The sequence below is a fragment of the Cornus florida genome, unplaced genomic scaffold, assembly GCF_030987335.1.
Source record: "Cornus florida cultivar Cherokee Brave unplaced genomic scaffold, ASM3098733v1 CherokeeBrave_3.0.0_Hap2_Chr02, whole genome shotgun sequence".
Taxonomy (NCBI): Eukaryota; Viridiplantae; Streptophyta; class Magnoliopsida; order Cornales; family Cornaceae; genus Cornus; species Cornus florida.
The window spans coordinates 17,378,756-17,450,844 of NW_026775572.1; the positions used below are offsets into that span (position 1 = coordinate 17,378,756).

The 72,089-nt window shown below is 32.9% G+C and overlaps 3 protein-coding genes, 1 long non-coding RNA gene, 1 other non-coding gene and 1 pseudogene across 7 annotated transcripts in view; 4 read left to right on the plus strand and 2 right to left on the minus strand.

The window, feature by feature from the left end:
• Positions 1–1,510, plus strand: part of LOC132295730 (purple acid phosphatase-like) — a gene marked incomplete at its 5' end in the record, with an annotated part of 2,143 nt that extends 633 nt beyond the window's left edge. Inside the window, 4 exons of the mRNA XM_059794021.1 lie at positions 45–183; positions 702–922; positions 1,014–1,135; positions 1,231–1,510. Of these exons, the coding sequence (XP_059650004.1) occupies positions 45–183; positions 702–922; positions 1,014–1,135; positions 1,231–1,432 (684 nt within the window). The remainder of the gene's footprint in view (positions 1–44; positions 184–701; positions 923–1,013; positions 1,136–1,230) is intronic.
• Positions 1,511–4,951: 3,441 nt separating this feature from the next.
• Positions 4,952–9,130, plus strand: LOC132293961 (purple acid phosphatase-like). The gene is made up of 8 exons (XM_059791654.1): positions 4,952–5,493; positions 5,669–5,869; positions 6,063–6,174; positions 6,601–6,830; positions 7,434–7,572; positions 8,227–8,447; positions 8,544–8,665; positions 8,762–9,130. Exons 1-8 carry the CDS (start codon positions 5,314–5,316, stop codon positions 8,958–8,960), a joined length of 1,404 nt encoding a protein of 467 aa, XP_059647637.1. The 5' UTR covers positions 4,952–5,313; the 3' UTR covers positions 8,961–9,130.
• A 665-nt stretch (positions 9,131–9,795) lies between these two features.
• TRNAE-CUC (transfer RNA glutamic acid (anticodon CUC)) lies at positions 9,796–9,868 on the plus strand. The gene has a single exon. It is a non-coding gene; the product is annotated as a tRNA-Glu (tRNA).
• Positions 9,869–10,616: 748 nt separating this feature from the next.
• Positions 10,617–18,089, minus strand: LOC132293962 (uncharacterized). Its single transcript, XR_009477945.1, has 3 exons — positions 17,829–18,089; positions 13,970–14,035; positions 10,617–13,706 (listed from the first exon to the last, which is right to left on the minus strand). It is a non-coding gene; the product is annotated as an uncharacterized LOC132293962 (long non-coding RNA).
• A 13,211-nt stretch (positions 18,090–31,300) lies between these two features.
• On the plus strand, positions 31,301–36,933 carry LOC132293964 (purple acid phosphatase-like; annotated as a pseudogene).
• Positions 36,934–37,736: 803 nt separating this feature from the next.
• Positions 37,737–47,075, minus strand: LOC132293965 (chromatin remodeling protein SHL-like). Of its 3 annotated transcripts, XM_059791656.1 has the most exons (7): positions 46,857–47,075; positions 46,418–46,763; positions 45,775–45,843; positions 44,789–44,855; positions 42,597–42,641; positions 42,034–42,169; positions 37,737–38,170 (listed from the first exon to the last, which is right to left on the minus strand). In XM_059791656.1, the coding sequence occupies exons 1-6, from the start codon at positions 46,927–46,929 to the stop codon at positions 42,137–42,139; spliced, it is 633 nt and encodes a 210-aa protein (XP_059647639.1). In that variant the 5' UTR covers positions 46,930–47,075; the 3' UTR covers positions 37,737–38,170; positions 42,034–42,136. The 3 variants fall into 3 exon arrangements, with proteins under 3 accessions (XP_059647639.1, XP_059647640.1, XP_059647638.1); XM_059791657.1 differs by lacking the exon at positions 42,597–42,641 and having other exon boundaries at positions 46,857–47,074; XM_059791655.1 differs by lacking the exons at positions 42,597–42,641; positions 44,789–44,855 and having other exon boundaries at positions 46,857–47,071.
• Between the last annotated feature and the right edge of the window lie 25,014 nt (positions 47,076–72,089).

Consider the following 72,089-nt stretch of genomic DNA (forward strand, 5'->3'; position numbering starts at 1 on the left):
AAAAAAAATGAAGTTGTGACAGAATAGTGGTGATTTTATTGCAGGGTGAAACTGAACCCTCCAAGCCCTATACTCACAGGTATCATGTACCTTATAAAGCATCAAACAGCACGGCTCCCTTTTGGTACTCAATCAAGAGGGCTTCAGCATACATAATTGTCTTGTCTTCTTATTCGGCATACGGTAAGTCTATAGGCATTTGCAATATTTCATTGTCATGAATAATGACCCCAGACACATGCATATGTACCGTGGAACTTATGCCTAAATAGATTATCAGTCTAAAACCTTATTAGTGCTTAAATATCCACTGTGTGAATGTGTGCTGACTCAAAAATCATAGAAACTCACTAAACAAATTCATGTTTTTTTTTTGACAATTTTAATTAGCATGATGATTGAGGTACTCTTTGCTTTTCGGTAATGCATCTTTCCTTTTTCTTTTTTTTTTTTTTTTTTGCACTTTGTCTCTAAAATAGATATTAGATTAATTCACTTTTCTTTTGCTCTGAGTTCTTCCCCCCTCCTCTTTATAAAAAAAAAATGTAAAAGCCTTTCATGATATGTATTCTTCTTTCAAGTAATGACAGATAATACGCCTGGTAGAATAAAGAAAAGGAAATTGGAAGGAAAATGCTATGATCTTCTAGTCAACATTATATACATTTCATGATTTTTTTCTCTATATACTTGAATTTTAGGCAAATACACTCCTCAATACAAATGGCTTGAGAAGGAGTTCCCAAAAGTAAACAGGAGTGAGACACCATGGTTGATTGTTTTAATGCATTCCCCATGGTACAACAGCTACAACTATCATTACATGGAAGGGGAAACCATGAGAGTTATGTGTGAGCCATGGTTTGTACAATACAAAGTAGACATTGTGTTTGCCGGTCATGTTCACGCATATGAACGATCGGTAAGTACACTTTTTCTTCTCTTTATTATGCTTCAAAGCACAAGTTGATATTATAGTGCTATTTCTGCGTACTAATGTAAATTTGTCACAGGAACGTGTATCCAACATTGCTTACAACGTTGTAAATGGCATTTGTAGTCCTGTAAGTGATCAATCTGCGCCCGTGTACATTACCATTGGTGATGGTGGAAATCTTGAAGGCTTGGCAACCAAGTAAGATTTAACTTGTATTATAGTTTTGGCCTTTCCTTGAAACAATTAGTTCCTGTTGTTTGACACAAGTAAATCAAACGCGTTCTACTGTGCAGCATGACGGAGCCACAGCCAAAATACTCAGCTTTCCGTGAGGCTAGTTTCGGTCATGCCATTTTTGATATTAAAAACCGAACTCATTCTTACTTTAGTTGGCATCGCAATCAAGATGGATATGCTGTAAAAGCTGATTCCTTGTGGTTTTTCAACCGATATTGGCATCCAGTTGACGATTCTACAAGCGCCCAATCTAAATGATATAAACTTTATAACTCAAAAACTTTTATAATATCATTCCATATAATTCACTTTCATGTCTTCCATCCATATTTAGAAAGAAAAAATTTGTGAAGGGAAAAGGACTCATCTATCTGGTTTTGCTCTTCTCTCCATGCCTCCTTTTTAGTCTTTACCAATGAAATGAATTATTTTTTAATCCTCCTGATCTTCCTTCCACTCCTTTTCATTCCTTCTTGTCAAAAAGAACATTAGGAATTGAATGCATTATAAATTTTACTTCCAAATTTCAATCAGATTTTAAATTAAATAAATTTCAGATAATAAAAATTCATTTACAAAATTCAAATTTCATGAAATTCCAACTACCAAAAACACAAAAGTGAACTCTATTAATTGAGTTTGTCATTTATCAAAGGACTGTTATCCATATCCACTAAAACAGCCCCTCATGAAAATTATTTGGTTATGGCTGGTGTTTAGGCTTGGTAGTTAGCCTAATTGCCACCGATATCCATAATTTGCCCATCCACATAAGTCAGACCCATAAAATTTGGTGTCTCGGGTAAAACCCAAGTCAACTAATTGGGTCTGCTCTTTAGTGTCCTTGTCTCCAACTAGGGCTTGAAATTGGGAGTTCTCTGGTTCAATAGCTATGCAAAATTGTCCTTGTCCTTTTTCTTTTTCTTTTTTGGGTATTATTGTCATTATCTTTATGATCACGCATGTGAAATTGAATTTGGTATGTGGAGACTTTGAGTCACGCAATTTATTGATACCATATATAAGTAAAAGAAAAAAATGCCTAACATAATTGAAATATTTTTTTTCTCTGTTTAGTAAGTTGGCTGAAAAATTTCTGCAAAATGTGATACAAACACGTTTAGCTTTTTTTTTCAATTCTTGTTGATTACGCATTCTAAATATTTGTACCGATTCGTGTGAGAGAAAATTTGTTATTAAGTTCTACTCTATGCGTTTATCATTCATTTTTGTGCCTCATATACTAATCTTGCACTTTGGGTCCATCATATTATTTGGAAGGGTATGATCCTATCACGTTTACTAATCTTGCACTTTGTTTTATTTGTGAAGGTTATGAATTATTTCTCTTTCATTAACTTCTTGCGAAAAAGTTAGCTGTGTTTTGTCAATTTTAGTTGACACTTGACAGAATAGCTTTAATATACCAAGTTTGTTTGATCCAGCATTTTAAGAACATGATTGAGAATAAGACATACAAAAATTTGTTTACTAAACACTAAGTAATATTTTCTAATTCTATTAAAAATTATCTGTATTCAGTTTTTTATCTTGAATTTTTTTAAGAAAACTGAATTAAATAAAAGGCAAAGTGAAAAAAAAAAAACCATGCACACTCGTGGTGCTAAAAAAAACATTCTTCAATTTAAAGACTGAAATACTTAAAATGCCCTTATTGAGAAGGCTTATAAATTCAACAATTAAATTGAAATACTTAAAATGCCCTTATGTGAAGGATTATGATTCAACAATTAAATGGCATTATTAAAATTCATTTATCACACATAAATGTCATCAACCTATTCATATGGATATCAAAGGGCTATTTTGCCTAAGATATAACCTTCTTATTTTCAAAGAGGAGGAAAGAGATTTGAATTTATGATTTGCCGTATGGATCAATTCGTACCCTTTTTTTAAAGATCTGATAGCATGATTGATTTATACCAATATTCGTCTGAATTCGTTATATTGTGACAAGATTCAATTAGAGAACAAATGAGTGTATTTGTTTTACCATTCCATTCCCTAAAAAAAATAAAAATTAAAAATTAAAATTAAAATTAAAAAAGAGAACTATTCATATGGATGGCCAATATGAATTATTGAGTTGGGGATGGGACAATAAATAGGTATAGTACCTAGCAATCGAATTTATAATTTGTCGTATCGATCAATTCGTACCCTTTTTTTAAAGATTTGATAGCATAATTGATTTATACCGATATTCGTCTGAATTCGTTACATTGCGACAAGATTCAATTAGAGCGTGAACAAATGAGTGTATTTGTTTTACCATTCCATTCCCTAAAAAAAAAAAAAAAAAAAACTATTCATATGGATGGCCAATGTGAATTATTGAGTTGGGGATGGGACAATAAATAGGTATAGTACCCTGCAATTTGTATGGTTAAAGGATGATATTGGTCAATGTGTTGGACTCGCTTCAGTACACAATCACTTTTCCCAACTTGTCATCTTTTTCAAGCTATTACTTATCTTTTTTTCAGCAATGGCATACTCTACTTTTTCTCTGTCCACACATCAATATCGGATCTTCAAACCACTTTCTCAACTTCACATCATTCACAAAACTCATCCGCACATTCATTTTAAAGATTGAATGTCAAAATCTTACTTGATAGATACTTTAAACCTAGTAGTCTTAAAAGTCTTTTTTTTAATTATTTGATCACAGTGTTATTCATCAATGAATCAACTTATATTAAGGTAGGATCTTATGTTATATTGAGATTTGAGATCCACATGTTTAATTGTTATGATTAAATTCATATAAAAAAGTAAAAATTGAATGGATCAAAAGAACTAAAACTATATAGGTTGTTTAATCTTATTCCATGTCGTTAGAAAATGAACCAGACAATCAGGTAAGACTCTGTAGTTTCTTATGAAAAAGTTTTTTAACCTTTGCGTAAATTAATGTCAACAACTCTAAAGATTTTTCAATGAAAAAAAAAAAAAAAAACAACACATGATTCAACCCTCTGTTGAGCATGGACTTGTTTAAGCTCTTTAAAAAGTAAAGAATAAAAGAAAATAAAAAAGCTCAAATATTAAATAGAACTTACCACCAAAGGCTACTAAAACGTTAAAAATTCAGAAAAGATCTACGTCTTTTCTCCTCCAGGGAGTCCATAAAATTTTTAAGAATTAAAATTTAAAAAACTCTGTTTTGTTAGTTATTATTTTCGTTCAAAATTTTTTTATCATATTATTGTTAATGATTATTCTTTCTAAAATAATTTTCGGACTCAGGGTGAAACATATTTTCTCAAACTTGAGAAATCTAAAGGTAGAAGTGTGTGTGATATACTATATTTTTTATTTATCAAATAATATATATATATATTAAAACAGATCTTCATTTATGAAAAAAAAAAAAAAAAAAAACAGATCTTTAAAAGTTTGATTATTATTTTAAGAGTAATGATTCTTGTATCGATTTGTTGTACCGAATTATTATATCGAATGTTTTTTATTAATTATTTATGTATAATATATGTAAATGAAGGGTCCCATTTCCCTATTTATGTATAAATAAACCAATTAGAAGGAATAAATCGGTCAATTTTAGTAGATACATGTATTATGTATAAATAACCAATCAAAAATATTTAATACAACAAATCGGTAGAAGTATTATTACCTTCATTTTAATAAGTTCCTTTATTATAATAACTAAAATATGAAATTGTGGGCTTAGACATAAAAGAATAAGGTAGTTCGTTCGTTCGTTCATTCATTCGGAAAGCTCATCATTGTCTAATTTTATCCGCTTCTTTTTCGCCTTGTTCGAGTCAAACTATTCGATTTCTGTCTCGACTTGATTGCTTTCTCTCAAGTCAATTTTTATTTTATTCTTTTTATTTTATTCCTTATTTATATACGGAGTATTTTTTTCAAGGGGGTTTCTCAATCATATGTAGAAACTCAATCCTGCTTGCTGTTAGTCCATATAGAGCGTTGAATATTCCTCTTATTTGTAGGAAAATATTACTACTATTCGTGTATATATGTGTGTGTGTTTGTGTGTGTGTGTGGGGGGGGGGGAATGTGAGATTGGTGAACGAGATAGGGTGTGCGTAGGTTAAGCGGGGTAAGGGGGTGCGCAGGATAACATGGGCGAGCTGGGATTTTCATGGTCTGTTCTTGCTGTTCTGGGTTTGGCGTTGAACGCAGCAGTGTTGTGTAATGGAGGAATCACAAGCACTTTTGTGAGGAAAGTTGAGAAATCTGTAGATATGCAGCTTGATAGTGATGTCTTCAAAGTGCCTCCCGGCTATAATGCGCCTCAACAGGTATGGCACTCTGCACTCCTCTCTTTGTCACCAATCAAAGTTTAATTTATTAATTTAGTTACAAATATGTAATTTTGATGCTCTCAAATTTAATGGGTGTGTTCTTATTCATATATTTTTGTTTTTATTTTATTGTTTGGTGTATTTTGACTGGTGGGCTATCTGTAACTACTAGGTTCATATAACCCAAGGAGATCTTCTGGGAAAGGGGGTTATTGTGTCATGGGTCACTATGGAAGAACCTGGGCCAAGTACAGTTGTGTACTGGAGAGAAAATACCAATCACAAGAAAATGGCAAAGGGCAAATTTGTTACCTACAAATTCTACACTTATACTTCTGGATACATTCATCACTGTACTATTAAGAACTTGAAGGTGAGCTATTCAACCCTTTTGTGTCCTTGTTTCATAGGCATTGCTTTATTATGATTCCCCTGTTATTTGTTGGTTACATTTTCATTCATAGTTTGTATATGTGAGATATAAGTTGGGAGTTAGGGAAGACTTTTGACAGAATTGAGGAATTAATCAAGATTAAAGCTAATTCGATTATCGGTTTTGTTGGCAGTATAACACCAAATATTACTATGAAGTTGGGAGTGGACATACAGTGCGAACTTTCTGGTTTACAACTCCTCCTGAGGTTGGTCCGGATGTTCCATATACATTTGGTCTCATAGGTAAAGTGTTCTGCATCATATCAATTTTAATGGATTTTTTTTTTTTTGAATAATTAAGTGTGCTTTTTCATATTCGGTTTGTGGTTCAATGGTCTTCTGTCCTGCTAGGAAAAAAAACATCAGCTTCCAATTCTGTCAGGCTTTTTCCACAGACACTTGACTGCATGGATGAATATGTATCAATTACCGAGGATAGAATTTCCTTCTGAGTAGAAATTTTTAACATTCTATTTACTTTAATAAATGAGTATTTTTGACAAAACTTCTAGCTGATTAATTTCATGAGCTTATCATTTGGGGTGGAGAAGTAATCTGGAATTAAGTCCTAATTTTTATTTCAACAATTCCGACTAAAAAATGCGCTAATTTGTATTTAATATGTTTTATATTTATCCTGTCTTAACACTTATCAGTCATTTCTTGCAGGGGATCTTGGTCAAACTTATGATTCAAACAGGACACTTGCTCATTATGAATTAAATCCAACTAAAGGGAAAACAGTACTGTACGTCGGGGACCTCTCTTACGCAGATCGCTATCCGAATCATGATAATGTTAGGTGGGATACATGGGGACGGTTTGTGGAGAGAAGTGTTGCCTATCAACCTTGGATATGGACTGCAGGAAATCATGAGCTCAATTTTGTCCCTGAAATTGTAAGATTCCCATAACATGTTTTACTGCTCTAATGAAGAGCAACATTCTCAATGATTCTTATTTCTTATTGTCTAGTGCGTGATTTCATGGTTCTTCTTAACTTCTGTATCGTAGTATTATAATTGACTCTTCCTTCATGGAGTGAATTTTAGCTCCTTAGAAGTTCTTATGTGTGTTACCTAGTCTTATCTCCCAATCCCTTAACAAAGTAAAGCTATTTCAACTTGCTTAGCAAGATAAAAATCTGTATTACTATATCAATTTTATTACTTTTCTTGATAACAAGTAATTAACTTTGATAAATTTTATTCTCTATGTGCTTTCATTGTACAATCACGATCCCCTTTGTTGCTGCGACAATTTCCATGCTCCCAATCACGAAATTGATCTCCTCCTTTGCAACCCAAGGGAGCGTAAGTGGTCAATGCTTTGTGAATTAAGTTCTAATAATTTTGTTGGGTGAAATATTGACTCTGGATTTACTACTTGCTACCAAGATGGTGCTTTGCAATTTATAATTCAAACCTTATATGTTTATTTGCTAACCCTTGAAATGTTTCTCAAAAAAATGTTGTGACCGTAGAATGGTGATTTTGTTGCAGGGTGAAAAAAAACCCTTTAAGCCTTATACTAAGAGGTATCATGTACCTTATAAAGCATCAAACAGTACCGCTCCCTTTTGGTACTCGATCAAGAGGGCTTCAGCATACATCATTGTCTTGTCTTCATATTCGGCATATGGTAAGTATATATTGGCATTTGCATTATTTCATTGTCATTAATCATGTCTCCAGACACTGGCATATCTGCAGTGGAACCTATGCATGCATAAATTATCAGTCTAAAACCTTATTAGTTTGTGGTTTAAATATCCAATGCATAAATGTGCTTTGACTCAAAATTGTATAAACTCAATAAAACAAAATTCATATTATTTTCAATATCTTTAATTAGCAATGATGATTGAGGCATTTTTGCTTTTTGAAATGCATCTTTCCTTTCATTTCAAAACAAACTTGGTTTCTAAAATAGACTCTTGTGGAACGAGAGTCAGTCACTCTGAAATAGACATTCTGTTTTCTTTTCCCCTCTAAAATAAATGTTAAAAAGTAACATTCCAAATTTTTTTTTTTTTTTTTTTTTATAGAAAAAAGTAAAATCCTTTTGTGATCTGTATTCTTCTTTCAAAAGTATGATTCCCAATATTTCTTTTACCCTTTATAGAAAAAGCAAAAGCCTTTTGTGCTCTGTATTCTTCTTTCAAGTAATGACAAATAATATGCCTAGTAGAATAAAGGAAAGCAAATAGGAAGGAAAATGGTATAATCTTCTAGTCAACATTAAATTCTATATACATTCATTGATTTTTTTTTTTTTAATCTATTTGTATTTTAGGCAAATACACTCCTCAATACACATGGCTCGAGGAGGAGCTCCCAAAAGTAAACAGGGGCGAGACACCATGGCTGATCGTTTTAATGCATTCCCCATGGTATAACAGCAACAACCATCATTACATGGAAGGGGAAACCATGAGAGTTATGTATGAACCGTGGTTTGTAAAATACAAAGTCGATGTTGTGTTTGCTGGTCATGTTCACGCATATGAACGGTCGGTAAGTGCACTTTGTCTTCTATTTTATTATGCTTCAAAGCACAAGTTGTTATTATAGTGCCATATTTGTATACTAATGTGTACATGTATGTCACAGCACCGTGTATCCAATATTGCTTTCAACGTTGTAAATGGCATTTGTAGTCCTGTAAGTGATCAATCTGCCCCCGTTTACATTACCATTGGTGATGGGGGAAATGTTGAAGGCTTGGCAACCAAGTAAGATTAACTAATAATATAGTTTTGGCCTTCTTAAAATACAACTGCCTCCGGTTCTCTGACACAAGTAAATCAAATGTTTTCTACTGTGTGCAGCATGACGGAGCCACAGCCAAAATACTCAGCTTTCCGTGAGGCCAGTTTTGGTCATGCCATTTTTGATATAAAAAACCGGACTCATGCTTACTATAGTTGGCATCGCAATCAAGATGGATATGCTGTGACAGCTGATTCCATGTGGTTTTTCAACCGATTTTGGCATCCAATTGACGATTCTGCAATGTCCCAATCTTGATAAGAGAATGTTTCTTTTTTGTTCTGGAATCGGGAATGAATTCCCAATTTAAAGTCAATAAAGTTTCAAAATTGTCTATCTTTGAGCCTTGGCTGTTTTTTTTTCTTATTTGCAATAGCAATTTTTGTCAGTTCAACTATTCAATAATATGAGGCACTCTCTTAATGTCATTTCTGATATTAACTTTGACGAGTTGGGTAATGTTAAAAACTGACCATTTTGCTTCAAACAGTTGCTTGTTTTTGAGTTTTTTTACATGGGACTATTTCTATGTTGCATTGTACTATGTTGAAGATTGTTGGTGAAAGTAAATGAATGGCTCTTTTAAGACTTTTACAAGCATGAGCTGTTGTTGCCAAGAATTTTAACTGACCCTTAAGGTAAGTCGTGAGCATGAATGCTTGGTCTCTATTCCAGGTTTTTGGGGATTGTGGAATTGAATGACATAACAATGGCAAAAGATAGGAGTCCAATTCTATTTATTCTTCTTTCAATTTCCATTCCTGTTAATAATGGAAGCACGTGGTTATCAATGATAATGAAATGGAATGGCGTTGTGGTTGATCAGTTTGCCGTAATTGAAACGAGATGTGGTTCTAATAATATTTAGGAGAAGACAACTCATTAGAAGAAATAACTAAACAAAGAATTTTTTTTAAAATATGTATATGTTTATGTGTGTGGATATATATATATATATATTATAATTATAAGAGATCAACAAGCTTATGACTAGAAACTTTAAAAATCTTAATATTGATCTTAACATTGTTTTACTTGATGGTGCGTGAGCCTTCCACATATTTATAGATTTCTGCCTCACGTTCAACAACATTCCGTTGTAGTCTAGGTGGTTAGGATACTCGGCTCTCACCCGAGAGACCCGGGTTCAAGTCCCGGCAACGGAACTTTTTGAAGTGTTTTTACTCTGCTGTCGGCTTTGGGCATTTTGGTAATTCAACATGATAATGTATTAGGACTCCGTGCAGTTCACTTTGACCTGGGTGGTGTGAATTAAAATCGTGTTGGGATCTGCGGTCCACTTTGGGTGCACCAAAATTGAGGAGGGTGCTCAAGAGCCTGATATGAAGGATGATATTGGTCGTGATGGGTGGTAGGTGAGGTCAATGACATTATTCGTATATTTTTTTCAGCCTCACCTCACCTCACCTACCATGACCCATATAAGGAGGGGTGCACAAGAACCTATGATCTTTATTTTTTCAGCAATTGGACGGATACTCTTACTTTTTTTCTTTGTCCACACATCAATTGGATCTTCGAACCACTTTCTCACGTTCACATCATTCACAAAATTCATTTTAAAGGGACTATCCCCTTGTGAAAGATTACAAAGGGACAATCCCACTTGACGGTAGTCACCAAATTTCTTTGTTCAAAAGTTACTTGAACACATAGTGGTGAATCAATGAATAAACTTTATGTCTAATCATCAAGAAACAACTTTGTCTCTTAAAGGATCTTCATTTAATTGAACTAAGTATAAATAATCTTATTCATTGTCATTGTAGTATATATTATATACTATATACCATATACGATATATGTTACTGAGACACTGCTCCTACAGAGGACTTGGAACCTTTTTTATTTTTCATTTAAAAGGGCTTAAACAAGCCCATCGTTCAACCTGACAGTAGTACAAAAAAAACTTTTTAAAAAAAACTAGTGTACATAATTTTACCTTATTCATTCTACAATGACAATGGATTATGTCTAATCATCAGGAAACAACTTTGTCTCTTAAAGGATCTTCAACTAATTGAACTAAGTATAAATAATCTTATTCATTGTCATTGTAGTATATATTATATACTATATACCATATACGATATATGTTACTGAGACACTGCTCCTACAGAGGACTTGGAACCTTTTTTATTTTTCATTTAAAAGGGCTTAAAACTAGTGTACATATCCATTGTCATTGTAGAATGAATAAGGTAAAATTATGTACACTAGTTTTTTTAAAAAGTTTTTTTTGTACTACTGTCAGGTTGAACGATGGGCTTGTTTAAGCCCTTTTAAATGAAAAATAAAAAAGGTTCCAAGAGTATATATATATATATTTCCTCTGTCCCGTAAAAGATGTCGCTTTTAAAATATATAATTTTTTAAGAGTGTTAATTTTTATGATTTTTTTTTATAATAGTATGATACGAATTTCTTAATATGTCCTTGTAGCAATTTATGAATACGGTATAAAAGTTGTTTGTCTTCATCTAACTACTTAGAGCAACCGGTATAAGGCCTTTATTGCTAGCTAGGGAGTTAGAATTGCTAGTGTTTGCTTTGGTATAAGGCTAGCAATTTGTGGGACCCAGAGGAAGAATAGCAAAGGACCTCGCAACAGGTAACAAAGCTATTGCGAGCCAAACAAGGCCCACCACTGCTGCAACGGCTCTTTGTTTTTTTTCTTTTGGTTTTTTTCTTTACTATTTCTTTTTATATGTAATTTATTTTTATTGTAAAAAAAATATTTATGATTTTGATTATTTTATTTATTTTTTTTTTTTTGAAATAAATATTTATGATTTGTATTTCTTCGTCTCTTGAAATTTTTTTTAAAAAAATTTGTCAACAAATATATATGAATTTTTTTAAAAAAAAATCATATTGTTAGAAATGGTTTTAATTTTTTTTTTCGTTACTATTTCCTTTTATATGTAATTTGATTTTATTGTAAATTTTTTTTTTATGATTTTGATTTTTTTTTCTTTAAAATTTGTCAACAAATATATAAGAAAAAAAATTTGTAAAGTAATATTTTATTCATCACAAACATATAATATGAAGAAATACATTTTACTCAATATTATCGTTAAACCTCTTCATTGCCAAATTTATTTCACAAATGCTCCATAAGATCTCTCCTGAGATCTCCATTGCTTTCTACATTGCGAATCCTGCTAAGGCGAGTGGAGATGTGTGCTGCCAAAAATGATCGGTCTCGATTGTACTGTGGAAGGTAGACCGACTCATCCATTGGAGGTGTCCATTCCAAAATGTTAGTGTCGCCCTTGTCTTTTATGATCATGTTGTGCAATATGATGCACGTTCTCATTATCTTGCTCAGGTCTTCTTTCTTTCGATTGTACTGTGGAAGGTAGACCGACTCATCCATTGGAGGTGTCCATTCCAAAATGTTAGTGTCGCCCTTGTCTTTTATGATCATGTTGTGCAATATGATGCACGTTCTCATTATCTTGCTCAGGTCTTCTTTCTTCCAATAATATACTGGTCCATGCGTTATAGCCTACCTTATCTGCAACACACCAAATGCACGTTCAACATCATTCCTAACGGCTTCTTGTCTTTGAGCAAACAATTTCTCTTTTCCAGTAGTTGGGTGCGGGATGATTTGAATCAAAGTTGCCTACTTAGGGTATATACCATCAGATAGGTAATACCGCAACGTACGGTGATGTCCATTCACCTCGTAATTAACTAAAGGCATTGTATCATTAATGATACGATTGAATACTGGGGAATGATCTAAGACATTCACGTCATTGTGTGAACCAGCCATACCAAAGAAAGTATGCCAGATCCATAGATTTTTTGATGCAACTGCTTCCAATATGAGGGTAGGCTTACGACCTCTCCCCTTGTGTGTGCCATGCCACCCTTTAGGGCAATTCTTCCATTCCCAATGCATACAATTTATAGAGCCAAGCATACTTGGGAATCCTCTTTCTTCCCCTTTTTGAAGTAAATGTGCAATGTCGCTTTCGTTTGGCGAGCGTAGGTACTGCTTCGCATACAATGCAATTACAGCATCACAAAATCTCTTCAAGCTTTCGATCGCAGTGCGCTTGCCAACCTTTATGTACTCATCACAAAGATCCCCTGAAATTCCCTAAGCAAGTATACGTAACACCAAGGCTTGGTGTGACACCAAGGCTTGATGACCAGGAGTGATACCAGGGTTTGGTAAGCCGAAGCGAGACCATAGTTGGGTGACCTAGTGCAGTACCATGGTTTGGTGACCTAGTGCGATACCAGGGCTTGATGACCCAGAGTAATTCCAGGGTTTGGTAACCTGGAGCGATGCCAGGGTTACTAATGAGTGCAAGAGTTCAAGTGTCAAAGAGTGTGCAAGCCAAGTAGATGGCGAGAGACACTATAACGCAAAATGATATACACAAGTAAGAATGTGCGGGCACGTTAGAGCGAGTGCAATAGTTAAAGTGTGTAAAAGTGTGCAAGCCAAGAGGATGGTGATAGGCACTATAACATAAGTTATAGGCATAAGCAAGTGCTAGTGATTGTTGGCACGCGTGGGTGCGAGAGTTCGAATACGAGTGAGTGTTCGATCTTGGTGGATGGCGTGAGACATCACAACGTAAGTGATAAACATGAGCAAGTGCTAGTCAGTGTTAGCACAAGCAATTGCAAAAGTTTGAATGATCCGAGTGCGGATGAGTACTGGCACGATGGAGTGCGATAGAGTTAACGTTGACATCAACATCCTCATAACGTTAACATTAACATCCTCATCTAGAATCGTCATCTAGAATCACATAATCCTCTTGCATAGATATACATTTGATTAAGATAATTGAAAAGAGACTTCGTATCATAATTGGTCATTTTAAAACCAACATCGCTGCTACAATGGTAAGGGGATTTATATAACTCAATTAGATAGGCAAAAAAAACATCCTATTTTCTTTTTGCCCATTCCACCCATTCCCATCAACTCTCTTCTTTCAAAAAAGTAACCTATATTATAAGAACAAAAAAGGAAAAGTTTTAAAAGCGTTAACAAACTTGTAAAACATATATTCTGAAATTGAAAACTAAACTTCCAAGTCTTTAATTCCCATTAATAAATTGTTCGAGCATCACATCATAACAATATTATATATATGTATGTAGAAACAAAAACAAAAAACAAAAAATCAGTATGTAAAACATGAATAAATAAACATAACCAATAGCTAAAAATGTCAATTAAAATTTTAGAAAAAGTAAGAGTTTGTTACCCGATGACTGAGGAGGCATGTTTCTTGAACCTTATTCTTCCTAAATGTTAATGCCCGATGCTAACCCTAAAAATAAGAAAACACTCAAGTTGTGAGGAAGAGGTTTCACAATCTCACTCGTAACAATTAAAACACCACCATCTAAGTACTATTTGTATCATGTATCAACACAACCCAATTATGCTTTCAGTCAAAATGTTGGACACCTATCCGTAGAAAGAGGGGTGATCACGAATAGGTGTGATTAGCACATATTATACTCAGCTCTTATGTTAAATTAATCTAATAACAAAGTACAATGCATTAGTTTAGGAATAATCTTCAAAATTAACAAATCAATATCCTGATATTCTTCATTCTAAAAACAAAAGAAAATCAAAAACCAAAATTTGAAAATAAAAATATGGCAACAAGATTAAATATATCCTTCGTGCATTACACAAATTGTATTTCTATGTGAAACAAAACATCCACGATTTCTCAATGGGGTGGGCAAAATCAAAATAAATCAACCAAAATCAACTGTTGTTTAATTCAATTTTAGTTAACTAACAATGTTTCTTTAGACAATTGACTGATTAAGGCATAGAAAATCCTATTTGGGTAATTAATAAAAAAAAAATTACCAATTTATTTCTGAACAATTCACCACTCCGTACCTTATCTCTTTTTTTGACCAATTTACTAATCCTATTTAAGAATCTACTAGTTGAAGCAAAGAGTGAGGTAGTTCATGGCAAGCCCCTTCCAACGCTATGGAATTCACTCAAAAGCACGCTTTTTGTAAGTATTTTAATTTTCAAGAAGTAACTATAGAGCTTTACCCTATATTAAGTACTTTTTCTTGTCAAAGTTCTTGTTATGATTTTTTTTTTTTTTAGTTCTGAAAAGATTTCCATCTTCAAAAAGCTTGGCATGTAGATAAAAATTGTTTCAGATTCAATCTCTGCAGATTTCTAATCGAATTCAGATTATTTTTTTCTTTTTTTTTTCTTTTTTCGTGCCCAGATTCAAATTTTCTTGTAGACATAATTGACCAAAAAAAAAACAGAAATAGAAGTTATAGAAATAAAAAAATATGTATATATTTGTTTTGCTGAAATAAAATGTAGATTACGGTGATTACCTCAAAATGCAATGCAATTTTGTTACTTTATATTGTAAATATATATATATATATATATATATATATATATATATATATATATTTTAAAAGTTCATAAAAAATTTCACCAAATAGGATTTAGTTTGCAAAACAAGAATCACAAACCTTGATTAGTTGATTTAGAAAAAAAAATTAAAACCCATACATACAAGTTAGCAGTTGCACAGAGAGAGAGGGGGGAGCAAGCTTGACTGCTTGAGAGTTGAGAGACAGTGGGCCAGCAGCTGAAGCTTACGAACAGCGAACCAGAACTGGAACAACGGGCGATGGGAACTAAAAGATATGGGTTTTGATTTTTTGAACAATCTGAAATGATATGACGATATGGGTTTTGATATAGGTAATAGGTTTTGATTCTTGAAAACAGATAGATAAACTGAAATATATGGGTTTTGAACTTCTGATTCTTGTAGATTTTGTAGTTTGTAGTTGTAGAGAGAGAGGGGGGCAAGTTTAGAGTTGAGAACGAGAATAGAGATGGAGGCAATTAGGGAGGCTGAAATGATTTGCCCTAGAAATATATTTTTTGGAGAAGGATGAGAAGCAGATCCTTACCAATGGTTGTTCGACACGTTGACGGCTACAGCTGCTCACCAGGTGTCACTTGCAGTGGACAGTTAAAAAAGATTCTCCTTTGTTCGAAAACGTCCGACACACACATATAATCACATATTCCATACAATTCAAGGACACCAACCATGCCACCACTATGCCATTACTCACCCAGCTAAATCTATCCCTATCTCTCTAATGCTAGTGTTGTTTGGAGGGTAAGAAACGGGAGGTAAAAAAAACATATGAGGGATGAAAAAATGCAAACAATAGAGAAAAGAAAAGAAATGGAAGACAGATGGGAAGACAATTTTTTATTCCCAATTTATAAAATCAGAATTTGATCAAATCACACATCTTAGTATATTATGTCTTCTAATTTTTAATAAGGTTTATTTAAAAATTCATACTATAACTGAAAAAACGTTTCAATTAATATAGGAGTTATTGTCTATGTCAGTTTGATGTAAAACTTTGCATTATTCATAAAATTTCACTTTTTATAGGTCCAAAAATTCTTACCATAGAATATACGGAAATTACGTTTTTATTATTTTTTATCTAAAAGTGAATAAATAAGAAAAGAAAAAAAAAAATGTATGTATATATAGGCCTGATCATAGCTCGGATCGGTTCGGTTTGGGGATAAATTCCAAGCCGAACCGGTCCCCACGGATTGGTGAAAATTAAAACCGAACCGATCTGTGGGGGCCTTCAATCCGAGCCAAACCGATCCGTAAAGTAACTGAACGGAATGGATCGGATCGATCGGTTCCCACGGACAGGAAAATTAGTTGCTAGCCAATAAATGGGTGTAGATTTCTGCTACTCTCTAGATGTAAAGTGGGTCAGATTTAGTTTGAAAGATATGTTTATAACAAATCATATTCTACAGATTAATCGATAATTAATTATATAAGTGGACAAAAATAAAGTTGAAAACAACATTAAAAATGTTCCAAAACAAGATGAGTGATAATAATTAGATTTAGAACTTTCTACATAAAAAATATTTCCTTTATAACTTTATAGTCCTCTAATAAAGAGAGGACAAATTTTTCTAGTTAGCCCACTGACCTCACTTTAGATTGACTTAATTGTGTTCTAAAAATCATACCATAAAGTATTTATATAAACTGTTGAGTGAAACTCCACGAAATATCTTTCAAAACTGTTTTTATCTTATATTTTTGTTGTTAAATTCATAAAAAAAAAATACTGAAATAAAAGTCGCAATCAATCTAAAAGTAACAAATATATATATATATATATATATATATATATATATATATATATATATATTATACACTCCATTACAGGAACTTCTATACAAAACAAAAGGTAAAATATGTAGATAAAATCATAAAATTAAATAGATAAAATACAACCCTTTTCTGGTAAATTAAAAAAACAGAAATAGAGAAATTAAAAAATATATATTTGTTTTGCTGAAATAAAATGTAGATTACGGTGATTACCTCAAATTGCAATGCAAATTTTGTTACTTTATATTGTAAATATACAAGAATCACAAACCTTGATTAGTTGATTTAGAAAAAAATTTAAAACAAAACCCATACGTAAAATTTGTATTATTCATAAAATTTCACTTTTTATAGGTCCAAAAATTCATAAAATTTTTCTAGTTAGCCCACTGACCTCACTTTAGATTGACTTAATTGTATTCTAAAAATCATACTATAAATATTTATATAAACTGTTGAGTGAAACTCTACTAAATATCTTTCAAAAGTGTTTTTATTTTATATTTTTGTTGTTAAATTTATAAAAAAAAATACTGAAATAAAAGTCGCAATCATATTTGGTAACTTAAATCTAAAAGTAACAAATATATATATATATATATATATATATATATATATATATATATATTACATACTCCATTACCGGAACTTCTATACAAAACAAAGGTAAAATATGTAGAAAAAATCAAAAAATTAAGTAGATAAAATACAATCCTTTTCTGGTAATCAAACAACAGTTTATGCATGCAATCAGTGGAAAACCATTACAAAAAATAATTTGTAAGAAGTAGAAAAGAGGAGAATTAGAAGAACCGTGCAAAAAATGTTCAGATAAGAGGAGAATAAAAAGATCCATGCAAAAATGTTATGAACTCACCGGAAAAGAGGTAGATCCAGTCAAAGAGGTCGCCGTTGCTTCGATACGCAGAGGTCGCCGTTGCTTCGAATCTGGTGAACGATCGTTGAGAGGTGTTAGATTGAGAAGCGAGAGATTGGGAGGCGAGAGGAAGACAGAGGCGAAGAGTGTCACAGACTCACAGGGGCAAGAGGAGAAGACCGAAGAGGTGAAAAGAAGAGGCTGAGTTAGTGAAGGAGGCGCGGCTGAAATGAGATTGGAGTAATGAAGAGGCGAGGCTAAGTTAGGGTTAGGTTAACATAAAAAGAATAATGAATAAAGAAAAAAAAATTCCGTATATTGTATATTGTATATATATATATATATAATATTAATATATTATTTATTTAACGGTTCGGTTCGGATCGGATCGATTAACGTTTCAGATCGGTTTTTTTCAGGGTCAATCCGTTAACTGAACCGCGAATACCGGATTATAGATTTTTCAAACTATCACCGAACTATGCAATCTGAAAATCGAATCGAACCACACGAATCGGATTGACAAATTATTTGCTCAACCCTATGTATATATATCAGTTGATTTCATTATTTTGACATGATAATTAACACACCAACATAATTTATTCTTTAAATTTTTTAATTTACACTAAAGAAGATGGTGAAAATATCGGTGGATATTTCTGTACACCGAGAGTATGAAGTTGGGAGAGGGTATCACTTATTATCCTTTAATTTTTTGTTTGCACTTTGCTGATGACAATGTCAGCTGGATAGCATAAGCGCACCACACTGTGCCATCCTTTACATAGTATCGAGATGTGTGCCACACTATATATATATTTTTTAAAAATAATCTTATACTATAATAAAAAATTAAAGTTTTCTTTTTGTGTTAATTTATTAACATTTTTTATAATTTTTAAAATATAAAATGAATAATTAAAGTACATATCTGTATTATATCTCTCATCAAAGTACAAACGTGGGTTATTAATAAATAAACTTGATTAAAATAATTTTTTCACTAAACTTCATGAATTTATATTTGTGATTTTATATCAACTATGTGACTGCTTATTTGATTATTTTGTGTATTTTAAGATGCAAGGCCACTTAAGACCCAAGATGTAGAAGAAAGGAGTCCGGTTGCCGTCGGTGATGAAGGTGTGGATAGAAAGATTTTCTCCTTGTTTTCTATGCCAGTATTTTCTTTCTTATGCTGCGAATAAGTTTTTAATATAGGAAATAGAGAAAAAATATAAAAATTTATCATTATAGAATCCAAACCCTAAAATAACTCAATAATTTGAATTCAACTAGTTTAGGAGACCATTTTTTATTAAATCTTCAACTAATTAAACTAAAAGTTATAATTTTTACAATGAAAGTAATTTATTTCTCATAAATAAGGACCCTAATTTACATTGTTCACTTTAAGTTTTTTTTAAATTATATTTTAATTCGATATTTTTTATTGCGGTTAAATTTTAAAAATACTCAACAAAGATAAACTTCTACGTAAGTTCGGTAAATAAAGATATACAAAAGTCAAGAGAGTGAATAAAAAATATATATAATAATAATAATAAATATTAGTTGATAAAAACAAATTATAAATAGAAAAAGAAACCAGTGTAATTATTGTTCATTCTTACTTTTTCCTTTAATTGTCAATTTGTTTAGTTTGTTAAAATGGGAAACACAAATGTATAAATGAATAAAGTATAATATGTATTAAAATAAGGGACATCGCCACGGTAAAATTCAAGATACAATCTCAAATTAAGATTCGAAATGTATACCACTGCTGCAAATTCAAGATACAATCTCAAATTAAAATTCGTGAGTTAATAAATAATTCTCATTTCTATATATGCTAATTGTATTCTTAAAAGCCTTTTTTTTTTGGGGGGGGGGGGGGGAGAAAAAGTCGCACTCCACTGTGGGGAAAGAAAAAGGAATTCGCACTCCACTTTTCTCCCATTATACTATTATTGTCATTTTCTTTTAAAGAAAATGACAAGAAAGTCCTTGAATTCATTAATTCATAATTCCTTAATTTATAATGTCATAACTATCATTTATACAACTTTATTATTATTATTATTATTTTTTACCTTCTTTACTTTCTTTAATATTTTTTTTCCTTTCTTTTTGTTTTTTCCGGATGTACTCTCAAAGAAAATAATTTATTCTATACTAATGATTTTATTTTTGGCAGTGAAAAGGGATAATTTATTACATAGTCACTTTTTTTTTTAACAAATCTAAAGAGATATTTATTCAACAAAATTGACTTTTTTTCAATTTTGTCAAAAGATATAACTTTATTTTTTGGTAATTTTTTATGAATCCTCACAAAAGAAATAATTTATTCTATAAAAATAACCTTTATATATATTGGTATTATTATAGGTAAGCAATATGCACTACAATCTTAAATAAAATTGCAATTTTAACCTTAACTTTACAAGTAAATAATTATTACTTTTTACATGACCAACTGCCCTTTCATATTTTCTCACCTTATCTTTAATCTTTAATATTTTAAGTATCTTTTGTCAGCACAAATATAATAAAATATAATATAATTTTGTTTTAAGGAACCAAATTTTTATTTTTATTATTATTATTTATTTTTTGTTGTGATGCATAAATTGCCTCTTTTGACTGGATAAAAAGTAACAATTAAAAAAAATATCTCTTTTGACATGAAAAAAAAAACCCAAAAAATTATATTTAGTGAAAAAAATTTCTCCGTTGTCAAGATCCCAAAAAATAGTAATATAAAAAGTACAAAGGAAGATAATTAAAAAAAAAATTTATCTCTATTGAATAAATTATCTCTTTTGATAAGACCCAAAAAAGAGAGATGTTATTTTTATCGAATAAATTATTTCTTTTGACAGGATCCATAAAAAATTACCAAAAATTAAAGTTACCTCTTTTGATAGAATTGAAAAAATGTTAATTTTGTTGAATACGATTGTAAAAATAAAAAAGTCAAAAATAAAATTATTAGTATGAAATAAATTATTTTCTTTAAGAGGACCTCTGGTAAAAAAACAAAAAAGAAAGGAAAATATTAAAGAAAGTAAAGAAGGTATAAAAATAAAATAAAAATAAAAAAAAAAATTTTTGACCTAAAAATATTTTGTTTTTTGGTGACCCATCATGGACCCATAAATTTTGAGGCCCTTTTGTCGCCTTGGGTCAGGGCCGGCTTGGGCTTATTTGGCTTAGACCTTTATTTTAGTATAGTGGCTGAGTTGACTTGGGCTTGATTGGGTAGGCTAATTCTATTAATAACTTTTTTATTTTTGGCCGGGCTAAAATTAGTATTGTAAAAATAAAAAATATATATTTTGGCGTGGGCTCAAGCTCACCCCTACATCCACCCTTACTTACCTTAAATTAAAAAAATGCAACGGGTAGGAAGAACTATTTTATAGTGAGGGGTTGGGTCTCCATTGTAGAGAAATCCTAATGAGTCTTGGAGTGTGTTGAGGCTGAAATTCGCGCAATTCGATCTTCTCCTCTCTTCCTTGTAGGAAAACGGTAGATTGAGACTCTAATCCGAAGGGGGTACATGCAAAAGTTTATTGTGGGGAATGAGAACCGACATTAACCCACTAAGAGTAGGCCGAGACAACCACCCTCCTGATCAACAACCAATAGGAGAGATCAGGGTCATAGCCGGGGGGTGTGCAGGAGGTGGAGAATCGAGCTCAGCCCGTAAGGCCTATGCCAGGAAAATGCGAAGCTCATCTGAGGTTTGAGAAGTAAGAGTACAGATTAATGGCTTGGTGCCCTATTTATGACTGTCGATTGTTCCGCCGATGTCAATGGTTGATCTTATCTTCCGCTTGTGCGAAATCATAAGAGATTTGTTGCCAGATTTGTCGGGGATATGATTTAATCCTTTTGACCTCCTCCAGTTATAATAGGATTATTCTTACCCGTTGAACCACGTCAGATTTCATTATCCTTGATAATGAAATCTAATCAATCTTATCGAGGGTAGGGTAGGTTTATATTTTTCCCTATCAGTTGTCCCCCATTCCCAAAGCTTTAGTCCCGGAGGTCTAAAAAGAAGGCAGGGATTAATAATAGTTTTTACCTCGTCGGAGAGCTCTTGGCAGGCACCACACCGGTGCCGTCAAAGTTCATCGATCTTCTCCTCTCTTCCTTGCAGGAAAACGGTATCATATCGGACTGCGCAAATTTCAGCCTCAACAGAGTGAGATTAGAAACCCTAAGGTGTGGAGTAGAGCAAATATTTTCTTGGGTACCAAGTCATTCAATAATATAATATATGCTTAGATCTGTGTTGGTTACTTGGTCCCAATTACTGACCTACAAATTTTTCTTCTTTTTTCGATTAATTAATAAATTTTTAAATAAAGAATAAAATCATGTCAAGAGATTCCATTTTCCCTCGTTCTAAAGGAGGAATTCTTTTAGTTTTAAGTTTCTTATTTATCCATATAACTAATAGGTATTTATTAATACTTATATATATATATATATACACACACACACTCATATTTATTTATATAAGAGAATTAAGGATTTTTATTTTATTATTTTTCTTAAATAAACAGTTGTATAGATGTGGACTTAATGTGTACATAATAGGAAAGGGACCAAGATGGAACCGCAACCCCAAGATTGCAATTTAAATGCAACTAAATTACATACAAACTAAGAATCGAAGCACAATGTACTTAAGCCATGTAAAGGATAATAAATAAACAAATAAAAAACAACAAATTAACATAATGTCGGAATTTGAGTAATTAAATCCAAACACCAATTTGATATTTTCAAACACAACATAACAATATTCTATAATAATAAACTTGCAATGACTTATTTTGTGTCAACCAAAATGTCCTGTGAAGTCTTCTTTTGAGCCCACTGTGCTTTGTTTATTTCAACTTAAGCCGTAACTCATTGTAATTATCACAATTTTATATATATATATATATATATATATATATATATATATATAATTTATTTATTTAACCTTCTACAAAATAAAAATAATATTAAACTTTGATTTTATGAAGTCTTTGATTCAAATCTCAATCAGTCAATCATACAATTTGTTTGTCCAGACTTACTCAAGTGTTTTTACGATTGAATCAAATAATGAAATCTCGGTTACATATTTCCTCAAATTTTTTCGATTCCACCAAAGAATGATCGCTATAGCCTATATAGGTAGTATTTGACATAAAAATATATATATTTTTTTTCTTGCGATTGACATAATGACAAATGCCACTGAATGCAAATATCCCTCCTTTTTTTTTTTTTTTTTTTTTTTTTTTTTTTTTTTTTTTTGACGATGGTAGTATCGAACCTCTAAGAACGTTCCATAATCTACTATGGAGTGTATACAATCCCACATCCTATATGCACCACACAATTCTCTCAAAGTATCCCAAGGGAAGTTATTTTTAAAGTATTAAAAAAAAAAAAAAAAAAAAAAAAGACGTTTTTTCGTTATTAAATAGAGATAGAAACAACATTTAAAATCTCAGCATATAAAAGGATCTACGTAGAAATTCCAAGCAGTAAGCAGAGAAATTTAAAATTCATAAATGCAAATACTTATAATTGTCTAATATGAAAAATTAAAGACAACTGTCTAACAATATAAGATAGGATCAATATAGATAACAATTCATAGCCCAAATTATATCTCTAACATTAGAAACTAAAAATTCATGTCATATATATACCTTAATAAAAATAAATTTCTTGTTAGTCATCCTAAAATCACCAACTTAATAAACACTCATTTTGTATCTGATCAAAAGCTAGCATGCATATAAGATGGAACACTTGAAAACAGCATCGGACCACCATAGTATCACCCCGGAGGAGGCATGGGAAGGTCATCCATGATCGCATTCTCCACTGTACCAAACATATGATCATCATAAATAAGACCAGTATTGTATGTGACATTGCTGCCGAAATCACCCCCAAGTCCAATGCAATCTTCATCATTCATCTTCATCAAATTTGACGTTGATAGAAACATGGGTTGCATGGTCTGAGCCCTAGAATTGTTTGTAATTAACCCTATTATTATTCTCCACTACCCCAAATCTCGCTGGAAAAATTAGACCACTGTTTGTAGAAGGAGTAACAGTGTATGCGATCATATTACTACTATGATAAGAAGCAGCACCAAGTCCAATGCAGTTTTTATCGTCCATGTTCACCATCATCATCAAATTCGGCAATGAGAGATCCAACGGTGGGTAATAAACCGGCACGTCGACATCACTGAAGAAAGAAATTGGCTGCTGGTCGTGATGAATAATAGGGTCCTATGGCATGAAGTAATTAAAATAATTTTCTTGTGTTCCTTGTGTAGCAAGAAAGCTATTTTCCATGTTTTGGTAAATATTAGACTTCAAGAATTGAAGTCTAGTTTTTACGGCTTCCAGCTTTTTCTCCAATTTGGTACCAAATTCTCTCAATTATTCCTCTACCAGATTGTTGAAGTACTGATCATCCTAATTAGGGTACTTGATATTTTTGGTGGTCTCATCATCATCACTTTTTTTGTCCTCTATTTTTACAAGTACCGAAGAATAGTAGTACTTTGATGATCAATTTCATCGGCCTCCTCCTTTTGTGGGTTGTCTTTTTCCAAGAAGTGAGACAAATCAAGGGTCCACTTCTTACGATTTTCATCGGATTGTTGCTTATACGATGTGACCATGCACCTGATTGTATCAAGACTTTAGGCCACATGTAGGCCTGTTGATCATCATAATGATCAATCAGAGGGTGGTCCTTCAGTTTGGGATCGTAAATAATGACGCAAACATCAACACCACAAAGAGTGGATAATTCAAAAGCCTTCTTTTCCAAGCACTTTCTTCTTTTATGAAAAATAAGATATGAGCTTTTCGTTTCTTATGAGTTCCTTCTTTAGTTTTTGAGCCATCTGAAAATTATACACTGTTAGACTTTGATGGTCAACTTTATTTTTCCAAAACTCTCATGACTTTGATGGTGAATATGAGTCCAGTAAAAATACTTATATATATATATATATAAGTGTATGTATATTCATGAAATTTAATTGATTACCTTAGCTTCAATATTGGCTTCTCAACGCGCAAGGATAAGCACCAACACACTGCCTCTCTTTCTCTCTCTAAAAATATGTAGTATCTCACTCTAGATTTGAATAATGCAATGGATGGGGGAGAAGTATTTTATACTGAGGGGTTAGGTCTCCATTGTAGGGAAATCCTAATGTATCTTGGAGTGAGCATAGAAAGTGAGATTAGAAACCCTAGGGTGTGGAGTAGAGTGATGAGCGTTGAAAAGTGCGCAATTAAACCCCTTAAGCTTAGGTATTCTAGGACCTTTATCTATCTTATTTTTCCGTATTAGACTAATTTCATATTATTGCCCTTTTTAGGTACTTATCCCAAAAATAAGTTAATTTAGCCAAATACGAGCTTAAAAGAAGTTATCTCAAGCTGAATGGAAGAAATAAACAAATTAGAAGCAAAATGAAGTAAAATGTGAAAAATCAGCAAGTTCGATTGATCTCAACATTTCTTCGATCAATCAGAGCAACATCGATTTAGACATATCAAGATGGATCCAAGCAATTGTCCTTATCTAAACGATCTCACCATCTTTGATTGATCCAACATTTCTCAGATCGATCGAAAATATTCGATCTTATCCACACCTACCACCTTACCTACCATTCTTGTCTCTTTCCCAAAATATCCCAAAATATCTCAGAGATTTGTCTTTATTCAAAAAGGAGCCACCAAGGATGATCGATCTTTGCAGCATTCGATGGATCTCACCTCAGTTCGATCGATCTCAACACAGTTCAATCGATCGAACCTCCTTAAGTCCGAAATAAAATAAAGTCCAGCTCATTAAAAGTTGGCTCATGGTGCAATCATTGCAAGGACCTTAATGCACGAATCCAGACCATCGGGTGTGACACTTGAGCCTCCTATATAAGGATTTTGAGCCATTCATTTCAAAGGATCTTCATATCTTCATTACACATAATATATCTCATATCTTTGAGAGGAGGTTAGAGACTAAAGAGCTTTTACACATCTTTGGGAGTTCTTCCATTCTTCTAAGATTTTCATCAAAAAGGAGGTCATGCCTACTATGGAGATAGCCCTTGAGGGTTGGATGACTACTTCAATGAGTGGCTAGAGATCTACTTGGGGCTAGAGTAACCCCTAAGTTTGCTTCCTAGGCATAGTGTTTTGTATATTCTTGGGGATTTGTTTGTAATAAATGTTTTGATCTTGGATTTATATACATATCTTGTGGTTTCTATTTGATGTGTATGGATTTTAATACTTTCAATTGATTCTCTATCTCTAACCATATGTCTATGTATGCTAGAATGGATGATTCATGTGCTTTTCTCTAGATTTAGTGGAGTTTATGCATGTCTATGTGTATGGATGAAGTTAATCTAGAGATGGTCAAAACATAATGCTTAATTGAACACTCTTGTAATTTATTCGATGGTTCACACTTGTTTCTTGATGGATTGTGCCACACCTTTAGCTTACTTAGTTTAATTTTCATGTCTTTAGTGTAGATGTAGTGTAATTGTTTTAGATTCTTAGATAGGTAGACAATCTATTCTTGTTCCTTGGTGTTCCATACTTATGAATGCAAATGGTGTATGCTTCTAGATAGTCGTGTGTGCATAAATTGTGATTTCATTGAATGGATTTTGGTCTCATTTGATAGGTTGTGCTTTCCATTTGAATTAGCTAGACAATCTATACTTATTTGTCATCTATACCTAGTTTCAATTAATGTCACACACACACACAAGTTACAATTCAATTTCCCTGATTGATATACAATTGTTAGTGTCTAGTGGAGTCAAGTTTAGTGGTGAGCTCTAGTACCCCAAGTCCTCTCCTCTATATCTTTTTCCCTACATTCTAAATTGTTGCCTTTTATTTACTTTAATTTCAATTACATTGTAGTTTAATCAACCAAACAAACCATCTTTTGATCATTCGACCTACTAACCCTATACATTGTTTCCATTGCAAGCACGCCCACAATCCCTTGGGACGATCCCTACTCACCCTAGTTATATTTTTAGTTAGAGATAGTAGTGACTTTTATAAATTTAAAACTTGGCCACATTGCACACTCACACTTTTAGTGCATCTTTAAACGTTGGTGCCATGACAACCCACCATAGAGCAGATATTTGCTTTCGTACTAATTCATTCAATAATTCTTTAGATTTCTTTTTAACTTTTTTATGGAAACTATACAAAATACTCTTAGATGCTAAAAGATTGTGTTAGATACACTATTTTAGTAGTACTTTTTAAGAATATTATGACACACGCGATGTGTTTGTTACTTCGGTGCTGTTTGATAAAACTGAAAATTATGCACTGAAAATTTTAAGTACTGAATTTTAAGCGCTGAATGAATTAATTAAAAAATCTGTTTGATAATGTGTTTAATTTTAAGTACTGAATTCATTAAGATTATTTGTTATATACAAAAGCTGAATTCTGAAAGTTGTACAAATTACATTTTTTCCCTTAATATATGGTACTCAAAACAATTTTATATTTATAATATAAAAATATTAATAAAATAACCTCATTAATTCACTCAATGAAATATATCAATTTAATAATGAATAATAATGTTAAATAATCGTAAAAATAATTGATGAAAATTTGAAATATATGAATTTTGGATTACATAACATTTATGTAGGATATTGAAAAGGGTGCTACAAAGATTAAATAAAGTAAAATTTAAAATTTATGGGTTTTGGATTACATAATATTTGTTAAGTAGGATATTGAAAAAGGTGTTACAAAGATTAAAAAAAGTAAAATTAAAGATATATTGATTTTGGATTACATAAAATTTATGTATGGTATTGAAAATGGTATTACAAAGAAAGTACGTGAAAAATAATTTTTATCCAGAAATAGAATTCTATTATATAAATAAGTGATAGAAAATTTAAAATGTATGGGCTTTAGATTATATAATATTTATGTAAAATTTCGAAAATGATGTTAAAAATATTAAAGAAAGTAAGGGAAAAAGAATCATCATCTAGAAATAGAAGTCTATATAAATATTTGTGTTAAATCAATTTGAATAGGTAACCAAAGGAGACATGTTTATAAGATAATATGTAGAATTACTATTATTATTTTGGGAATTTGGTAAAATTATATATTTTTTAAAGAATTTGTTCTATAATGTAAAGGTAAAAAAAAGAAAAAAGAAAAAAAAAATGTAACAACCAACTAAATATATATAGAAAAGTTTTTCAATTTTAAAGAAATTAGAGAGAGAAGCCCTATAGAAATTGCAGAGAGAAGACTAGAAGAGAGAGCGTGATTATTGGAGGGTAGGGTAGTCATTAAAAAAATAGTTTTAAAACCTAATCACTTACCGTCTTCTGCAATAAGCGATAAGCAATTCTCCCAAACTTAAAATTTTGACATCTTTTAGTTGTACTTACCATGTTAAGCAGTGTCTTAAAATTTTATCAATCACACTTATTTTAAAAAAGCACTTACCGTAATAGGAAATCAAACAGGCCTCCCAAATCACTCTTTCTTTAAACACTCTTTTTTTTATACATGAAATCAATTTACTTAAAATTTTACAACTCAAATTTCTAACACAATATTAAACCCAAATTTCACTTTAAGATTAATTTTCTTAGACTTTTTCATAATTATTTTATTTTCTTAATTAAAGTTTGAAATCCTCTTGAAATAGTCTCATTGAATAGAAACAATTGAAATTATAATTGAACAATCAACATTAATGTTTTTGTTGTTGGATCAAGCAGTATTATTAAACTTATTAGTTATATAAAAATTGTAAGTTAAAAATTAAAAACTTAATCGACTTAATGTCAATTCTTATTAATGACTTGAGATGGTTTCTTTGACATTATTTGGTCACTATTACTACATCGACTCCAGAAACGACTTAAGCCTAATTATGGCAGTTTATAAAATAATGATTCATATCATAAGAACAATTAAAATAGTGAAGAAAATAAATAACCATTAGTTTTGTAGCTGCGTTGAATTTAATTAGTTAATGTGGAACTTTACTTCAAAAAAAGGAATATGTATATATATATATATAGGACAATATTTCGGTCCTCTCATGGGATGATAAACTTTATCCTCGTAGACTAATACAATTTAAAAATTATGTCCAAATTTTTAAATTTTTTAATAATGGTTATTATCCAACTTCTTAACGTTTAAATCCAAATCCAATGTTTTTTTTTTTATTTCCTTATTTTAAAATTTTAAAATCCCTTACACCCAAACTCAATTTTTTTTTCTTTCCCAATTTAAAATTTTTTGATTCCCTCTTTTAGGGGGACTCTCTTCTCTCCCTTCCCCATCTATCTTTCCCTACAAATCTCCATTCCCAACCTCAATTTGAAATCCTAATCTATCTACATCAATCAAACATTCAACTTTTATTTAATATATAAAATAATATATAAACCAATAGAAGTTCATAAGTGACACAAAACTGCACCAATTGAAATTTGCAGTATTCACAAACTTTTAAATTTTTTTTTTGTTTTTTCACCAACTAGAGAAAGGTGAAAAAAAAAAAACAATCCTTAGCAAATAGAAAATATACATGAAAAGCTCTATTCAAATATAAAGCAAATAGAAAATATACATGAAAAGCTCTATTCAAATATAAATTAACATCAAATTTTCATATAATATTTTAAGCTCCTATTCCTTCCCTATTCAACACTTACTTGATATAGTACATTCTTTAAATAAATTTAGTAATTTTTCAATTTGGGTATAAAAACAATTGTACTCTTTTGAAAAAAAAAAAAAAAAAAAAAAAAAAAAAAAAAAAAAAAAAAAAAAAAAAAACGACAACTTTGGGATTCAGTATAACTCCTAAAAAAAATAGGTAATGATTTTTATCTAAATTATCTTAGGTCACATCAATTAGGAGGATGAATTTTATCCTCTGAGAGAGCACCTAAGTATTGTCCTATATTATATTGGTTGTTTCCAAAATAAAAAAGTTTAACCAAAAGGAAAATCAAGTTCTATTGGAACGCTATATATACACAATATGTGTTGGGAAAAACGAAGAAGAGAGAGATACATTACAGAGAGACTGGAGAGAGCGTGTGCGTGAGGCGACGAAGGCAAAAAAAAAATTACTCAAAGAAGCACAAAAGGTAGAAGTTTGCTTCACTCTTTTATATATATATATATATAAACTCTTGTGTGTGTTTCAAATACTTACAATTTCAAACCCATGTTACATATAACGCTTTAGATTAAAGAATGTCTATGCCATCTACGCCCACAAAATTGACATGGAAGGACAAGAAAACCAAGAGCAATGGTTACAATAGCATGACGGAGAAAACCAGCCCAGAGTGTGGGCCAGAGCAGCCAACAGAGGCAAAGAGTGAGCCGGAGAAAACCAGCCCAGAGTGTGTGCCAGAGCAGGCAACAGCGGCGAAGAGTGAGCCGGAAAAGAGCTGCGAACCGACTTGGTCACTGTTCATGGATGGCATACTACCACTCCCTCCCTCTCTATTATCTCCTAATCCTAATGGTAGCAGTTTTAATGGAAAATTGTCAGTGAATGAAGAGAAGATGAATGAGTTAGTGAAGACTGTTGATGCAAAGATAAACTCTGTTCTCTATGGACCAAAGAAAACACAAAGGTTATCAGTTTTTGAAGAGATATGTAAAGAATAGATATGGCTTAATCTTTGTTACATATCTTTCTTTGTAACAGTTACAGAGAGTCATAAACATTTGACTCGTTTTGCTATTATAATCTAATTTGTTTGTTATTGAATTCAAAAAGTGGTTTGTTTTGTTCTCGGGAATAGCCTAATTTAGGGCTGTTTGGCTAGTGTTTCTGCGTATTATAGCAAAGCAAGAAACATGTTTGGTAATATTTACTATGCTTTTAAATAATTAAGGCCAAAATCAAACGTGCTTCCGTACAGTAGCAAAACACTTTTCATAAAAAAAATCTAAAATAACATTTTTAATTAACCATTCAAAATTTTAAACTTCCAACCTTTTTTACCAAACATGCTTTCATGTCTCTGCTTCTAAAAATCTTGTAACAAATTTACGTTACATAACAAATTTCTAGATAGTGTTAAACACATTAAAAACATTACTTATGTTTTGGATCAAAGCAAAATCACAAAACAATTGTGGTTGCCAAATGGACCCTTAGCCTTTTCCGCTAGGCCCAAAGGTAATCAATTACGTTGGCCTTTGGGTGACAACAGAGGCAAAGAGCGACCAGGAGAAAACCAGCCCAAAGGCCAATGTAATACATGGATCCTTAAAAGCCCAAAAGGGATAAATGTAAAACATATGAGCCCATGCCCAAGTTAAAATAACAGGTGTACACCATAAGCGTTACATTCAATTTCACCTTTCAATTCTCTGCAACTGGAGATGGAGTGTGTGCAATTTCATGGATATCTATGTAAGGTTGGTTGGGAAGATTGATCAGGTGGACGAGGAGGGGGGCGTTGTACTATATCTATAACACTTCCCCAATCGGACCAATGCAATTTCAGCTTCCATACGATTTCTCAAAACCCTATTTCGCTAGGGTTTCTCACTCTCTCTATGATGATGATGTACGGTGATCATCATCAGCAACCACACCCGCAACATCCATCGCCACCGCCGCAGCAGCCACTGTTCGGCGAGTTTTCAAGGGGTTGCAACAGCCACCACCACCGCTGATGATGCCACAGCCCCCTGCTTCTTCTACCACTCTCACCGCACAAGATTATCACCACTAGTCGTCTGCTCAACCCCTTACGATGGTAATCTCTCCCCGTATAGTATTAATCCTAATTTTGTTTTCTTTTCCTACATTCTAACTGCGTGCTTATTTTTGGAGCAAATTCTATGGGGAATACTTTTTGTGTGTGTGTGTGTGTGTGTGTGTGTGTGTTTAATTGTGAATGCACATTTATTTATTAAATTGGTTCTTGGCTTGAACACATTAACTTAGTGAATCTGTGTGACAGAGGATCATATATATATATATATAAAGATTCAACAATTTGGCATATCAAAATTCATTTATGACATTAATGCCATCAACCTATTCATATGGACTAAAGTTAATAAGGACAATGGCTAAGAAGAATTATTGACTTGGTGTTAGAGTGTTGGAGTTGGGACAAGGGGTACCCATGGTCCCATACTAGTATAGTAGCTTGTAATTTGTGTGGTTGAAGGATGATAACATTATTATACATCGCTTTCATTTTTTTTTTCAGCATATTCCCATCTCTTTTTTCAGCAATGGGATTCTCTATTTTCTCATTGTCCACACATCAATCGGATTGTTAAAGCACTTATACAATTTCACGTCATTAAGAAAACTCATTCACCCATTCATTTTAAGGAACTACTCTGTCATTTTGATGAAAGATTAAAAGGAAAATCTTACTTGATGGCTACTTAGTAGTCACCAAAGTTCTTTGATCCAGTTATTTTAACACATTGTTTAATCATCAATGAACCAATTTATATTAAGGTATGATCTTATATTAATACTTAATCTCTTTTTATTTACCATGGCAAGTAACTTACATTCCCACTTTGTCGCTAAAGGGACTTGAGTCCTCAACTTTCGTTGTAGAAGTTAGAGGAGATACTACTAGGCTATAGTCCTTGGTGGTAGACACATGCTTAATTGTTATATATAAAGGATTATATGATAATCTTATGATTAAATTCATATGGAAATTTAATAATAAAAAAATTCAATTGGTCCATTTGATTTAATTAATGTTATCCAATGTCATTAGTGAATGAATCAGGTAAAAATATGTAGTTTCTTCTAAAAAAAAGTTTTTAACCATGTACATAGCCAAGTCAACAAGCCCAACCCTAAAGATTTAGTTAAATTAATAGATTTCTCTCTCAAAAAAATATATATATAGTTCTACCGTCAAGTTGATTTGGAACATGGACTTGTTTAAGCTCTTTTAAATAAAAAAGAAAAAAGAAAGAGAAGAAACTCAGATATTAGACAAAACTTATCGCCAAGGGTTGTAATTTAGTGGTACTTCCTCATCTTCTAAAGTACAAGGTTGAGAGTTCAAGTCCCCCATAGGATCGAAGTGTGTGTCTGAGTTGGCAAAAAAAAATGTGTGTGTGTATATATATATATATTAGACATAACTTGAGTTGTTTGGCTATTATTTATTGAGCACCTTTATGTTAATTAAATGTAAAATGATTCCCTGGACATAATTAAAATAACTTAGTCAACAACGAAAGAGCAAGTCTGTGACGTGGGTGCTCAAGGCGACTTTGTGCACTCATCCATTGATTACCGGAATTCATCATGAAAGTGCCCTTCTTGTCTTACCCTGCTCTTATTTTATCTGCTTCTTTCTCTTTTTGTTCAAGTCAAACAACGCGCTTTCTGTCTGGACTTGACTTGGTGGCTTCTCAAGTCAATTTTTACTTTAATTATATCTTCTTTTTTTTCACAGGTATTCTAAAACGTAGTATGTAAAAACCCAATCCTGCTAGCTGTTAGTGTTCAATACTTCAATCCCGTTGACACTTCTCATGCATATTTGTATAGAGTTTTGAATATTCGCCTTATTTCTAGGAAAATATAGTTTGTGTATAATGATATGTGAGTATATGTAGATGTGTGTGTGTGTGTGGAAATTGAGATGGTGAAAGCGATAGGGTGTGCATAGGTTAAGCGGGGTCGAGTGTGCGCAGGATAACATGGGTGAGCTGGGATTTTCCGGGTCTGTTCTTGCTGTTCTAGGTTTGGTGTTGAACGCAGCAGTGTTGTGTAATGGAGGAATAACAAGCACATTTGTGAGGAAAGTTGAGAAAACTAATGATACGCCCCTTGACAGTGATGTCTTCAGAGTGCCTCCTGGCTATAATGCGCCTCAACAGGTATGCTTCCACTCCTCTTTTTTCACCAATGAAGTTCAATTTATTAATTTAGTTACAAATATATGTTTGTCCATCTGGTGGGTCTTGTTAATTTTCATACATTTGTGCTTGTGTATATTAATAATGTGTGTGTACTTTTGATGCTCTCAAATTCTTTTATCTTTTTCTTTTCTTTTTTCCTTTTTGGTGTGTATTTTGACTGGTGGGTTATCTGTAAGGTTCATATAACCCAAGGAGATCTTCTGGGAAAAGGGGTTATTGTGTCATGGGTCACTATGGATGAACCTGGGTCAAGTACAATTGTGTACTGGAGTGAAAATAGTAATCACAAGGAAAAGGCCAAAGGCACTCTTGTTACCTACAAATTCTGCACTTATACTTCTGGATACATTCATCACTGCAACATTAAGAATTTGAAGGTGAGCTATTCAACCGTTTTGTGTCCTTGTTTCATAGGCATTGCTTTATTTTAATTCCCCCTGTTCCTTTTCTGCTTATATGCTGCTGCTTCTTTTTTTGTTACATTTCATTCATAGTTAGTGTATATGAGATTAGTAGGGAGTTAGGGATGACTTTTGACAGAATTAAGGAATTACAATCAAGATTAACGCTTATTTGATTATCAGTTCGTTGGCAGCATAACACCAAATATTACTATGAAGTTGGGATTGGACATACGACGCGAACTTTCTGGTTTACAACTCCTCCTGAAGTTGGCCTGGATGTCCCGTATACATTTAGTCTCATAGGTAAAGTATTATGTATCATATAAATTTAATGGAATTTGTATGTCTTACTAACAAATATAGTGTGCTTTTCATATTCGGTTTATGGTTCAATGGTCTTCTGTCCTGCTAGAAAAACTTCAGGTTCCAATTCTGTCAGGCTTTTCCACAGATTCTTGACTGGATGGGAGAATATGTATCAATCTAATCGACTGGACTGAGGAAATAATTTCCTTCTGAGATAAATTTTCGAACTAGAAGTGAGCTACATCAGATTTATTTTGATAAATGTTTACTTTTGCCAAAACTTTTGGCTGATTTTACTTTTTGAGCTTGTTATTTGGGATGGAAGGAATCTGCGATTAAGTCCTAATTTTTATTTTTGACAATTCTATAAATAAGAAATGCACACATTCGTTACTCTTGTTCCTATAAGAATCTGTGCCATTTTGTGTTTTATGTTTTTACATTTATCCTGTCCTGATTCTATCAATCATTTTTTGCAGGGGATCTTGGTCAAAGTTATGATTCAAACAAGACACTTACTCATTATGAACTAAATCCAACTAAAGGGAAAACGGTGCTGTTTGTCGGAGACCTCTCTTACGCAGATAACTATACGAATCACGATAATGTTAGGTGGGATACATGGGGACAGTTTGTGGAGAGAAGTGCTGCATATCAACCTTGGATATGGACTGCAGGAAATCATGAGCTTGATTTTGCCCCTGAAATTGTAAGCTTCCCTTGACATGTTTTATTGGTCTGATGAAAAGTAATATTCCAATATTTCTTATTTCTCACTGTTTTTAAAGTGTGATTTCATGGTTCTTCTTAACTTCTGATGGGAGTAATACAATTGAATCTTCCCTCACGAAGTAAATTGTAGCGCCTTAGAAGTTCTTACGTGTATTACCAAGTCTAATCCCCCAATCAATTTACTAAGTAATTTACTTCCTAACTTTGGCAAATTTTGTTCACCATGTGCTTTTATTGTACAATCATGATCCTCTTGGTTGCTGTGGCAATTTCCAAGCTCCTGATTACAAAATTGTACTCCTCCTTTGCAAAGGGAGTGTAAGTGGTCAATGCTTTGGAAATTAACTAAGTTCTAATATTTTTATGGGGTGAAATATTGACTCTGGAATTACTACTTACTACCAAGATTGTGCTTTGCAATTTATAATTCAAACCTTGTATGTTTATTTGCCAAGTGTTGGAATGTTTCTAAAAAAAAATGAAGTTGTGACAGAATAGAGGTGATTTTGTTGCAGGGTGACACTGAACCCTTCAAGCCCTATACTCACAGGTATCATGTACCTTATAAATCATCAAACAGCACCGCTCCCTTTTGGTACTCAATCAAGAGGGCTTCAGCATACATAATTGTCTTGTCTTCTTATTCGGCGTACAGTAAGTCTACAGGCATTTGCAATATTTCATTGTCATGAATACCTGTGATCGTTTTAATGCATTCCCCATGGTACAACAGCTACAACTATCATTTCATGGAAGGGGAAACCATGAGAGTTATGTATGAGCGATGGTTTGTAAAATACAAAGTAGATATTGTGTTTGCCGGTCATGTTCACGCATATGAACGATCGGTAAGTACACTTTTGCTTCTGTTTATTATGCTTCAAAGCACAAGTTGATATTATAGTGCTATCTATGCTTACTAATGTAAGTATGTCACAGGAACGTGTATCCAACATCGCTTACAACGCTGTAAATGGCATTTGTACTCCTGTAAGTAATCAATCTGCCCCCATGTACATTACCATTGGTGATGGTGGAAAATGTTGAAGGCTTGGCAACCGAGTAAGATTAACTTGTATTATAGTTTTGGCCTTTCTTTGAAACAATTAGTTCCTGTTGTTTGACACAAGTAAATCAAACGCGTTATACTGTGCAGCATGACGGAACCACAACCAAAATACTCAGCTTTCCGTGAGGCCAGTTTCGGTCATGCCATTTTTGATATTAAAAACCGAACTCATTCTTACTATAGTTGGCATCGCAATCAAGATGGATATGCTGTAGAAGCTGATTCCTTGTGGTTTTTCAACCGATATTGGCATCCAGTTGACGATTCTACAAGCTCCCAATCTAAATGATATAAAGTTCCTTTTTGATATGGAATTGGGAATAAATATACCTAATTTTAAGTAAATAAAGATTTCAGACTTCTCTTCCTTGAGCCTTTTGGTTTTGCTTTAATTGCAATAGCATTTTTATATCAGTTCAGCTGTTCAATAGGCGCGCTCGTAGTGCCTGTTTTTATATTAACTTCAGTTGAAACTCAATCGTTGACGAGTTGGGTATTTGTTATAAACTGACCATTTGCTTCACATAGTTGCTTGTTTGCGAGGCTTTGTGTGGTAGGTTGAATATTATGCATGTTCATTACTTTTGTAGCATCTAATTGAACTGAGACAAATTCACAAGATTCTACACACCATATGGACCCAGCAAGAGTTCTTAAACCAGTTTCCCTGTGACATAAGTTCACAAATATTGTTGCTTGTGACGCTGGTACCATTGGTAGTCCTATAAGTGGCGATCGTGATGATTATGACGACGAAAGAAAATAGTCGGATTAGTCTAATAGTCGAACTAATCATTTTCCTAATGGGCTAATCTTTGTCCAGTCACGCATATTGGAGGCCTTAAAAGCTAATTGTGTTATCTTCCAATTAAAGGTTTATCATTATTATTAACAGCTACATTCAGTGATATGTTAACAAACATTATCAATCAAAATAAGCCATAAGTTATGATTATGGTGCCACTGTGAGAATAAAAGCATATGTTGATGATGACTTGCAATTTTTTACCTTGAAGAACTAATTTAAGCTATCAGGTCAATGGTTTTAGCTCATGACAAGTACTAAAAAGGAACAAGAAGAATATTAGCCGGGGAGGGTTTGGGACTTTACCGCTCGTGAAATTTGTATCTCCTGTAAAATTTTATCATTTATTACAAAAATAATTATGTTTTACATTTATCCTGTCTTGACTCTTATCAATCATTTTTTGCAGACGATCTTGATCAAACTTATGATTCAAACAGACAAATCCATCATAACAAAATTCCAAAGACAAACTCCTTTCCACAATAAGTTCATAATGTTTATTACTTTGGCAGCAGCACAACTGAGACAAACCCATCGTAACAAAATACTTGAAATGGAATCCTTTCATCTATTGCAGTTAAATAGGTTGAAAAGTATTTGGATGATTGATACACATAAAACTCTAATAATTTAAAAAAGAAGCCAGAAAATGAGAAAATAAGGTAAATCTACATTACATAATTACAGACAACCAAACACATCCTCGAACTTTGAAAAGGAAACAAGATTATTGTCTCTCACACCATATGGACATAACAAGAGTTCTCAAACCAGTTTCCCTCTCACATCAGCTCACAAATATTGTTGCTTGTGAAGCAGATACCATTGCCTCTGTGTTGGTTTGAAGCCTACAGAACTCTGAAGACATAACTTCCGGTAAATATCTACCTCACCTTGTGGTTTTTTGTTTTGATTTTTTTTTTTTTTTTTTTTTTTTTAGTATATCACCTCCGACGGCGTTTTGTATCCACCTGAAATATCCCACCACACATAAATAATTAGTAGTCCAAGTAGTTGTACAAGTGATGACGACGACGACACAATGATACAAGAAATAGTGTATTCCTAGTATAGGTACAAATTTAACACATTAGTGCTATAGAAATTTGTATGCATATAAGAAATGCATGAGACCAACAATTACAATTACGGGGGCATTGCAGTTTGGATGCATGCACAAGATAAGCAGACACACGACATTCCCTACCCCAGATATTTGCAGTAGATGTAGAATTCCTTGAAAGATTTAAATTGTTACTCACTCATACAGTAGAAAAAATTTAGAAAAGATGAACTAGTTAAAAATACAATTGCAAACAGAAGAGCCACCATTTACTCCTCTAGGAAGGTAAGAAATTTTATACATAAAATCTACCATCCATGTCAACCGACTTCTCAGTAGAATTGTACTCTTAATATACAGACTACAGTGCATCATTTTCATATTTCTAGATTTGCACCTGTACCCTCTTTATTCGCACCTGACAACACTACTTTAGCTGCATATGACATATATTGAAAAATCCTTTAGAATAGGAGATGCAAAGTCATCTGTGACTAACAAAAGAATGAAAATAAAGGCAGGCAAGCCTTGAAAGTATCCCGCCCAAGTCTTTACTTCACATGGAAACATTAGTAACAAAATAGAACATGGATTTTAGAAAATTTTACTTTGTGATTTTAATCTGCTCCATCATCCCACCCACAATGCATATCCACAGCATGATGATTAGGCCCGAAAAAAAAAAAAATTTTTGAATCAAACTAAAAGAGGGACAGACTGTCTATAAGCCACATTATATGAACAGGAAATCTATTTATTCTAATTAACTTAGGCAAGTTCAAAACCAAATAACTATTTGAATCAATTTTTGTTATTTAGGTTTTCCTAGAGTGGTGGCAAATCTTTCACTTCAACTCCTATTTAGAACTAACATGAATTTTAGAATCATCAAGAAAGAGAGAGCAATGATGTTGTTAATCTATTGAGCCAAACTGTCACTAAATTTGGATCAAGTTATCAAACTTCAAATAAGCACCTTTATATATATATATATATATAGGGAGCCGATATTCGCACTCCACTTTTCTCCAATTGCACGACATTTATCTTTTTCTTTTAAAGAAAATGACAAGAAGGTCCTTCAATTCATTAATGCGCTATGCCTTATTTTATAATGCCATAATTACCCTTGATACAATTTATTTATTTATTTATTTATTTTTCCCCATCTTTTGTTCCTTTACTATTTTTTTTTTTCCCATCTTTAGTTCCTTATCTTTTTCTTTTAAAGAAAATGACAAGAAGGTTCTTCAATTCATCTTTAGTCCCTTTACTAGTTTTTCGGAGGTCCTCTCACAGAAGATAATTTATTCCATACTGATAATTTTATTTTTGATAGTCAAAAGAGATAATTTATTCATGACTTTTTTTCGGTGCAATCAAAACAAATAATTTATTCAACAAAGTTGATTTTTTTTTTTTCAGTCGTGTCAAAAGAGGTAATTTTTTTTATTATTTTTTGTGATTTTTTATGGTCCCATCCAAAGAAATAATTTATTCAATAGAAATACATATTTTATGGTATTATAAAAAAAGATAATTTATTCAATATATATATATTAATCCTCTTTTTTTGGTATTTTTTTTTTTTTATCTGGATAAACGAGATAATTATTTTAATGGTTACTTTTTTATTTTTGGTCCGGTCAAAAAAAACAATTTATAACATAATTTTTTTATTTATTTATTTTTGGTTCTGGAAACAAAATATTATTCAAAATTTTTTTTATTTTTTATCTTGCCAAAAGAGACATAAAATATTAAAGATTAGAGATAAGTAGAGAAAATTTGAAAGGATAGTTGTGCCATTTAAAAATTAATAATCATTTATTTGTAAAGTTTAGCTTATAATTGCCATTTCATTTAAGATTGTAGTGCAAAAGTAGAAAAGTGGAGTGCGAATAGCGCCTCCCTATATATATATATATACAGTGTTATTAAAGGCCCAAGGTGCACCAAGGCGCTAGAGATCCTTTGGAACCTAAGCACGAAGCGCACGGCGAGGCGCGCGCCTGAGTGAAGTGAGGCGCACAATTGAAAATTTAAACTACCATAAAAACATTCATATCTCATAAGTCATATCAATATTAAAAAATTAATATCAAATATACAAAAGTAAATCCATCAACTATACAAGCATCCAACAATTATAAAACATAGCACAAATTTGTTTTCTTGAAAGGCAAAGTAAAATGTGTTTTTTTGACTGGCAAAACAAAGCACAAAAAGAAATAAATATGTCAACAAAAAAAAAAAAAAAAAAAAAAATGTTAACAAGAAAAAAAAAAAAAGAAGAAAAAATAGAGCCAAAAAAAAAAAAAAAAGACAAAGAGAGGAGAACTAGACGAAGAGAGAGATGTAAACAAAGATAAGAAGAGAGGCTATAGGAAAAGAGAAAAAAAAAAAGAACTGATGTGGCTTCGTCATTCATCTCTGCAACTAAGGCTTCGTCTTCGTCTCACAATCTCATTCTATTGTTGTTCGGTTAACACTTTGACACCTGGGCTTTCTTATTTTTTTATTCTTTTATACAAAAGTTCTATTTATCGTATGCTTGAGCTTTCTTTTTTGTTAATTAAGTTGCCAAAAGTACCCTTTTTGGCTTAAGAAATAGAACAATTGTATTTTTTAAAACAACTATCAGTGAGGCGCACCTCGCAAACAGGACGAGGAGCAATCGAGGCGCACACCTAGTAAACATTAGTGAGCCTGTGATGACAACAGGTGCTAAACCTGAGCCTCGAGCCTAGGCATGCCTAGGCGTGAGACTGGCGTGCCTTTAACAACAATGTGTGTGTGTATATATTTATATATATATATATATATATAGAGAGAGAGAGAGAGAGAGACCGCTGAGCCTTTGGCTCAAGTAGAAACTGTAGAATCACCTCCTCCCACATGGGAGACTGTGGGTTTTAAGTTCCCATAAGGCCAATAGTTGGTGTATGTGTCTTTTACCTACCAAGAGGGAGAGGTGAAATTATTATTACTATTGAGCAATGAGGTTTTTAAACAGACTCGACCCAACTTAAGAAAGCCTCTTATCATAACTGAATGCATCCTCTATTAGCACCTCACATATTCTCTTCTGCCTACCTATATCCGCTATAAAACAATCAACTTAAATTAAACCACTCCCTATAAGAGGCCTTTATCATCTTCAAGGCACATGAACCATTCCAAAAGACTTTCCCAACTTTTGTTTTTTGTTGGTGCCCCATCTAGCTTCTTGAATATGGATTCATTTCTAAGATTTAAAAATTTTCTTGTATTGCCACTCATCGACCTCAACACTCTTATTGCGGCTACTACCATAAAGCATACCTGGACTTGTAAAGTGTTACTATTCCCCTTCAGTTGATTGTTTTTGGAAATGAGTTAATAGCCCATTGATATCTGTGCATTCCACAATGGATGTGAAGAAGTAGCCATGCAACAAAGAGTCGCGCTTAGTTCTTGGAGTGAAACCTCTCTGTCAAGCATAAATGTAATGCTTGTAGGAAGTCATTCTATTCATGTATCATGGAGTCAATGAAATCAACTCATCCTTAAACAGAATAAGAAGCAAGGCATATGACCAAGATAATGATGTCTCTCTATTCTATAAAAATAAATAAATAAATAACGCACAAAACAAAAAAGAAGAAGAAGAATGAAAAAAAGATCAACATATCAAATTAAGATTCCATTTACCAGAGGACATGCAATTCAGCTCTAGTTCAAAACATCCAAGCATAAAACACTATAGAAAATATTATTTATTGGTAATACCTTTGTATCCGAGTTTCTGGCAGCAGCATGAGAATTCTGCAACTTCTTTTGCTCTTCAGGGGAACAAACTTGACAGAAGAAGTGCTCAAGTTTTTTTGCATCCTCAGGGGTCATGTCTATACATGTGGGGTGAAACCTGAATCAAAAGTACCATTTTTGAAGATTGCACCAATTTAAAATCTGTAATTCAAATTTCACAATGTGTTTGGATTTTTGATGGTTAGGATATGTTTGGTTTTGTTGCTGCAACAACTCTCCAAAATAAACCAATGCAAATCATGTGATGCTTATGCCTTAATGCTAACTCCTAAACTAGGCTCCAATGGAACTCCTCAAGGCCCAACCTTGGAGGGGGCTTAAATATATATGATGTGCAAATCTAATGCCAGAAAGAGCTTTTTACTTGAGGCATGCAACTCAAATATAAACTAAAAATATGACTTTGTCAAAAGCATTGATATTTAAGATCACTTCCCTTTTCTTCTGTTAATCTGTTTTTCATGCTAACATTGCAATATCTTTTTTTTTTTTTTTTTTCTTAGTTGGTACTCACACACACATACCTCCATGGAGGCTCGAACCCCTGACCTCCCTTTGGAATTGGCGCACTGGTAAAGACAAGAAATCATATCAAGAATTGGGCCTCGTTATGTCTGAGTGTGTTGGAATTGGTGTACTGGTAAAAAAACAAACCTAACATTTGATATTATTTGCACAAAATGACAAGACTTAGATGCAGACCTGCATTCTCACACTTGACAACCCAAACTATTGCACCAAACAACGGTATAAGGATTCTCACAATCAAACATTCTGCTACTTAAATATTGAAGCAATAAGTGAAACACGTGCATGTTATTTTCTATCACGAACACAAACACAAACACATAGATACAAGTTAGAACTTAGCATTATAATTAATTGGTTACTACTCCCTTCGTCCCATAAAGTAAACATGCATTAAATGTTTCTCTCTTGAAAGTCCAAAACTAACCTCCAAGTTTAAAAATTGGTGTACTTAATTTGGGAGGGTAAAAATGTTAAGGGAACTGAAATTACTCAAAACATGAAAAGGTACGTGAAAATTCAACGTGAAGGAAATGTGCACTGTGAGCAATAGTTCCTGTAAATATCTTCCCTTAATTATCAGTGTCACTATTTTTCCAGATATATGGCATTTCAAATACTTAGTTGAGACCCAAGATATTACTGGGTTTCACTAGCACATTGTAAATTGAATGGATAATTTGGTCTTCCAGTTTCATCGTGCTTACTAATTTAGTTAAGAGTAATTTCACAATCCTAAGATTTAAATACACCACAACTTAGCCATACTGTAGTTATGGCAAGTTTCAAGAATCAGACTCTCAAGTAGAAGCAGGATCAGTTGTTGAAATCTCAGTTGCTGTTTCTGCCTTCTGAAATATAGATTTACCTCAATTTGCTCTTGCCTTCTCTCTTATTTTTCCCATTCCAAATCTCAATTGGTGTTTTGTTTACATATGAGATTTTTTACTTTTTTTTTTGGGAAAAGCATGGAGATTGGGGTCTTGTATACTTCACATGTACATGGGTACTGCTCCTTTGGCACTTGTTTTATCATATAATTTCTCATTTGTGATCACAAAAAAGAAAATAAAACAAAACAATTTAAGCAATTTCTGAAATCAAGAATGTAAATACTAAATTTACAATCCCATTGTTCAATTGAAGCTAAAAAATTTAACAAGAAAACTTATAGTATCAATAGTTCTTGTACTAGAACTATTCATAATTGGTTTTAAACATGTAGAATCAAATACTTGGTAAATCCTACCTTGCATAGTATCAAAAAGTTTAAGGACAAACAAAAAACACAATAATATTTAATATAAAACTGCTTTGATTCAGTTTCTCTATTTTAAGGTTTTTCCACTTTTTTTTAGTGTGCGTGTGGTGGTGGGGGTGGGTATCAATTGCAAGGATGACATGCCCTCTGAGGGCAGGCAGGCTTTTGCGCAACAGTAATGTTACTCCATTGTGACTTGGTGGTCATGGGTTCGAAACGGAAAACAACCTCTCTCCATGTAGAGATAAGGCTACGTACATCTGACCGTCGCCAAACCCCGTAATGGCGAGAGCCTTGTGCACTAGGCTAACTCTATCCTTTTAGTTAGACATGCCTTTCTTTCTTCTCTTTGCCTCTTTCTGGTAGCCAGTTATAGTAGCAGGCATTTGGCTTTCAGGATGGCTAGTGTTAAATTTAAACATCGAGCATTCAGAGAAATTAGACCAATAAACTATCTGCTTCATCAGTAAATTCATTACAAGCTGGCCTAGAGAAAACAAAAATGATCCTACGATCACCTATGCACACATCCCGTTTTGAGTCGGCTCAAATCGCCAAGGGTGCAACAGTCAAACTTCACACTATTTTTGTTCTTTTTTCTTAACAAAATTTCTCATTAACAAAAAAATAAAATACATATCTTCAATGGTATCGATTTAGTTTGCACTAACATAAGATCAAATTCGACTCATCGATTCTCAAGTCACCTATTTGAGGTCAGCTAAATAATTCCAATTCTGCAAGTAATTTGCTCTAGGACCATATCTTCAAGCCATAATTTTATTTATGCCCCCTAACTTGCTCCTATAATCAGTTGCTAAAAGAATACTTGTTTAGCAATTTATATTGATTGTTGAAAGCTTTCAAAGACCAAACTTTTTTGAAATACTAATTCAGTTATAACTACTAAAATATGTTTAAGTTTACATCCGTTGTTCCTCCACTTTGGGAACAATCATTAGCCTCCATAAACACTGCGTATTCGAAATATGACCTGCCATATAGATACATACAATACCTCAGCATATCGTCTGCAAAAATTCCATACTTAGAAGCTAGTCAATGAGTACTGCAATATGATGAATAAGTTTAATAATTAACATGATACTCAGCAGTTGTTGGTTGACAACACTTACCAGTATAATTTCAAAAATTGTTGTAAAACAGAACTAGAAGGTTATATAACAAAGCGGGCTAATTTTAGGCATGCGAGACCTTTAAATGATAGGAAAACAATGCACTAGAAAGAAATAAGAATTGATTTTCCAAGGAAGATGCATATATGTGTCTCTCAGGAAAGGCAAACATCACCGAAATTCTATGAAGGCTAGATCATGGAGAGCAAGTCAACCACTCAAGCTCAAACCAAACAATCAACCCTAACAAGAGGAAGGGGGCATTGGGAACGCTTATGCGGATGATCGACAAGCTATAATTGTGAGTCTAGCATTAAGGAAATCTATTACGGAAACAGGCTTCGGCTTTCTCCTGGAATCCGGAAAAACTAAGCCCATTGCCAAACCTTCAATGAGAAACTATAGGATCTTTTCAAGAAATGTATTAATGATCATCCCACACATCATACCAGAAAATAGACAACCTATGCTCGAGTGAAAGAAAGAAACACTATGCCGGCATTTCCAGGTTGACATAAGATGACTTATGATCTCTATCAAGAACTTTCAAGTGCTAATGTTTCTTAAAATTGCCATATGTGGCTAGTGTGAGTATTTTCTTAGACTTTAATCTTTTTGAAAGAACAATCATGCTTAAATGTTAAAACAATTGAAATTTCCAGGCCAAAAGACTGAATTTCTGAATTGTGTTGACAGATAAATTTATTTCCATCAGATGTGTTAACAAATGAAAAAGGGCACGACTGTAAGTATGAACTTCAAAAGCAACCAACTTACCAATCTGTGCAGCCTTCGCATTGAACCATTAAGTCGTCAGGGTTGTAAGGCATCTCACACTTACAGTACCTGCCATGTTAAGATAAACCAAAATACTCAAAATTCCAGCATAATCAATACTGACATTTAAAATTATAGACAATCGAACATTTTCCACCCTCGAAACTCAGGTTAGAACTAACAAAACTAAGAAATGTATTAGAGAAAACATAATCATAATGCATTAGAGCTAAACATTCATCACAAATTAAAACATCAAATTTAAATTTGACTACCTCGAATTCACATACTGAGATTTCAAGTGTTGATTTCAAAGACACAAAGCAAAAGAAACACCTTAATCCTATGTAGTGACAAACAGTCACACTAAGATTTACAAGAAAACTGTAATTAGTTTCACAATAAATCCACATTTAAGATATAAATAACCTATTTTTGCAACTAAACCCCCAAAAAAATATCAATTTATGTCAAAATAGCAAAATTGATCAAGCTAACAGAACAGAAATCGGTAAGTCTGTCCATACTCTACAAAATTGAGCAACAACATAATCTAATTTCACATTGAAGACGCAATTGAGGCCTCACATCAATGAAGCCACGATCAAATTATCCGAAAATATATCTACCGATTTCAACATACACGGCGACTCTATCAGGATTAAACGCTCCGGTGGACGAATTATACTCGAAACGACAGAAGAAATCGTCGTTGCCAACAGCGTCAAGCTTGGTATAGCTCTTGAAGCTGTGCACCGTGCACTTGCCTTCGATAGTATCGGCGCTCTGGACGTCGTAGTGGTCGGAGAGAAACAGTTCCTTCGATCCGTGGAACTGCCGGCGGCCGCCGATCGACTCCTCCGGCCGATAATACCACCGGACGTGGATCTTGACGTTGGCTCCTCTGCTGTCCGACTCGATCTTCTCCAGTTTAGCCACGTACGACGGCTTTCCCGGATCGGAAGGTCTCATCAACACGCAGTCGCCGGCTGCGGAGGCGGTGACGGAGGTTAGAAGAATTTCCCGGGAAAAATGACGGAATTTTCCAAGAAAGTGTGGAGGAAAAGAAAGGAAAGGCTTACCTCGGATGGTTTTGTTGATGGATTTAACAGTGTAGGAGTCCAGAGTTCGTCTCGTAGCGCGGGCTTTCGCCATGGACTGAGGGAAGATTACAAAGACATGAGAGAGCGAAAGAGAGGAGAGAATTTTTTTAGTACTGGTATTATTTTTTGTAGAGAAATATTTCTGCTAGTTGATTTTGTGTTTCGCGAGTTATGGTTTAGTGGGTGTGTCAGGTGTGGTCGTCGTTCGTCTTATTGAAGACTTTGACTTTACGGGATTGTCTAGAGGTACTACAGATTACGACTAGCGGTTGTTAATATAAGGGTAGATTTGAAATTAAACGAAGCTTTAGGGTCATTTAAATGTTTAAAGAAAAATGTATTTTCAGAATCTCAACTGGAAATGAGCTAAATTGCCCGGTGAAAAGACTATTATATCACAGGGAACTTCTTGTTGCAAACTTGCAGTGTGTTGGTATATTTATTCATCATCCACTCTTGTTCCATACAAATTTCAAGTCTTGAGAACTAAGACAACAAAAATACGAAATAGTATCCGTATTTGGCAATCGTATTTGTACCGTCATAAATTCCTTCCAGGTATATATATATATATCTAATTATAATCTCTCATCAACAACTTCATTAGGAATATATATATATATATATATATATATAGGACAAATTTAGTGACATACATATTATAATGGAGCAACTTTGTGCTGAAGAACTTATGGAGAATATACTATATATATATATACACATATATATATATACACATTCCGAATTAGAAAGATAAAAAAAATTATAAAATGAAACTGATTTTCTGAAAATGAATTTGTTTTTCGGATAAAAACTTTCAACAAAAACTAAACTAAGAAATTTGTTTTGATGAACCTTACAAATAAGAACCAAACATGCACCTTTTTTACTTTATTTTATTTATATATTGTAAGCACTTAATTTGATTTCTAAAGTAAAAAGAAAATCTTAACCCAAAGATTAAAAAAAAACAAAAAAAAAAAATCGAAGGACATTATCATCCCCACCATTTGAGAAGGACACTCTCTTATGACATGTCCCAGGAGTGTTTGTGGTATAAAAAATTCATCCACGAGTTAGAGAAAAATAAAAAATAAAAATAACTATACCACTGAATTATGTGTCCAAACTTGGAAATTAGTCCAACAAAATTCAAGGTACAGCTTAATATATTACACACACCACCCATGCTGATTTCACTGTACTTCTTAAAAGAAGAACAGGATATTAAATTGAATTAAATTGATTTTTTTTTTTTAAGCTCTAATTTTCAACAATAATAAATTAATAGTATAATAATTGTTCAACGTAAAATCACACCACCTTAGTGCAAAATATTATAATTTTCACGTAATTAAATACATAAAGGAGGATAGGCATATTTTTTTAGTATGAGTAGTAATTCTCTGTGTTACAAAACGTGTTGAATGATCACACGTCAAGATAATAGAATGATAGAATCCGTTTGATTAGAAGATCCAAACTCTAAGCTAAGGTTATGGTGCACGCGTGTGTGAGCGATCACAATAGTTTCGGTCGCTGTTACCGCACCTGATCCTGGCTCCCCAAGTACTCTTTCCGCGTACGTATCTCGTGAGCTAATGAAGTGGTCAGCGTATCTCTAGCAACGGGGCACGTACGGCAAGTGGGCTGGATTTCAGCAACTGACGACAAATATGAGCCGTTGGATTTTCAATCTCTACTTTAAGATCTCTAGATGTTAGTTGTAAACCTTACTCCGCCAAGGCAATGTTGAAACGACGTCACTTGGTGCCACTGCATCAGATAATTAAACTGCCAGCTATGACCCCAGTTGTCTTGTTAACTAGTATGATAACAAACAGTTTTTGTCTCTCATTAATGGTACTACATCACAAGGAAATTGCAGTACAACCTTCCATCACTGAAATTATAAATATAACTGAAATTAAGGAACAAATTAACTTGCTGTTAGTTGAAAATATATTATTTTAGTTTTTTTTTCTATTTTTTAATTTCTAACATAAAAAAATGCTTTCGTAACCAAAGTAACAAAAAACTTATTATTCTTGAGAGTCTGATTTTAAGTCTTTGCACCTAACAATCTACTAACACCTAACATTTTTGCCAATCTTCCCATTCAATCAGGGGCGAAGTCAGAATTTTATTTCAAAGAAGGCACAATACACTTGTTGAAAAAAAAAAAATTTAATAAATATGACAAATATGAATTATAATTTTTTTTAAATAAAAAGGCAAATAATAAAAAAATAGTTAGAAAATAATATGCTAAATAAATACTATAAAAAATATCATCGATAAAAAGAAATAAGTTAAAAAAAAAAAAATACATAATTATATATGAGTGAAAAAAAAAAATTTTAAAAGGAAACAAAAATTAAAAAAGAAAAAATATATTGTATACTTGAAGAACGGATATATGTAACTTCTTTTTTTTTCAAAAGAAAATTAGAAGAATTTAAAATTTTGAGTGGGACACTATTTAAAATTACCATATAAGTATATGTATATAACAAAAATATGTACCTATGTTTAGTAGTTTGAAGCAAAGTGAGGAGGGCACGTGTCCCTTCTAGGCCTTAATTGGCTCTGCCTCTGCATTTAATAATGGTCCTCATTTTAAATTATTTTATCAACTAACTAAGCCTAAACTAAAAAAAACAAAAACACTACTATCTTAAAATGTGGGAATCCTAAGGTCTGCGGATGTTTCATGTTCAGCTACAGGGGGAGTTGCTAATGATGTAGTGTTGTGGGGACGAGGGGGTCATTTTCTTCTTGGTCCTTGAGCACGTGAAATCCAACCGTACGTTTTAGGCAGCCCCTAGGTTAAGAATATTGGGGACCGTTAAATGTCCAGCATCGGAAAGAGACTGGTCAGTATGCCTAATATCACTAATTGCAACCACACATAAGAATATATGTAGTACAGTACTTGTAGGGTACCCCACTAATGGTTTCACAAGGGCAGTGTCCTGTTTCTTGGGCAAATTCTCTTTTCATAATGGTGGCATGACTCCCGCCATTATGAAAGCTGAGCGGGTTGTATTAAGCATTATAAACAAGAAGCTTTTCATGAAACTTTAGGTTATATAATTTTTCCCAACTGGAGGGAGAAAAAAAAAAAAAAAAAAGCCTTCAATTTTCATTAAGTGGTTGAAAAGAGACTATTGCAAGCTCCCCATTCACACGACATTAATGAGGCTTCATATTGTGTGAATGAAAAACATTCGATTCTCCATTCATTTTCTAACAGATTATGTATCACGATTTGTTTAACTTGCATTTCGAAAAATATTCTCCAAAATATAACAAATAAATTTTGGGTTGGCTTCAACCGAGACAAAGGAATATGCTCTCTGAAGGACCAAAATTTAGAAAGGAATTGACCTGCAATGTATGACAATGACCTACTCAATTAATATTATTATTAAAATAATAATTTTATTAATAGTAACAATTCAATATAATTTACTTTAGAAAGTCTATAGCATAATTGAGTTGGTTTCAAGTTGCAAAATTAGTACATTGTATGTCCAAATGTGAACTAATATTAGCATAAACAATCTATTTATCTTTCAATGTTGTGTTTGTTTATTCATACTTTACCCTTTTTCACACTATTCATGCCAAATAAATGGATTTGAATTTTAGGTCAATTCAAACCCCATTATCTCATGTCGTATTTGAATTGTGATGCATCGTTTCGAGCCATCCCTATTTTATTAGAGTGAGAATGGAGACAGAAAGGGAGGAAAGCGTGAAGGCTACTGTTGTCTTCAAAACTTTAACGCATTTAATGGGCTGTAAGTAGTGATTGTTGTTTTGCAATATTAGTATTTGCCGGGTTTGACAAATTGGTGCAATTATCATTTTTCCAGCACAAATAGGTAGTATTCGATGAATCGATGTACTCAATGCATCAATCGTCACGTGGCACATGCTCTGTTCCATAGTCACTTGTTTATACACCAGAGTTTGCTCTAGGTTGCTGCCAAACCAATGTTGAGTCTTGTTATTGGGATTACATTAAATGAAGGTTCAATGTAATTTTTTTTAATGTATTTTTTTTTTTTTTTTTTTTTTTTTTTTTTTTTTTTTTTACACCATTACACATATTTTCATTGCAGAAGGTATATAATTAGATATCTACCAATTTCAATCATTGCACATATTTTCATAAAAAACACATTTCAACTGGGAAGCGTAGGTAGGCACAATAAATAGAATTTCATAAATGTATTTAAGAGATATGTGTATGGATAAAATGCTTTTATAAGTTTATTATTAATGATGAGAATTTTTTTTGATAAATTCAGTTAAATAGTCAAAGCAAATGAACCTAATAACAGATATGAACAGAAAAACAGGTCCAACCCAAGTCGCATAAAAAACAGGCCCAACCCAAATAGCCGTTACAATATTATTGGTCTATAAATACACCGTGTAGCGTTTACAGAGTTTGCTTCTTCCTCTCTCTCCTCTGCTGTTCTTCCCTCTCTCCTGGCTCTTCCTCTTTTCTTTCACTGCTCATTTGCTCTCTACACTCAAAAAGTTATGGTTGAGGCCTTGTGGAAATTATAAACGAAGCTCAGTGCGACATCCATGATCACGCTTGACTCTTATGGAGCTCGGGTTGTCAATTGGACAGACTTTGAGGATCGATCAGGTGAATGTTTTTCTTAATTCCCTCTGTTTTTTTTTTTTCTCCATTTATTTTTCCATCTATTTTATCATGATAATATGTTCTTTTGTTTCAGATATATTTTTGTGGGGGAGGCATTTATTTTGAGGAGTATCATGGTTTGTTCTGTGCTTCCCACCAGTTTGTTCTCTCTTTTTCCCACTATTAGTACTGATGGTGGATGTATAAACTTGTGGTGGAACTAGGTTTGATGCAGTATGTGTAAAAACACCCTTAGGTGCTCTTCACACACACACACGTGACAATATTTTTACGGAGAATATGAACCGCATGACAACTCATACGGTGGACCAAGTGACTTGCAACTGACCATTCATAGCAGTCTTTTCAATACATCATCAACATAAGGGAGGACGAGTGTGCAGCACAGAGGTATTCAACATTGGATGGGACACATAATATTAGTGGAAGGAAATTGACTCTAGAATAACTGAGATGAGGGAGTTCCATGATAGATTTTTTTTTTTTTTTCTGCAAATAGATATTCAAATCAAATTTGTTTTATTATTGTACGATGCGCTTATAAATTCACCAGACAGAATGCATACCAACCAAGTTGTTTATTTTAAAAAGTCTATAGCATAATTGAGTTGGTTTCACATTACATAATTAGTTCGTCCAAATGCAAAAGGTAATATATTAATGTTTATTAGATAATTTTAAAAATTTTATAGAGATTATAAACATTTTTTATTTATTTTCTATCAGAAGCTATATATGCAGTACCTTCAGTTGAAGGAAATTAACTCAAGAGTACGTGTGATACCCCTCGGATCCGAGACACGGGTTGATCAGGCCCAAACCCAAACCCGAGGGAAATATCAAACAATTAATATGTAATACGAACACAGATGACAAAAAAAACAATAAAGATAGAATAAAGCTGAAAAAAATGATAATAATAAAACCCTCCATGTAACTGAAAATTGAAACTCCAATCCTTCAAAACTTCAAGGTTACAACTTGGGAATCTACTGATGGACCCCTAACCAAAAGTTCAACTGAAACTGAAAACTGAAAATAGATAATGCTAGAAGCATCGAGAGAAATCCTACGTAATCAGATGAAGGTGAGACTGTCCTCGACAAGCACGATCAAGCTCTAAGGCTGGAACCGCCCTGTACCTGAAAAGAATAATGAAGGAGTGGGTCAGACCCACGAGCAAGTTCTAATCTAACTACAATCCAAGCAGAGACTCGATACGCATATACACTCTAACCAACTCAACAATAACTATATAAGTCGTGTGTATATATATATATATATATATATATATATATATTCATACTATGAATTCTCGCTGGATTATGATATGGGTCTCAACCTGAGTAGAAGGTAACATGCAAAACGCACCTGAGTGGGCATGACTACCTAAGCCTAACAGGGTACACCACAACCAGCATAGCCAGCTACGCATCCTACTGCATATACGCTCCCTAACCGTCGACTCTGAGACTCAAGTTCATGTCACGATACCATAATAATATATTTAAAATCCGTTCATAACAATCCATAATAAATCTAATAAGTCGTTCAGCTTATTCAACTGCACAGACTTAACATAGATAACCTGTAATTCAGCTAGTCATTCAGCTTGTGCAGCTTCTCTGACTTAGCCTAAATATAAGTAGGATTTATTTTTAATCCATTCCCTTATTCCGTATAGGTAGGATATAGCAATTTTGAGCCAATCCAAACCTAGTATGTCACCGTCCTATACCGGTGCATACAATCCAATCCATCCGGCAGTTAATAGAATAAATAAAAATATAACTATCAACCAATCCATACATTCCACAATTGACAATAAAACATTAAGTACAAATATCAATTGTTCCATATTAAGCATGATAAAATAATTGTCAATTAACAAGCTTAATCCATACTACTCTGAAATGTCCACTAATTGATATTACAGGTTATACATGTAAACCAATTAATTCTAACCAACCATAACAAAAAATAAATGTTCACAGGTTTATTTTTAGTAATTCTGGAACATGACTAACTGCAAAACATCACTAAGAATTTTAATACCCAAGCTTAAACATCTTGCAGCTCCTCCCATCCAAATTGTAAACCAACTTAGGGCCAAATAAGCATACTAAACCATTTAAATCCACACGCTTATTTTATAACATTGGGATAGGTTTAATTGAGAATTTTATTACCAAGAACTGCTATTCTAAGTGTTAAGCAATTATGTATCCTTTCATAACAAAAACACAGTAAACTGATTAATTAAGCATTGTCCACTATCGCATTAAAACAAAGTTATTTTATTTTGCATAAATCTTCTCTCAAGGATTTTAATCAAGCTTAGACCACCTTTAAACACCTCAGTATAGCCTCCAACAGAAACTAAAAATCTCAAAATCCGAGTTCCGTAGCCAAACCAATCGCAGAAAACTTAAAACTGGAAGCCGGTTAAAGACTGTTCTTTCAAAAGAAAGAGCCTGCTCTTTCTTACTTGGAGCCAGCTCTCCTTGTCTTGGAGGCGGCTCCAAGACCCCTTAGAGCCGGCTCCATGTTCCCATGGAGCCTGCTATTTGCTCCAAAGAGCCGGCTCTTTGAAATCTTGAGCCGTCTCTTCTCTGTTCTTCATCCCTTCCACATCCGGTGTGTTTCTGTTGGTCTGAATTCCATTCCTAAGGTACTTAGATGATTAAACTAGGTTCCAAGTTAATCCATAATTCACTAAATTCTTTGTTCAATTTCTAAACTCAACTAATAAATGGATTTTGTAAAAAGAATTTAATACGAGCAGTTTAAGCATTCCTAAGCATCGACTGTTGTAGCAAAACAAACTTGCAACCTAAATTAATTCTAGTGCTTCCCAACATGTTATAGAACAAATAAAAACTATTATTCATTAGTTTACACGAATTAAATAGAGGTTACACAAGGAAGAAATTAAAACAAACAATACACACGTTTCAACTATAATCAGTTTTAAAACAACAGAGGTACAAGAAATCCAGTTTCATTTTAATCCTTAACACTTCCCTGGAGTTGTGTTAGACATGCAAAGAACACAAGCCTAAGGGAAAGAGATAGGTTTAGAACTTGCCTTTAGGTCTCAGTTTGAAACCTTGCACCGTTGCTTCCTAAATTCTCCGGCGAACTCCGACTACTGTAAGCCTTCCTCTGTTCTCTCTCTCTGCCTCCACCGACGTGTTTAAGTTCTAAAACCCTAAATAAAACCTTAATGTATATATTTATAGGATTAAGGTTACCCTAATTCTAGTCCTAATACTAGACAAGAAACTAAGTCGGCTAAAAAAAAAAACAAAACCCTAAGTTCAATTAACGAAAAATAGAAAAATAAAATACCATTTAATAATTAATTCAACTAACGAAAAAAAAAGAAAAAGAAAATACAATTTAATAACTAATTAATTAATTCACAAACCACCACTAAATAAATAAAAACAAATAAAGTCACACTTAATCAACAAATTCACAACTAAATAAATAAAAACACAATTAAATAAATAAATAAACCATTAAGCAATTAATTAAGTAACATGACTAATTAAACAAATAAACCTTAAAACTATTATGCAAATAAGCAAATAAAATGCAAATAAGCCATAAATTAAATTCCAGGAATAGCCTTTTAAAATTAGGGGTATTACAGTAAGTGAGTTTTCTTCTCGATCAGGGAATTCCAGACATGATAGATTTTTTTTTTTTTTTTTCCAGCAAATAGGCTTTCAAATAAAATTTATTTTATTCTCGTAATATGTGCTTGTAAATTGACAAGACATGATGCCTACCAACCAAGTTGTTTACTTTAGAAAGTGTATAACATAATTGAGTTGGTTTCACATTACGGAATTGGCTCGTCCAAATACAAAATGTAATATACCAATGTTTATTAGATAATTTTGAAAATTTATTGAGATTATAAACATTTTTATTTATTTTCTATCAGAAGCTATATGTGCAGTACTTTCAGTTGAAGGAAATTGACTCAAGAATAGCTAAATTTTCTTCTCGATCAAGGAGTTTTAGACATGATAGATTTTCTTTTCTACAAATACGCTTTCAAATCAAATTTGTTTTATTCTCGTACAATGTGCTTGTAGATTGAGAAGACATGATGCCTACCAATCAAGTTGTTTACTTTAGAAAGTCTATAGCATAACTGAGTTGGTTTCATATTACAGAATTAGTTCATCCAAATGCAAAATGTAATATGTCAATGTTTATTAGATAATTTTGAAAATTTTATTGAGATTATAAACATTTTTATTTATTTTTTATCAGAAACTATATATGCAGTAATTTCAGTTGAAGGAAATTTACTTAAGAATAATTGAGTTTTCTTCTCGATCAAAGAGGATCAAAGAGTTCCAGATAGGGATGTCAATTTTTACCGCCCCGTCCGGCCCAGTTAATAACGGATATGGGAACACTTTTTATACTATTGGAGCGGGCATAGATACAAATTTTGTACCCGTCGTGGGTCACGGGGCGGGTAAGGGTTTAGTATACATATCCAAGGGGCCCCGCCCCGCCCCGCCTCGCTAAGCATATATATATATATATATATATATATATATATATATAACTTATTTTAGCGGCTTACCCAGTTACCCATCTCTTACAATCCTAATTTGGGACGTAAATTTAGTATTAAATTTACTTTTGTTTTGGTTATGATGGAAGTTGGAGCTTAGAATTTCTTGTGATTTGGTTGTATTAAACTTTTATTTTTGTTTATTATGTTCTCTGAATTATGTTATGTGCACGTTATTTTTTTTATTTTTGTTGGGATACATAATTTCATTTATGTTGTGCCTGTTGGGATTTATATGTCCTGGCAAAGTAAATTCCTGTTTGGATTAAAGTGACATATGTTCCTGACGTTTCTGAAAAATTTATGTTTTATACAATTGGTGAATTCAATGTATTATATTTCGATTCATTATAGAATTGATAGTGTCCATTTGATTACAAGAGATATTTATATATATGTTTGTGATGGCAATCAATGCATGATATATAAATAGTAATCATAAATGATTCATAGTCGGTAGTTATGGATGGACTCATAATTAATTAAGATTTGAACTGGATCCGCGTTAGGTTGAGATATATTGCGAGAGCCGTCGTATACAATTGCTCCCTATCACCGTCATGGCATTTGACTCTTAAGTATGAGAAAATTATAGACTCTTTTATTAATTAATAATTACTTTGATTTGTTCGGCGGATTTTTCGGGATCCTTAGACCGACACTTTGGGTAGTTATGTAATTAATAGTTAGAGGGTTATATTTTTAATATTTGCATCATTGCTACTTGTATTTATTTTGTATTGATTATGGTTGATCACAAAGTAAATTCGAAGGTCTTCGTGTGTTTTTAGACAAAATGATTTATTATATATTTATTTATTTAAATTATTATTTTTGTCAAACAAATGTTTTATTGTGATCGAGCCAGAAATAATCAAAGGTACCAAAATAAATATATTAATTAAGTAGTCGGATTGATGGCTTTATTTATCCGATAACTAATTATGCATAGAGGGGTCAAAGTGCAATATTGACTTAGAGGTTATTTATTATTTAATTGGAGTTCAATTAATTTCTTTTAGTGGAGTAGAAATTAATTTATGAATTAATTGAATTGGGTCCATGGATCGAGCCAATTATTAATTCATTGTAGCTAATAAAATAATAGGCCCAATGGATTCTCACTCATAGCCCAACTTGATATTGGAATCATATTAGATTTGAGACATGTGAATTAGAGATCGAGAATGATTAGTTGTTTCCTTTTCTTTACCTTTATGTTGCCTATAAATATACATGGTTTATGTATATTTTAGGGTTGATTTTTAAGTAGAAGGAAAAAGGAATATATTTTCTTTCTCTAGAAAATTAGGGTTTATGTTCTCATCTAATGGAGGCTCCCACAAGCCTAATTTTCCAAGGTCATTCATGGAGGCATATGAGTGATTCCTAGAGGCAAAACAATTACCAAGAAGATGGAGATCCAAGGAGAATGCATCTTGCTAAGGGATATACAATAAGTGAGAACATTCACTTTAGAGGAGAGATCTAAGGTTTACTCAAACCTTAATGTAAGTATTCAATCTTTTAATTGAATGATACATCATGTTTTATTTTTGCATAAAACTTGTCTCCATGTGATGAATCAAGATCTATGAATTTAAATCCCTCGAAAAGTTTTTAAATATTACACGTTTCCCAACAGTGGTATCAGAGCATGGTTTGATTCATTACTAGAGATCATGTTTTTATCAAAATTCATCATTCATGGATCCAATTTTGATATGCATATATATTTATTTATTAATGTATGTTGATGTATGAATTAATATATTGATATATATTGATATATAATGATGTATGTATAATTGTGAATGGATGATGATGTATATTTGGGCCATGGATGAAGCTTATAGGATAATTGAATGTAATTTTATCTTTGGATAAATGTAATTAAGGCTTTGATTTAGCCGTTTGAAAGTTCAATGATGTAATTTAATTTTTCCCATTGTATTTCAAATTGTAAATTTATTTAAAGCCGTGTAATATTCATCAAAGGGTGCTATGAAGCTTCAAGAAGGTCCAAGAGGGTTAAATTAGGCTTCAGGAATTTTCTGGGATTTTTAGAAATTTTTCGGAATTTTTCTGGAATTTTTTAAGGCCTAATTTAATTTCTGGAATTTTTATTTAATTTCTGGAATTTTTCGGCGACCGGAGAGTTGTCGGCGGCAAGGTATTGGCTGGAGATCAAGAGGGATTGATGGGAAATAATCCCATGTGACGCGGCAAATGAAGACTCAAGGCGCAGCCAACCAAAGAGCGCGTGAGAATCACGCGTTGGAACAACTCAGCCATCAGGTGCGTGCAGAACACGCGCTGACCACTTGCTGACGCTCGTGCAGGCGCGTGTTACGCACCTGCTTACCTCCCCAGCGCGTGTAAGCGTGTGGGGACTCTATGGACATTCTCCTAGCGCGTGCCAGCGCATGGGAAGGTGCTGCTCACTCTTCGGGCGCATTCCAAGTGCTGTTTTGCCTCCGCAAGCGCGTACCAGCTCCTTACAGGTGTTTACAAGCTGTTGGAGGACGCCTGTACAATACTTAGAGTAATTAAAAATTAAAAGTTAAATCCAATGGCCATTTAAATTACTTCTGTCTGTTATTTATTTATTTATCTGATGCATGGAATAATTAATTGTTTATTATTATTGTTCATGCATTGGATCCATGATATTTATTTAAATGGATTGATTTATATTAATTAAGTTATGAAAATTAATTGAATTTGATTACTAATTAATTTGAGGGCACCTATTGGGAAATGCAAAATTATTTTTGTAAATTATTTTTAAAGTATGCTTCAAATTAAATATTAGTGAATCGTTTAAAGTCCAAATATTTTCTAAATTTAATTGGATTAAAATCAAGACGTTTTGCATGCTTTATATCATGTAAATGAATAAAATGAAAACCCTAATTATGAATGATTAAAAATTAAGTGGGAGCGGGGATTTTTATACATTGCCCCATGGCCTTTGTTATTAACACCATTGTAATTAGATCTTCAAAAATAAGGTCCCACGCATGATTTGAAGAGTCTTAATATTAAAAGAATGGTTATCTCATGAAAATAATAATATTAAATGTTCATTGTAATTAGATCTTTAAAAATAAGGCCCTACGCATGATTTAAAGAGTTTAGATTATAATGACAAGATATTTAATATTTTATTTTTCATTAGAGCTTTAATAACGTTATACACTCAATCTAAAATCAATAGTGTTAGCTCCCCAACGGAGTAGTCTACACTAGGTGATTTTAGAAAGGCTAAACATAATCGAGAATCATTTCATATAGATAAACAAGACATTGTCTTAAGAAATATGGAGATGATGGGATTTGCCCGCCAATAACAATAATGAACTTCACCAACCGAATAAGTTATTGGTGTATTGGTTATCCGATTTTTCATGCAGTGGTTAAGGGACCCATATATTATTTTAATAGAAGTGCTCACCAAATAGCAAATGAATCTCTACAATAGTAATAATGAACTCCCCCAACAGGATAAGTTATTGACATATTGATTGGTTGATTTATTATGCTACAGAGTTGAGGGACCCACATTAATTAAAAGGGATTGTTCACCACTAATGATAATGATCTCTTGTTCGATTGAGATTTATTATATTATGTGGTAAACAAACTCATTTTAATTTTAAATATGCATGACAGTATTAATAATTCACCTTGCATATTGTATGAATGCATTTATATTCAGACTAATTATGTCTAATCCATTTTATCTGCTTGCTAATTTCAATGTATGTGGACTTCATTTATAATGACTAGAAAAGGAATTTAGATATTTTATTCACAACGTGGTGATACAAATGTATTTACTACTCCTAAAACCTAATCCTTTTACTTTAAGATACCCAAGAGAACATTAATGCTTTGAATAAGTGAAATAAAGTAAATGAGATGAATTGGTGCAATATTTTAGAGTTTACCTCGAATACGCTCCAAAGCTAACATTTACATTATTTTATTTTCTTCAAGCATCATGTTAAATGTCAATAAGATGTTTTGGTGAGATTAGATAGAGAGTATGCCAAAGTACTATATCAGACTTGAATAGCATCAAGATAGCCTAAGGAACTCCAGTATGAAATCGAATTTTGGAAAATGATTGTTTATTATTTAAAAATTAGCTGGAGATCAATAGGGCTGACTTGAGTGGTAAGTTTCAAGTTGACATGATTATTGCCTTGTTACCAAACTCATTCAATTCTGTTAAAGTGAACTAAATAAGGAATCAGTTTGAGTTCACACTCGCTGATATTCTTATGATGGTAACAGATGAAGGGATAATCAAGAGTATGGGCGTTCCTATCAATCTAACCTAGTCTATACCATCTTCTTCTAGGCCCAAGTGGATGGGCAAAGCAAAGAAGAAGGATGATAATAGGACTAGGCTAGCACAAAACATAGGTATCTAAAAGGTTAAAGGGAATAAGGCAGTGTATGTTGAGGGCGGATGAAACTGTTTCTTTTGCCGTTAACTAAAACATTATAGGACGAACTGTCTAAGCAATGACGTGGCATAGGAAAATATATATTTAATCATTGAGCCATGTTATGTGGTTGCATCTATTAATTCCTGATGGATAGATTCTGGAGCCACTAAACATGTTTGCAATTCATCGTAAGGATTTCAGGAATTTAGAAGCCTTGATGATATGGAAATATATTTATCTTTTGACCTGATGCCAAGGTTGTAGTTAGGTCAGTGGGAGTATTACATCTGAAATTAGAGAGTATGAGGATATTAGTATTAGAGAACTATTTTTATGCACAGAAGTTAGACGCAATCTAATTTTTGTTTCACTTGTGGTTTATAAAAAATGTGTTGTTATTTTATAAAACTGGTTTTATAAAATTGAATAGATATGCGATTATTTCTGGTGTATTGAAAGATGGTTAATATACTATAATCACAAACTCTTAAGATTTGCAGGATGTAAAAACTAATGTTGCATCTTCTAGATTGAATGTTAAGAGAAAAATTGTTATTCCTGACTCATTGTATTTTTAATGTCTATTTTTTGGTTGTTATCAATCAAAATAAGATTCAAAGATTGGTCAAAGAAGGTTAATTACCTAGTGAGGCAGGGGAGCCTAAACCAAACTTGTGAACCCTGTTTTGAAGGATAGATAACTCTTAGGGCTTAATCAGCCAGATGAAATAGACATAAAGGACAATTGGAGTCGGTACACACTGACACGTGTGGTCTTATGAACATCCAAGCAAGATTACTCACGTTTTGGATAAGTTTATCTTATGCAACACAAGTCTTAAACTCTTGGTATATTCTGAGAATGTTAAGACTGACGTGGAGCACATATTAGGTAAACTTATCAAGACACTTCGATCTGATCGAGGATATGAGTATTTCTTGGGATAGTGCAAAAACTATATGGTCAATGAGGGTATTATGTACCAGTTTTCCGCAATTGACGCTAAATGCATTTAGGTGTCAAATAGGAATAACAGAATTCCACTTAACATGGTTAGATTTATGATCAGTTATGCCACATTATCTCTTTCATTTAAGAGTTTAGCGTTAATGACATCGATGCGCATTATGAACTGCATTCCATCTTAGTCTGTCTCAAGGATACCGTTGAGCTGTGTTTTTGACTAAATCTTGGTTTGAATCACATGCACGCATGGGGTAGTCTTGCACATGTGCGTTTGATATGGACAAGTAAGTTGGAAGTAGATCATAGGCATGCTAGATTTGATAACTACTCTTAAGTCACTAGGATAGATTATTTTATGATCTCAAAGATAAAAGTTGATTGTTTACACTCACTGTTTATCTATAGGAGAATCATATTATGAATCACACACCTAGTAGCATAATGTTAGAGAATATGGTATGAGTACCAGATGTACCACATGTGAACACACTAATTATAGAGATTGAGAATAATATATGAATTCTCTATTGATGCGTCAGCATCATCTAGTACACAGATTCCTGCATCGGTACATTAATGTAGTGGGAGGATTATCATCCAACCGACAGAATCATGTTTTTAGGTGAGACCATTATGGACATCCCTGTTAAACATGAGTTGGACCCAGTAAGCTACACGGAAGCGTGAACCGATATGTAGGGGTGGCAATTCGGGTTCGCGTGTCATAATCGTGTCGTGTTGAAGTAGGGGTATAACACTAAATAGGTCAACCCGAACACGACACGATTAATAATCGTGTCACATATCCTAAACCCGAACACGACATGTTTATTAAACGGGTAACACGACACGACACGTGTAACCCGTTTAATAAACGTGTCGTGTTAGACACACCAAACACGACGTGTTTAACGACCTATTTAACATGTTTACCGGTTTAACTCGTTTAACCCGTTTAACCTGTTTAACATATTTAACCCGTTTAACCTGTTTAAAGTGGCTAAGGCCCAAAGATTAAAATACTAGCAAACATCCAAAAGAGAGATTAAATGCCAAAGATAAAGATTAAGTCACAAGTCATGAGTTACAAACTGAAATAAAGATAAGTCATAAGTTATTACAGACTGAAATAAAAATATTTAATAGAAATGTCAAGTAACATGCAATCTTCTTAAAAGCCAAAAATCCACAACTCAAAAACTTCCTTCTGGAATTTGCATGCACTCTTTTCTGAAACACCCAAAAGTAGAAATTCCTACAAAATAGGTAAGTGTAAAATAAGTTTAGATAATAATAATTAAAAAAAAAAAAAAAACAGATTGAAATATAAAAGATTGCATATAACAAATTATGTGAAAAATAAAACAAATGTAAAGGGCTTTTTTACCTAGCTGGATTTTAATATTCGATCACGCTAACACTGGTGGAACATTGGCCTTCAACAGGGTCATCATTGTTGATATTAAGTTTCATCACATTATCAATCAAGTCATCCACTTGAAGCTTCATTGTATCTATAGTAAAACATACACAAAAAATTTATTACTTCACTATTTTCTGCAATAATAAAAATATAATTTGAAATTTATTATAAGTTATTTACCTTTCAAACCAAAAAGCCAATCCCTCGTGCATACCAAAGCCTCCACATTTTCCGGTTTAAATGCACTACGATATTGATCAAGAACCCGACCACCAACACTAAACGCAGACTCAGAAGCAACTGTAGTGATTGGAATGCTCAATATATCACGAGCCATTTGAGCAAGCACGGGATACCTAAACTGATTGGCTTTCCAATAGGTAAGCACGTCAAGGTTCGCATTCCTATTGATTTTTGGTTCATCTAAATAGAGTTCCAACTCTGATTTTTGGGCATTTCCAAGCAATTTATCATTCTCAAATGAGTCAAATTCCTACATTTCAGTAATTAAGAAAAACAAATAGATCAATCAATGCTAAAAGTAGAAAAATAAATAGATGTAATGAATAAAATAGGCATTAAATGAATTTAATATCTCACAAAAGTATTATTCACCTTCATAACATCAATGAACTTTTTAGTTAACTGTCCTTCATCAACTTGCCGGTTCCCACTTTCATCATTTGGTGAAGATGTGGATTTGGTGGTACAAGCCATAGGAGAATTCAACAAATATTGATCAAAAAGGTTAAACAATGCATTACGAACTAGTGTGCTCTCAATGTTATTATCACCATTAAACTTGTTATAGCTAAAAATAACAAACCCAAGCTTGTATCTAGGATCTAAAATCACAGCAATAGCAAGAATCATGCTATAATCAGACCAATACTTTGCAAACTTTGAATACATTTGAGTTGCCATCTTGCTCATAAACTGATCCTTACTATCCATTTCCTCTCGCAATGTCAATTGAACCGAAAACACAGATGGAAAATACAAGTTTGCTGTAGGATACTTGGATCCAGAAAAGATGTTTGTAACATCATAAAAAACAGTCAAGAACTTGTAAATCTTTTCTATCCTACTCCACTTCTCTTGAGATGGGCAGAACTTGTAATTTGAATCACTCAACTGCAAATGACAAAAAGCCCGACGATAATAAATGGCTGACTCAAGCATAAGATATGTCGCATTCCATCTTGTAGGAACATCTTGCCTTAACCCTCTTTTACATTCTAAGGAAACATGAGAGACACATTCCAAGAATTTTTGTTTCCTCATTTGAGAACCTTTGACATATTTAACACTCTCACGAATCTTTATGATAGATTCATCAACCTCTTTTAACCCCTCTTGCACTATCAAATTTAAGATATGTGCACAACAACGAATGTGAAAAAACTCCCCACCACTTAATAAAGCATCATTCAAATTGAGTTGAGACTTCAGCAATTCAACAAATGAACAATTTGAAGAAGCATTGTCTAGAGTAATTGAAAATAGTTTCTTTTCAATCCCCCATTCAGTTAGCAATGTATAAATCTTTTCTGTCAAAGCAACACCATTGTGTGGTGATGGCATGTAAGAGAAGTTCAAAACTCTTTTTTGTAAGCGCCAATCCACATCAATAAAATGTGCAGTAAGAGATAAGTACCCATCAGTAGTCAGAGAAGACCACAAATCAGATGTTAGAGAAATCCTACCATTTATTGATTCCAACATATGTCGAAGCCTACCCTTTTCATTTTTATGCATCCTTAATATGTCAGCCTTGGCTGTGTTCCTACTTACGGGCTGAGCCTCCTCATTTAAATAACGACACATGTTTCTAATGCCCTCATATTCAACAAATTGAAATGGTAGATCATGCATAATGATAGCAGCACTCACTAACTCACGAAATTTATTAAAATCAAACTTAGAAGCACGCATAGATATGGATCCAGATGACTGAGATAAAAGCAACTGACCTATGTCCCGTGTATCCCTCCTAACACACGAATCTATATGCCTCTTTAAATTACCAGTGCCATACCTACCCTCCGCAATATACTCAGTCCCACACTTCTTACATCTGCATCTTCTTTTCTTGTCCTTGCCGGGTGGAAGTATATCATAGTGCAACCAAACTTTTGATGTGAGTTTTCTTTTGCGCTTCGAGTCCTGTTTCTTTTTCGGCTGCACTTGCACATCTGCATTTTCATTCTGATCCACTTCAAGGTCAATTAAATCAAGATCATCTTCTGATCCACTTTCGTCAAGTCTCATGGCAGAATCCATCTAAATATTACCAAAAATAAATAAATAAATAAATAAATCAAACATATATAATAATTAATAAAGAGGATATATATAATAATTAATCAAACAAAAATTAAACAACTTGACCTATTCACCCCCTTTAAATTATTAAGTGTGAATCACAACTTAATCAACATAACAAAATGTTCGACTAAGACGATAAGGGTGCAGGATACAATAAACGTTTTATAAAAAGCGTTATTGTGTTACGGTTCCAATGTTTCTATGATTTTATTAATAAAAAATTGTTGTAGTGCAAAGTTGAATATGTCTTGAAAAAGAACCCACAGTACCCTCTTTTCTTTCATGATTTTATTTCCCAACTTTTATTAATATAAAATTGTTGCAGTGTTTGCATTGTCTTGCTCTTTTATCTTTCATGATTTTTTTTTTCCTTTTATTAATATAAACTATATCATTCCAGTGGAATAAAATTGGTCCGTTTAGATCTTCCTAGTCACAGTGCCGCTCATACTCTCTACAATGAGTTGGCAATTTTGAACTAGTCAAACTGTCACATAGTTGAATATCTATTGACCTACATTACATGGTTAGTCAAATGCTATTTAGGCGACTGTGAGTCCTAGACTTTTTGACTTACCAATCAATAAAATTGATCAATTGAGTGGTAATTAAATCACCATAAATTTAATGTCTACACCCATAAAAAAAGGATTTGAATCCATCCAACTCTTTTCGAAGTGCTAATGTTGTACGCATCTCCAATTTCTCAATCCACAAAGATGCATTCCAAACCAATTGTATCAATCACAAAAAAATAAAAAATAAAAAATAAAAAGGTTTCATTCTGACTTGTGAGGCACAAAATTCAAGATCTAATCAAATGTCCAAACCCTATCTCGATCATCAAATTATGATTGATTTCAACCTCAACCTTGAACTCCTTTACATCAACACACCATATAGCATACAACCTAAAATTTCTTCACTTCTTCACGAACCACAGATGATTTGTGGAGGTTTAACTGGCTTGTCAGAGCAGCTCAGCAGCAAGAAAACAGAGCTTATGGTTATGGGCTTAAGCCGGCCCGTAAAATTATTTTGTAGAGGTTATGGGCTTAAGCTTGAACCACTACTACTACTTCGTGTTATGGGCTTAAGCTTGAGGCATTATGTTTAAATTATCATGTTTTCTTGTGCTGTGCCGTACCCTTTCTTTGATGGGAGTGAGTTTGCAATGAGCCAAAATCAACATATATATAATGAAAAAATCCGTGTGTCATGGACCCATGGTGAACTCACTGAACAACGGCCATTTTGTTGTCCAACGGCTCATTCAGAAACTTTAAACATAATGTTTCTAAAAAATAACAATAATAATGGAAAAAAAAAATAGAAAAAACTTGTTTAAAAGTAGATCTGAAAGAAAAAAATTAAAGAAAACTTATTTTCAAATAGATCTGACAGAGGAAAGACAAAAAAAAATCGACCTCTTGTTGTTTCAGAGTAGATCTGAAAGAGAGAAGACAAAAAAATTAAAGAAAAGTATAAAACTTACTTCGTGTTCTTCGCTGGTTCGCTCGAAGTGTAGACTGTAGTGTTCTTGAACTTCTTGGTCGCTCGAGGTGTGCTGGTGTGGTGTGGATTTGAGAGAGAGAAGGAGTTGTCTGGGTTGAATTTTTCAGAGAGAGAGAAAGAGAGGAAAGAGGAGAGACCGAGAGACTGAAGAGTGAACCGTGATTCTGTGAAGCACTGAAGGCGCCGCGTAAGGTAGTGTTCAATGATTTCAATCTGTTGATATAATTTGTATAATAGCCTTAATAGGGTTTCTTGTGTAACAATAAAATGACCAAAATGTCCCTAATAATCAGGTCAAAACAGGTAACGGGTTAGATGGGTTCATGGGTGACACATTTAATTAAACGGGTTAAACTGGTTAAACGGGTTGAGCCACATGAACCCGAACACGACACGTTTAACTAAACGGGTTATTCGTGTCAACCCGTTTACGACACGAACCCGTTTTTGGTAAACCCATTACCCATTTAACTCGTGTCGTGTACGTGTCGTGTTGGCGGGTCGTGTCGAACTTTGCCACCCCTACCGATATGGATACAGATCGTTTTGGCGAGTTACTATGAAATCAGAGTTGGAATTTATGTATTCTAATAAATTCTGGGATCTTGTAGAACTTTCTAGTAGGGTGATACCTATGGAAGGCAAGTTAATCTACAAAAAGATACCAGAAGATTTCTTAGTGAATAAATCATGAGTGTACAAGGGAATGTCATTGTTTTTCTTAATTCTATATATTGATGACATCCTACTCATTTATAATGACGTGGAAGTTTTGTCATCAATAAAAAGGTAGTTGTTTAATTACTTTTAAATGAAGGATTTTCAAGATGTAAGCTATATTCTTAGGATCAAGCTTTTGCAAGATCAGGTTAAAAGGAAAATAGGCTTATCTTAATAATCCTACATTGATAAAGTTTTAACCAGGTTTGGTATGCATAACTCAAAGAATGAGTTCTTACTTTATTGATATGGATTGCTCTATCTAGTAAGTAGTTTTTCAAGACTATCAAAGGAGATTAAGCAAATGAGACTGGAACAATATGCTTCGGCATATGAGAGTCTCATATATGCCATGGTCTATACCAAACAGGACATCCGCTACTTAGTAGGGATAGTCAGTAAAGATCAGTCCAATACTGGACTTGATAACTGGTCTGTTGTGAAAAATATTATTAAGTACCTAAGGAGAATCAATGATATCATACTCATTTATGGATGTGATGATATGGTCCTAGTCAGGTATGCTAGTTCTGATTTTCAATCAGAAGTAGATACTATGAGGTTCATGACTTAGTGTATGTTCACTTAATGGAAGGGAAATCAGTTGGTAGATTGTTAAGCAAATTTCAACTGCTGATTTAAACCTGCAGGTGGAAATATTGCAGCCTTAAAGGCGGCAAAAGAAGCTTATTCGTTTGATCTCACTGATTTAGAGGTTGTGGAGCATACTAGCCTGCCTATCGAGCTATATTGCGACAATAGTGCAGAAGTAGTCCAAACCAATGACCCAAGATTCCATAGATGAACAAAATACACTGATAGGAAGTATCATGTTCTACATGATATTGTTCGGCAAGAAAATGTACTTGTGGCTAGAACATTACATTGGAACACAACTTTGTTGATCCATTAACAAAGGTGCCGTCGATCAATAGTTTTGATCAACACCTGGATAACATTGGAGTTAGATGCAATTTGAATTGGCTATAAGGAAAATGTACTTGTGGCTAGAACATTGCATTGGAACACAACTTTGTTGATCTATTATCAAAGGTATTATTGATCAATAATTTTGATCATCATCTGGATAACATTGGAGTTAGGTGCAAGTGAAAGCTGTTGGGATTTATATGCCCTAGCATAGCAAATTCTTGTTTGGATTAAAGTGACACATGTTCCTGACGTTTCTGAAATATTTATATTTTATACAATTGATGAATTCAATGTATTATATTTCGATTCATTATAGAATTGATAGTGTCCATTTGATTACAAGAGATATTTATATATATGTTTGTGATGGCAATCAATGCATGATATATAAATAGTAATCATAAATGCTTCATAGTCGGTAATTATGGATGGACTCATAATTAATTAAGATTTGAACTGGATCCGCGTTAGGTTGAGATATATTGCGAGAGCCGTCGTATACAATTGTTCCCTATCACCGTCATGGCATTTGACTCTTAAGTATGAGAAAATTATAGACTCTTTTATTAATTAATAATTACTTTGACTTGTTCGGCGGATTCTTCGGGATCCTTAGACCGACACTTTGGGTAGTTATGTAATTAATAGTTAGAGGGTTATATTTTCAATATTTGCATCATTGCTACTTGTATTTATTTTGTATTGATTATGGTTGATCACAAAGTAAATTCGAAAGCCTTCGTGTGTTTTTAGACAAAATGATTTATTATATATTTATTTATTTAAATTATTATTTTTGTCAAACAAATGTTTTATTGTGATCGAGTCAGAAATAATCAAAGGTACCAAAATAAATATATTAATTAAGTAGTCGGATTGATGGCTTTATTTATCCGATAACTAATTATGCATAGAGGGGTCAAAGTGCAATATTGACTTAGAGGTTATTTATTATTTAATTGGAGTTCAATTAATTTCTTTTAGTGGAGTAGAAATTAATTTATGAATTAATTGAATTAGGTCCATGAATCGAGCCAATTATTAATTCATTGTAACTAATAAAATAATAGGCCCAATGGATTCTCACTCATAGCCCAACTTGATATTGGAATCATATTAGATTTGAGACATGCGAATTAGAGATTGAGAAGGATTAGTTGTTTCCTTTTCTTTACCTTTATGTTGCCTATAAATATACATGGTTTATGTATATTTTAGGGGTGATTTTTAAATAGAAGGAAAAAGGAATATATTTTCTCTCTCTAGAAAATTAGGGTTTATGTTCTCATCTAATGGAGGCTCCCACAAGCCTAGTTTTCCAAGGTCATTCATGGAGGCATATGAGTGATTCCTAAAGGCAAAACAATTACCAAGAAGATGGAGATCCAAGGAGAATGCATCTTCCTAAGGGATCTACAATAAGTGAGAACATTCACTTTAGAGGAGAGATCTAAGGTTTACTCAAACCTTGATGTAAGTATTCAATCTTTTAATTGAATGATACATCATGTTTTATTTTTGCATAAAACTTGTCTCCATGTGATGAATCAAGATCTATGAATTTAAATCCCTCGAAAAGTTTTTAAATATTACACGTTTCCCAACAGTGTCATTCCTAAGCTTTCCACATTTAAATAGCAGGAGTTTAAGTTCCAAAAAGTGAGAGAAAAAAATTTGTCAGCGGGGCGGGCACGAGGGCACAGTATTTCCCAACGGGGTGAGGCTGGACATGAAAATCCAAACCATCGCGGATCTTGGGGCGGGCATGGACTTGACAAAAATTAAAAGGGGAGGGGTAGGGCGGGATTTAGGGAAACCCACTCCAAACCCGCCCCGTTGCCACCCCTAGTTCCAGACATGATAGTTTTTTTTTTTCTTCTTCTTTTTTTTTTCTTTTTTTTCTACAAATAGGCATTCAAATCAAATTTGTTTTATTATCGTACAATGTGCTTTTAAATTGACAAGACATGATGCCTACCAACCAAGTTGTTTACTTTAGAAAGTCTATAACATAATTGAGTTGGTTTCATATTACAAAATTAGTTCGTCCAAATGCAAAATGTAATATATCAATATTTATTAGATAATTTTGAAAATTTTATTGAGATTATAATTATTTTTATTTATTTTCTATCAGAAGCTATATATGCAGTACTTATAATTGAAGGAAATTGACTCAAGAATAGCTGAGTTTTTTTCTCGATGAGGAAAGTCCAGACATGATAGACATCAGCAAATAGGCATTCAAATCAAATTTGTTTTATTCTCGTACAATGTGCTTGTAAATTGAGAAGAAGATGCCTACCAACCAAGTTGTTTACTTTAGAAAGTGTATAGCATAATTGAGTTGGTTTCACATTACAGAATTAGTTCGTCCAAATGCAAAATGTAATATATCAATGTTTATTAGATAATTTTGAAAATTTATTGAGATTATAAATATTTTTATTTATTTATTTATCAAAAGCTATATGTGCAGTACTTTCAGTTGAAGAAAATTGACTCAAGAATAGCTGAGTTTTCTTCTCAATCAGGGAGTTCCAGACATGATAGATTTTTTTCTACAAGTACGCATTCAAATCAAATTTGTTTTATTTTCGTACAATGTGCTTGTAAATTGACAAGACGTGATGCCTACCACTTAAGTTGTTTACTTTAGAAAGTCTATAGCATAATTGAGCTGGTTTCACATTACAGAATTAGTTCGTTCAAATGCAACATGTAATATGTCAATGTTTATTAGATAATTTTGAAAATTTTATTGAGATTGTAAACATTTTTATTTATTTTCTATCAGAAACTATATATGCAATAATTTCAGTTGAAGGAAATTGACTCAAGAATAGTTTTCTTCTCGATGGAGTTCCATACATGATATATTTATTTATTTATTTATTTATTTTTTCGCAAATAGGCATTCAAATCAAATTTGTTTTAAGATGCCCCACTAAAATTATAATTTGCTCTCATAGATTCTTCTTCTTCTTCATTTTTTTTTTTTTTTAATTATTTATTATTATTTTTTTTTGCACTTTATACTTTAAATTTATAAGAATTTATGAAAATTCCCCCACTAAAATTATAATTCGGCTCTACTGAAATTTTTTTTTTTTTCTGAATCCGTCACTGATTGCAATGCCTGGTTGTAGAGACAAAATGGTGTCTCATCGTTAATGGATGTGTTGTTCATTTGAAATGCAATGATTCAGCCTAGTTGCGTATATTGATTATAACCACTCCTAAAACATTACCTTACCCAAATCAACACAGCCTTTCTCACACAACCTCACCAACGCTAACAATCACGTAATAATGTGTTGTGTTCTGGTTTTGTAGTCCAAATAGAATTAACATTAAATTGCACTACACACCACTCGTGGTAGGCATTTAATACACACCACCATGTAGTTGACCCAACACGTTCACGTTGGTACTCGTGATATACATGGACTATCAAAGCCGTATTCATGTTGCAGTTCTAACTTCTAACCGAACATACATGGACATCCAGAATCGCGTTCACATTGTTAGTTCAACTTAGGTTGCAGACAAGTTTCATTCACACGGAGTTCTAAT

Excerpts from the sequence above, each read along its gene's own strand:
- LOC132293961 (XM_059791654.1), top strand. The coding sequence starts at position 5,314 with ATGGGCGAGCTGGGATTTTCATGGTCTGTTCTTGCTGTTCTGGGTTTG. Across the intron at positions 5,870-6,062 it reads GTACTATTAAGAACTTGAAG|TATAACACCAAATATTACTA; the intron begins GTGAGCTATTCA and ends TTTTGTTGGCAG. Across the intron at positions 8,666-8,761 it reads GTTGAAGGCTTGGCAACCAA|CATGACGGAGCCACAGCCAA; the intron begins GTAAGATTAACT and ends TACTGTGTGCAG.
- LOC132293965 (XM_059791655.1), bottom strand. The coding sequence starts at position 46,929 with ATGGCGAAAGCCCGCGCTACGAGACGAACTCTGGACTCCTACACTGTT. Across the intron at positions 45,844-46,417 it reads AATCCTGATAGAGTCGCCGT|GTACTGTAAGTGTGAGATGC; the intron begins GTATGTTGAAAT and ends TTAACATGGCAG. Across the intron at positions 42,170-45,774 it reads TGCGAAGGCTGCACAGATTG|GTTTCACCCCACATGTATAG; the intron begins GTAAGTTGGTTG and ends CTTTTGATTCAG.